This window comes from Gracilinanus agilis, chromosome 2 (assembly GCF_016433145.1).
Source record: "Gracilinanus agilis isolate LMUSP501 chromosome 2, AgileGrace, whole genome shotgun sequence".
In the NCBI taxonomy this organism is placed as follows: domain Eukaryota; kingdom Metazoa; phylum Chordata; class Mammalia; order Didelphimorphia; family Didelphidae; genus Gracilinanus; species Gracilinanus agilis.
The window spans coordinates 288530374-288601341 of record NC_058131.1 but is presented as its reverse complement, the minus strand read 5'-3'; the positions used below and the strand labels follow the sequence as shown (position 1 = coordinate 288601341).

General features: G+C 47.8%; 1 protein-coding gene across 4 annotated transcripts; it reads right to left on the bottom strand.

Moving 5' to 3' along the window:
- Window positions 1-57478: 57478 nt before the first annotated feature.
- SLC35C2 (solute carrier family 35 member C2) lies at window positions 57479-69637 on the bottom strand. Of its 4 annotated transcripts, XM_044661379.1 has the most exons (10): window positions 69591-69637; window positions 66355-66801; window positions 65974-66124; window positions 65253-65316; window positions 64387-64459; window positions 63581-63749; window positions 63370-63453; window positions 60063-60238; window positions 58541-58670; window positions 57479-58162 (listed from the first exon to the last, which is right to left on the bottom strand). In XM_044661379.1, exons 2-10 carry the CDS (start codon window positions 66472-66474, stop codon window positions 58029-58031), a joined length of 1101 nt encoding a protein of 366 aa, XP_044517314.1. In that variant the 5' UTR covers window positions 66475-66801; window positions 69591-69637; the 3' UTR covers window positions 57479-58028. The 4 variants fall into 4 exon arrangements, with proteins under 4 accessions (XP_044517314.1, XP_044517317.1, XP_044517316.1 ...); XM_044661382.1 differs by lacking the exon at window positions 69591-69637 and having other exon boundaries at window positions 66723-66801; XM_044661381.1 differs by lacking the exon at window positions 69591-69637 and having other exon boundaries at window positions 66344-66460.
- Between the last annotated feature and the right edge of the window lie 1331 nt (window positions 69638-70968).

Below are 70968 nucleotides of genomic sequence, written 5' to 3'. Positions count from 1 at the left end.
AGTGAAAGATCTCTACTCCTAGAAATGACATAAACCCTTTTTCACTTCATATACCCCCATCCTCCTTGATTATGTCCATTGTCCTGATTGGAAAACTCTCAACTTGTAGCCTTCTGATGAGAAAGTTTCAGTCTTTCTCAGGAATTCCATGATAACAACATCAACCCTAACAATGAGAAGACCCAGAAATGAAAAAGAGGGATCAGTATATAAACTGTCTTAAAAATATTACAGATAGCCTAGTGGGATGTGAGTACTTGGTTCAGAGCCAAGCACTCTCTTCCTGGGAGTGGTAGGGTCAGTGGACTGAGCTTGGGTGAATTTTCTGCTCAGATCTGCCTCTTGTCTCCTGCTTCCCACTTCCTTTTCAAAGCCCCATATCAGCCCTCTCTGACTCCCCAGCTGTCTATTGCCCTGAGAGAGCTTTGAGTTCCCAGCCCCAGGGCTGGCATCCCCATGGAGCTGTGCTCTCAGCAGCACCTGCCAGCCCAACTCCATCATCAATCCCCTCTCCCTGGCCCCAGCTCTGCGTCTGCTGCTGCCTGAGTTATATAAACAGGAATCAGTGGCTCTCAGAATACCTGAGGCTGCATTTCCGAAAGGAGCTTCCTGATCAAAAAAAATCATCAGAAAGAGAAAAGAAAATAATTTAATTGGCTAAGTCCCCTTGCTCTAAAACAGCTCTAAACTTTGCTAACTCTTCTTTTTCATCCTGGAGAAGAGAGCCCTTCCAGAGCCCCTCTTAACATCCATCCTTCTTAGGGCTTCTAATCAGGACTGCTAGGAGAAAGGGAGAAAGCTTCCTCAAGACCCTAGCAACCTGTGGAGCTGGGATTTGTCCAGAAGTCATTTCTTCCAGGCCCCTGTCTTCACATAGTATACTAGGGTGCAAAGAATGACAGTTAAGAAGTCTAGGTTTGAGACCCAATTCTGCCATTTAGTAACTGTGGGAGACCTTAGTCAAGTCATAACCCTATTTAAGCAGCAATTTCCTTGGCTGGCAAATGAGGAGGTAAGACTGGTTGGTTGCTAAGGTCTCTTCCAGCTCTTGGAGACTATGATTCTCTTTTATATACTTAATCATCTTGGACATTGATTCCCTTTCATGTACCTAAGTACCAACTATACCAAATACATAACTTGACTGGCATAGTCTCAGTTACAGCTCTCAGGAAGGAAACAAGCATTTATTAAGCACCAATTACTATGTGCCAGGCACTGTTCTCCATAATTCGTGATTGATAAAATTGAGGCAGAAAGAGGTTAAAGTGGCTTACCCAGGTTCACCCAACCAGTATGTGTCTGGGACTAGATTTGAATTCAGGTCTTTCTGACTTTAGGCTCAGAGCTCTCTCCACTGTACCACTAAAATGCCTCAGGTAAATATTACAACACTGTTCAACTGCCAGCTAGCCATAGTCAAATTATTTTTTGTGCCTAACAAAGTTTTCCTGCTGCAATTCCTTCATGTTAAAAAGAGAACTGCAGGACTCAAAACGATGATCACTAACAGGCTTCAGTTTGGAACCTCCTGGTCTCTGGTCTCTTTGTCCTCCTCCCCCACACACACACACCCCACCCCGCCCCAGTGATATTAATGAAAAAAGCACTGAATTTGGAGTAGGAGTCCTGAATTCAAATCCAAGCTCTATCACCTTATGATCTGTGTGACTGTGAGGAAGTCATATTCCTTCTCTGAGTTCATTCTTATTGTTCCTTCTTAGCATGAGGGAATTTGATTAAATGATCTCTAAGGTATGTTCCATTTCTAAGTGTATGAGCCCATGGCCTCTACCAGTTCAGGATGCCAGGTGAGAGGACTAGACTTGAGGCTGTCTCTGGGGCCAGCCTGCAAAAAGGTGCTGAAGCTGCTTGGCCCAGGCCTATAGTTGGTGGGCAAGCAGCCAAGCCCAGGCTGCTGATAGAGTATCTGTCCCTGCTTTTCACACTCAGTTCGATGGCCCAGGCCCCAGCTCCTGATCCTGAGAGGCCCCTGGGGGGCAGCGTTTGAACTTCTCTAATGGACTTTCCTTCACATAACTAAGGGCAATGAGTCCTCCTGCTCCCCAAAGCAGGACGAATTGAAGAGTCTGCAGGGAGATTCCACATGAGAGGAGGAAGGAAGGCAATAGAGATTGGGAGCAGTAACTGTGTGAAAGGGAGAGGAGTATGGGGGTAGGGGAGAAGTGATCAGAGGTAGGGAGTACAAGAGAACTACAGAAAAAAGGGGCCAATGATTAGTGAAAGGTAAACTGGTGGAACTGGGATTTAGGAGATTAATTATAAATATGAGGATAGAGGATGGGCTTGATCGATGGGAGCAGAAGTGTGTTAATTAGAGTGGGGGGAGAGGGAGTCTAGTGATAGGTGGAGATAGTGATAAATGTGGGGATAGAAGTGGGTAGAGTGATTGCTGGAAGAGGGATACAGAAGAAGAAAAGGAATGTATCCAGTGGTTTCAGGACTGAGGCCAGAGACAGGCACGGCTGGCTCTGGAAGCCAGGAAATCCTATAAGACTTCCTTCCTGTGGGAGAAAACCTTGGCAGTGTCTCCAGATGTATGGGAGGGTGACCCTAGTGAGGCCAGGTGGAACCACAGAGGAGGCATTCAGATCCCAGGGGCCCCTCTTCTCTATCAGAAAAGGTGTGCCAGGAGTTGAGAGTCTAGCACCTGCCTGGCCCCAACCCAGCTGTCTTGATCTAATCCTTTCTCCAGTCTCATTCTGTTTCTCTTCCCTTCACTCAGACCCCATGCAGAACAAAACTGTCTCCAAGGCAAAGGAGAGAAGAGCCCTCCTCCCTGCAGGTAGGGAGCAAAGCCTAGGCAAGCCACTAAGAAGAACTTAAAGGCTTGCCTGGTCTGGCCCTAGGCCCCTCCATCCAGAAGCATCCAGAAGATGCTTCCTTTTCTCATATGCCTCCGCAGTCCTGGAGCTCCCCCCTCCCCAAGTCCTGGAGAGGTCAATGGAGAAGGGGAGGAAGGCCAAGAAGTTCTCTAGCAATCTTCCTTTCCTCCTGGAAAGGCCACAGCGCCATCCATTGCTTGATATAAGGGGCTTCCCCCAGACTTCTTTGGCTGTTTCTATAGAAGTCTCCTTCCTCGAACACCCTCCCCATCCCCAGCCTCTGCCCCAGCAGCAGTCCCAGACCCAGCCCAGACCCGGTCCAGACCCCTGCCCCAAATCCAACAGTTATGTCTGTGGGTCAGACAGGCTGAGAACGAGCGTGAGGCAACCCTGCAGGAAAGGGGGCAGTGCAGGGCCTCTGGGGGCGTCCTTCAGGCGGCAGCTCCAGGCTTAGTATGAGGGCGTCCTGGCCAGCCTAGACTTGGGGTGTGATGGGCGGGGGTGTGGAGTGGGAGCGGGCTGAGCTGGCAGAGTGCAGGCAGGGCCCAGGGAGCCGGCGATTGCAGCGTTGCAGAGCTGTGGCTGTTAATATTGCTTCCCGTCCCACAGGGCAAAACACAATAATACACACACGCCCAGTATTTCCTGGGAACATCTAGCCCCTGCGCAGGCTGTCACTCGACCCCGCCTCTGAGAGGCTTCCCCATAACCCAGAGCCTGGGAGCCCCAGGTAGCTCGGCGCAGCCTCCACCGCCCCCCCCAAGCCCCACCACCACCACCACATACACCCCGGAAAGGCAGTCCCTCGGATAACCGTTCCCCCCTCGCCCCGCCTGGGGATGTACCCCCTCCCATCGGGCTCCGGGATGCTTCGTTCTCCCGCCCCCAGCTGTGCAGCGCCCCAAAGGCAGCTGGGCTGCGTCCGTCCGGTCTCTGCAATTAAGGAGCACGCGTCTCCGTCCGCTTCTCCTTCGGAGCTGGGCGGGGAAAGCATGTTCCCGACCCGGAGGAGAAGGAAGAGATCGAGGCAGAGACCCAGGAGCCCCAGGTCGGCTTTGCGCTTGCCGGGAAACGGGGAGCAAAGGAGCAGGGGAAAGTTTGAACCGGGAAAACTCCCTCCCCACTAATGCAGGAGGGCAAAGTGGGAAGGGGGGAAGGCGGCGGGGGACAATAGCGGGAGGCTCCCCTTGCCCTCGGATCGGGGGCTGGGGGTGGAGGGGGGAGGTGGATACGAGGAGATAGACCCGGGAAAGCTGTGTTCCCAGCCCCTCCCCCTGCTAGGAGGTGGCTGCACAGACCACCAGCTCCCTCTGCGCCCCAAACCTTGTTTTTGCCATCTTTTGCCTTCCAGTCTCTGGTGCCCGCCCCGTCCCGCCCCGTCCCGTCCCATCCCCCCTTTCCCTCGGGGGAGCCCCGAAGTGCTGCAGCTCCTACCTCGGGTGAGATACCTCGGGACTCCCCAGTCCTGCAACGCACGAGTTCTACTCTCCCTTTGGATTATCCACGGCCGCGGAGGCGCTTGGGGATCCCCTCTCCAGCTCCGGCCTGGCTCTCCGCAACTCGGGGCCAGGGATTTCTGTGCCCTGGGAAACCGAACCCGGCAAGAGGGCTGGAAGCAAAGGCACAGCCTGGCACATGGGATCCCCAGATGGGAGGAGGAGGCTCGAGCCAGACTCCGGAGCCGAGCGCCGGCCGCACTGAGAATACGGAGGGAGAGAGGGAGGGACGGACAGCGTGAGTGAGTGTGTGTGTGTGTTGTGTGTGTGTGTGTGTGTGTGTGTGTGTGTGTGGTATCGGGTGTTGTGTGTGTGCGCGTGTGTATGAGAGAGAGAGAGAGAGAGAGAGAGAGAGAGAGAGAGAGAGAGAGAGAGAGAGAGTGCGTGTCTGACTAGGGGGGATGTGTGTAAGGGACAGATACCTTCCTCCCACCAGCCTCTGCTGGAGACTGTGAGAATACACACGCAGGTTGGAGTGGCAAACTGGGAGGAGAATGGTACTGACCCCAGGGCCTTGGCTTCTGGTGGAATTTAAAACTGGAAAGGACTTTAGAGATTATCTAGTGATGTGAGCTAGTTTCTAGTTCAGTCTTCTCATTCAATAGAACTAAGAAACCAGAGAGCATTAAAGACTTGGTCAAGCTCATAAAAGGAGTTAGTTAATGGCAGAGCCAGAACTAGAACTCAGGTCTTTTTACCCTGGGGTCAGACTGTTTCTACCACATGGCTTCATCTGACCCCTGTGCCCCAAACTTAGTGATATTGCTATGCATCTCTTGAAGATCCAGCATCTAGGGAGAAAACTTAGGGTATCCCCTCTTGATTATCCCAACCTTGCCTTTTTCATTTCCTGATCCTTGAATGCTGAAGGAAATAGGTGGGGAGGGAGTAGGATAAGAGAGGGAAGCCTGCAGAAGGCTGAATTCTATTCCAGGCTTCCTGAACAGAGGGCAGTCAAATGAGGGTAGGGGGTGGTGCCATGGAGCCAGGACAGAGGACCTAGAATAAGGCCCTCTGGTCCCAGAAGCATCAAATATCCTTATTGAGTGATTGATAGGGAAGGTTTCACCTTCCCTTTCTATGAGATAGAAGGCTCTTCTTCTGAATTAGGATATTAAAGTGACAGAGAAGGGATAGATAGCCAGACAGAAACCCTTTTCCCTGTGGTCTTGGAGCACAGATGAAGAAACCCCAGGAAAGGAACCCCATATCCCTGCTGATTCAACCTTTCCCTCCAAAAGTCATTTTTGGGGATAGGAAAGAGTAGGCAAATCCATCCTAAACACTCTATAGGAGGAATCTGTATGGAGCCTAGTGGCAATTCCAGCCCCAGTGGATAGAGGAGAAAACAAAGTTTTAAAAATAAGGAAGCAGGATCAGAGAGGTTAAGTGAATTTACCTACAATTCTCCAGCTGGCAAAGCTAAGAATTTAAACCGGGGTCTTCTGAATCCAAATTAATGCTGTTTACATTATATAGTCTCCCTTTCCATCATTATTCATTTATTCACTTAATCTCTTCATAGGTATTTATTGAATGCTTACTATGTACAAGCCCTGTGCTGGGCAACAAGGAGGACTCCACCTGTCTGAATCTATTTCAATTGCAACAGGAGGATAATAGTCATGATCCTGCCAGTGTCACTGGGGTATTGTGAGGAACCAGTGGGATAACAATAATGTGCTTGGGAGAACTTCTTGACTATAAAGTGCCATAGAAACAAATGTAAGAGATTATCATCAGGATGCAAAAAAAGTAAAACAAGCAAGGGCCAGCCCATTAGCCCCCCACTGTAATGGGCTGCTGTAATGCCATGATGTCTTGAAGTATATATAGATAGATGGCAGCCAGGACCCCATCAGTCATTCAATAGTCATCCCTTTTACAACTTCAGGGACCTTCCACATAGGTATTGAGGATTGAGGATATTTTGACTACAAGGCATACTGCCTTGAAGGCTGATTCTTTCTCGCTAGGCCCACCTTCTTTTCCCCTCCAGTCTTGGGCCCAGTCTGTGTGACTGGTGCAGTTGAATCCTCAGCCATCAAAATCTTCCTTTGGAAATATAAGTCCCAGGAGGGAAGAGGGCTTTTTGTCTGCCCATAAGAGTCTAACACAGTGAAATAGCAGGGGATGGGGAAATAAGAATTACTGGCAGTTAAATAATACTTTTATCAGCTTCTCATTTGATCCTCGAAATAGCCCTGTGAAATATAGAGCATATCACCCCCACTTTGCAGAAGGGGAAACTGAGGCAAAGAAAAAGGAAATAACTTGCTCAAGGTCACATAGCAAGGTAGATACTCTGCCAGAACTTGCATCCAGATTTCCTGACCCAGTCTTTACCATCCTCTTTTGCCTGGTCCTCAAAGCTTTTAGTCAGTTTATCTCCCCTCATAGTGCCACTCTTCGAAAGGATAAGGATTTCCCTTCCCCCACTTTGGCCCCTAAACTCCCAAGCCTACTCCCGACTTTGTTTATTTGCAAGTGGATTCTTTGTAGCTGAGCCTTCATCCCATCTCCATCCCCTCCCCCAGAGCCCCGATGGGCTCATTCCTTTTCATTGATCTCTCCCGCCCTTCTCTTTGTATTTCCCCTCCTTCTGTCTGTCTTTCTCTTCCCGGCTTTTCTCTATTCTTAGCCCGACTCTTTATTCTTGCAGGGACCCGCAGTTCCAGTCTCTGCTGGCCCTCCCCCTCCCTAGCTTTCTTCTTCTCCCCAACCCCCACAAACTTACTTGTGCAATTTTCTATGACTGCTGTCTCCTCAGTTCTCTGGATCTCTCTGTCCCTCTGGGTCTTTCTCTCCAACCCCACGCCCATTACCTGGGACCATTTGCATAGGCAGCTCTCAGTTTGGCCCTCTATCTCGGTCTCTGTCTATCTGTCTCTTTCTCTCCCTTCTCCTTCCCTCTCCCTCTCTTGAGTCCCCCTCTGTTTGCTCCGACCATAGCTCTCTTCTTCGATCCTCCTTGCCTCTCTCTCTTTTTGTCATTTTCTTCCTTCCCCTTCTCCTGGACTCCAGGGTACTTTTCTCCAGCTGCTGCCTTGGGTCCCTCTCGGTGTGTTTCCCTTTCCCTGGTTCTCTATCCTTCTCGGATCTCTCGGTCTCGCTATGTCTGTCTGTCTGTCTGTCTGTCTGTCTGTCTCTCCTCTCCCTCTTTCTATCGCTACTTTCTCTTCCTCTACCTCTCTCTCCTTCCTTCCCCCTCTTTCTATCCCCCCTCGCCCCTCTATGCCCCCATCCCTCTCTCAGATCTCCGCCCCCTCTCACCGCTTTTTCCTCCCCTCTCCCGAGGTCCCCTCTCTCCTGCTGCCCGTCGCCCCCCCGCGTTGCCTTTGTCTGTAGGAGTTGAAAGTTAAAAGCTTTCCCAAGTTGATCGGGAGTAGCTTTTCCCGGCGCCTTTCATCTCCACAGCACATTTGTAAAACGGCACAGACGGAGAGGCCGTGACATGAACAGCTAAGACACCTCGGAGCCGAGCTGGACCAGAGAGGCGAGGCGAGAGTGCCTGCTGCGCCCGGGCCCATTCTCACATACACAGCCAGACACCCCACCCGTATTATATTCCGCGGCGCCCCCCACCCCCACCCCACGCCTGGGTCCCATCTCCCGCCCTCGAAACCCCCTCAAAGCGCTGGAAACTGGGTGTCCACCGCTCCTCTGATCCTGGTCGCCCTCGTGGCCCCCGGGCGCCCCTCGCAGGACAGAAGGGGCAGCTGCCTGCCCCGGGGCTCTCGTGGTCTCCCTCCGCCTCCTCCCCACAGGGCTAGCGGCTCCTCCCGGGAGAAGCAATTAGCAGCCTCCTCACCGGGAGAGCGGACCCGTCACGGAGCTTGTGGGAGGGAGCCGGGCGGGAGCGGAGGAGGCGGAGGAGGGGCTGGGGCCTGGGGTTCGGAACAGCAGCTGGGGGCGGGGACAGAACTCGGATCATCAAACGCCTGAGCTGGGGGAGCCCTTGGATCAGAGAATGTTAGAAAACAGAACATTAGAGCTGGGAGAGCCCTTGGAACGAGGAATGTTAGAAAACAGAATGCCAGAACTGAAGAACTCTTAGAACAATGGAATGCTAGAACACAGAATGCCACAGCTGAGAGAACCTTTGGCACAGTGGAATACCTTAGAACATGGAATGTTAGAACACACAGAATGCCACAGCTAGAGGAGTCCTTGGAACAATGGAATGTTCGAACACAGAACATTAGAACTGGGAGATGCCTTAGAACTTGAAATTAGAACACAGAACTCTAGTGCAGGGAGAACTCTTGTAACATGAAATGGTAGAACATTGAACACAGAATATTGGAGCTGGTAGAGTCCTTGGAACACTGAATGTTGGCACATGGAATGCCAGAGCTGGGAGATCCCTCCAAACACGGAATATTAGAATATGGAATTCAAAGCATTAGAGCTGGGAAAACCTTCAGAATGTGGAAGGTTAGAACACAGACTGCCAGAAGACAGCCCTTTAGAACACAAGATATTAGAACATAGAATTGGAGAAGCTCTGGTATCTAGTACTAACAGCTGGTTCTAGACTCCCCAACTCTGATAGCTAGAGCTATTATTGGACCCTAATCATTCCTCCTCTATGAGTCTCAGTTTCCTCATCCAGCTTAACAGGCCCCTTTGCTCTGCCTACTTCACAGGATTATTGTGTAGAAAGGAATTTGTAAATGGTAATAAATAAATAAACAGATGAATGAATGAATGAAGTTTCTGTTTCCTTGAATTTAGAACTGGAAGGCACTTTAATCCCCTCGTTTAAAAAAATTCTATCATTGCTTTTTTGCTTTTAAATCTCACTTATTTCTGAACTAGATACTGGCTAGGTGGAACAGTAGAGAGCCAGACCTGGAGTGAGTTCTAAATTGAAATCCAGCCTCAGAAACTTACTAGTTTATATGACCTTGAGCAAGTCACTTAACCCTATTGGCCTCAGTTCCCTCTTTCAAATGAGCTGGAGAAGGAAATGGCAGTAATTTGACAAGAATGCCAAAAGGGATCACAAAGAGTTAGACAACAACAAATTTTTTTTAAACCCTTACCTTCCATCTTGGAGTCAATACTGTGTATTGGCTCCAAGGCAGAAGAGTGGTAAGGGTAGGCAGTGGGGGACAAGTGACTTGCCCAGGGTCACACAGCTGGGAAGTGTCTGAGGCTGGGTTTGAACCTAGGACCTCCCATCTCTAGGCCTGTCTCTCAATCCACTGAGCTACCCAGCTGCCCCCCAACAACAAATTTTTAAATATGTCCCTCCTTTCTTCCCTAACACATCTAAGTAGCTAGTAGCACAGGAAAGAATGCTAGAGTTTGAATTCTGTCACAAATACTTACTACTTGTATGACCCTGGGCGAGTCACTTAACCTATCTGTTTCAGAGTTCCCATTTGTAAAATGAGGATGATAATAATAATACCTACTTCCCAAGCCTGTTGTAAGGGTAAGATGAGAGAATATATGTATTATTATTAACCCAACAAGCCTTCTCTTAAAAAAAAGATTTAAAAATTTTTTTAAAGATTTAAAAAGTTTGACATAGTAATCCGTCTATCTATCTAGCTGCCTAACAAACTATGCAGAGGGAGGTGCACTTTCTCATTTCTGTTTTTTAGGTCATGCTTGGTTACCAAAGAATTAATTTTCATTTCTGTTAGTCAATATACATTTACTAAACACCTACTATGTATCCTGCAAGTGTGTCTTTAAAAACAGGTAAAAAATAATAATCCCTGAGGGCAGCTAGGTGGCTGAGTAGATAGAAAGGTCCAGAGACAGGTGGTCCTGGGTTCAAATATGGTCTTGGATACTTCCTAGCTGCGTGATCCTGGGTGAGTCACTTAACCACAACTGCCTAGCCCTTTACTCCTCTTCTGCTTAAGGACCAATATTGAGTCTTGAGACAGAAAGTAAGGGTTTAAAGGGGAAAAAATAGTCCCTTCTCCCAAGGACCTGTTGGGGGAGACAACATGTAAACAAACAGACTCCACACAGAATAAACTGGAAACAGCTGACAAAGGGAAGGCTTTCAAATCGGGATGGTTGCATCGTCCCTTGCTTTCATAGCTCTGCTTACTTCACTCTAGGTCAGTTCACACTAGTCTTTGCATGTTTCCCTGAAATCCTTCCTTGGGGGGTGTGGGGGGGAGAACGAGGAGGTTGTTGTGTTTCTTAACTGTACTTTTATGTGCCACAATTCTCAAACCTGGCATTTTAGAGCTGATGAAACTAGCGATAATAGGAGCTAACATATATGGTACTGTGTTAAGAGCTTAACGATTGCTATCTCACTTGATCCTCACAAGAACCCTGGAAGGTAGGTGCTACTATTATCCTCCTCTTACAGATGGGGAAACTGAGGCATTGGAGGTCAAATGACTTGCCCAGGGTCACACAGCTGTGAAGTAATCAAGGCCACATTTGAACTCAGATCTTCCTGACTCCAGGTCCAGCGTTCTGTGTGCAATGCTAATACCTAGAGATGCATAGTGACTTACCCAAAGTCATACCAACAGGGAGAGCAGAGCCAGAATCCTAATCCAGACTCTCCAGCTCCTAGTCTAGAGTTCTTTCCATCATCCTGGGTGCTGGCTCAAGATCATTGTGAGCAGAGAGGCAGCAGGGTAAAGAGCAAAGACTTCAGTTCAGCCAATTACTTCAAGGCTTGAGTGGTGCAACAGACAGAGTCCCAGGGCTGAGTTCAAACCTTCCATGTTCTAATAAAAACTGAATCCTAAATTTCCAGGGGACCATATAGGTCACCTGATCTAGCCCCCTCAGTACAAATGAGGAAACTGGAGCCCAGAGAAGTTAAGTGGAAAGAGAAAAAACATTTACTAAGCCCCTACACCAAGTCCTTTAGGAATAATACAAATCTCATGGGGACACCTGGGTGGCTCAATGGATAGAGCCAGGCCTAGAGATGGAAGGTCCTAGGTTCAAATCTGACCTCAGACACTTCCTAGCTGTATGACCCTGGGAAACTCATCTAAACTCCATTGGCTAGCCTTTACCCAGAGGTGTCTAAAGTAGAACTAAAATTCAGTTTTTGCCCAGCATCCCTCTGGTGTGACAGGAGGGTGACCTCTCCCCAAGTCTTAGAAGGGCCTCGGTTTTCATGCCATTTCCTCCATGTCCTCACCTTACCACTGTGTGTTCTTCCCCTCCACCCCACTGCCAGCTTTCCAACACCACTCTGTATTTGTAAAGCACTTAGAAGAGAGTTTGGCACATAGTAGGTGCTTTTATTTTATTTTAAACCCTTACCGTCTGTCTTACAATCAATACTATGTATTGGTTCCAAGGCAGAAGAGCAGTTAGGGCTAGGCAATTGGCGTCAAGTGACTTGCCCAGGGTCACACAGCTACTAAATGTCTGAGGTCAAATTTGAACCCAGGACCTCCCATTTCTAGGCCTGGCTCTTAATCCATTGAGCTACCCAACTGATCCCTTGAGATTTGTATTTGTAAAGTGCTTTTGGCATAATACCTGGCACATAGTAGGGGCTTAATGTTTGTTTTCTTTCCATTTAACTTCTCTGGCCTCCAGTTTCCTCATCTGTATTGAGGGGGTTAGATTAGGAAACCTCTAAGGTCCCCTCAAAATCTAGGATTCAGTTATTATTAGAACATGGAAGGTCAGAGCCTTTAGAGAAGAACCTTCAGAGATCATTGGGTTCTCTTCAATCTCCATTTTGCAGTTAGGGAAAGAATAAAGCCCAGAAAAGGAAATGACCTGCTAGTAGAATTTCCAAACCCATGTCAAAGAACCTAGAACCCAAAGCTGCAGGGGAAATTCCTAGGAGTGGAGGGAGAAAGCCTGGAGTGGGGAGGGAAGGAGACACACAAAAATGAGAGTTCCTGGGTATAAGGAGAAATTTAAGTGGATGCCAGCTCTAGTAAATAGAGTAAATAGGTAAATAAGGGGAAAGGATGGATTGAAGAGGCCCTGGGCAGCCAAGTCTCCTTTTCATCAAGGAGAAAAAAGCAGCCTTGATCCTCCATCCCCAACACAACTAACAAGGTAGTTCCTATAAACTCTTGGGATATCACAGGAAGCTAAGACAATTTGCAAAATAGTATCTTCTCCCAACTCCATTTCCACCAAACCCTATCTATTCAAGGCTAGATTAGTAAGATGGACAGACTCAGTCTATACTAGATCCCTCCTCATTTCATTGTCTAGTGTCTGTCTGATCAGCAATCAGGCTGACAGCCAGCCCTTCCAACTCTGAACTTCCTTGACCTCCAGAAATAATATAATGATTCACATTCCTGTAGCTCTTCATCCTTTAGAGAGCTCACAATATAACCCTATGAGGAAGGGAACACAGTTCGTCTGATCCTTATTTCACAGAGAAAAAAACTGAGGTCTTGAGAAGCAGAATTCTAAAACTTAAGAACTGGAACAATGTCACAAGTGGGACAGCCTTTAGAACACAGAATGTCACAGCTGGAAGGGACTTTAGAACATAGGATGTCACAGCCGGAAGGGTCATTAGAACACAGGATGTCACAGCTGAAAGGGACTTTAGAACTTAGGATGTCACAGCTGGAAGGGATTTTAAAATACAGAATGCAAGAACAGGAAGGGTCATGAGAACACAGGATGTCACAGCTGAAAGGAATTTTAGAACTTAGGACGGCACAGCTGGAAGGGTCTTTAGAATACAGAATGTGAGAACAGGGAGGATCTTTAGAACATAGGACATCACAGCTGGGAAAGGCCCAAGAAACATGCTAGTGCCCCTTTCTCACTTTTCAGATTAGGAAAATGAAGCAAATCTGGACAAAGAAAGAAATAAGAGGCTGAGATGGCACAGGTAATGAATGACAGTGGAGTCTTGACCCCAGGTCAATGGGCTCTGAATCCATCATTCTTTGTACTCTACTATACCTTCTTGCTTCAATCATTCATTCATTTTATGAGCATTTATTAAGCATGATTACAACCCCATCTCCATTCTCTTCTTTCTCTGTCCAGTCCTTTGATCCAGAAGTCCTAGGAGTCCCATTGTGCCCAGAGCCATAAATAGGAATTTTGTAGAAGGGATTGGGGCAGTAGGGATCAGGAAACTAAAGTCTAGGAGAAGGTCACGCATAGTGAGAAGGGAAGGAAGAAACACACATATGTCTCTGTACTGTAAGTGTCTTCTAAATTTAGGTGAGACTTCACCTCATTTGGCCCAAGAGCAGGCCTTCATGCTACTTCCCAGCCATCTCTAACCCATTTCTTTGTCTTCCTATCCCCTTACCCACCCCACCCTTTCCAGCTTCCTTTTCTATTTCATCTTCCTTCATTAGAATGTAAACTTCTGGGGCAGTTGGATGGTTCAATAGATTAGAGCCAGACCTAGAGATGGGGGTGGGTGGGTCCTAGGTTCAAATCTGGCCTCAGACACTTCCTAGTTGTATGACCCTGGGCAAGTCACTTAACCCCCATTGCCTAGCCCTTACTGCTCCTCTGCCTTAGAACCAATACACAGTATTAATTCTAAGATGGAAGGTAACAGTTTTTTAAAAAATGTAACCTCCTGGGGCAGCTAGATGGTTCAGAAGATAGAAAGTCAGACCTAGAGACAGAAAGTCCTGGGTTCAAATCTAGATTCAAACACTTAGCTTCATAGCCCCGTGACTTATCCCCAATTGCCTAGCCTTTACTGCTTTTCTGCCTTGATTGATTCTAAGACAGGAGCTAAGAGTTTTTAAAAAAGAATGTAAATTCCTTAATGATATGAATTATCCTGTTTGTTTTTGTATCTCTAGTTCATGCTACTTATAGCTCATTATAGCATCTCACACACAGTAAGTGCTTAATAAATGCTTCACTTATCTACTTACATGTTTCATCATCCTGATCAAAGCCCAGCTTACCCTGCCCTAGTTTCAGTTCAGTGTAAGATCTTGGGCGATTTATTCCACTTCTCAGTCTCAGTTTCCTCATATATGAAAGGAGGAAATGGAACTAGACAGTTTTTAAGATCCTTTCCAGTTCTAAATCCTCTGATCTTATGTTACGCCAAGAGTTTAACCTCAATAAGACTAGGAGGAGTCACTGAAAAAAATGCTTTAGAGCATCCCCTCTTCCCCATCTGGGCTTTCTTTTGCTGAGTTTGCCCTCAGTAGATCATCCTGTGGCCAGGGGTCCACAGATGCTGAAACAGAGGCTAGGAAAAGCCCATGCAGCTTTCTGAGGAAAGAATCATCTCCCAATGAAACGCACTAGGGGTGAGATCTAGCTGGCGATTAACTTCCCCTGCCCCAGCTGGGGCAAGAAAGGTAGAAAGAGGCAGGAAAACGGGGAGGCGGCCACATTGTCCCCCATCTCCTTCCCCCCCCCAGGACTTCAAACACTCCACTAGAGCTGAATTATTCACCTGTGGTCCCCAGAGCAGCAGGGAGAGAGCCCTGCTCAGGTGCTGAGAAGAGGAAAAGCAGGCCCATTAAATTTAAACACCTCAGAGAATTGTCAGATGTGAGCTTCTATTCCTAGCCAGGAAGGAGGTGGAGAAAGAGCTTGCCTGAGGGGGTGTCAGGGACTGGGGGGGGAGAAGGGAGAAAATCATAGAATCAGAAGTGGATGGGGTCTTATAGATCCACTGTTAAAATGTTTCATTTTACTAAATGGGAAACTGAGGTACAAAGAAATTAAGTGACTTGCCCAAGGTCACACAGTGAGTTAGTTGGCAGAGCTGGAAGTAGAATCCAAATTCTCTGGCTCCAGTTTTCTGGCTCTCTCCCTTACATATGTTGAATAAAGGGGCAAAAAAATGAGGGGAGAAAAAGGAATTGGGGCAATGATAGGGAAACGAAGGTCTCCCAGAGGGCCTTGCTTTTTGTACCCTAAGAGGCAGTCCACCAAGCAGCTCTTCAGAGATTCCAGCTTATTGAGTTAGCAAGAGAATCCCTTCCTCCAGTGGGCTGCCTAAATCAGGCCCATAAAATACCAGAGATGGGGACTCCAGGGGTCTTAGAGCTTAGCCCATATTAGGACAGACTCTGCAACATTCCTGCCAGCATTCAGGCTCTTTCTGCTGGGAGACCTCCAGTAATGGAGAACTCACTACTTTTCAAGGCAGCTCACTTTAGTACAACTGATCATTGGGAAGTATGTCATCAAATGGCAAGGGCAGCTAGATTGGTACAGTGGATAGAGAGAGCCCTGAGTCTGAAGTCAGGAAGAGCTTAGTTCAAATCTGGCCTCAGCTAGGTGACCCTGAGCAAGTCATTTAACCCTATTGGCCTCAGTTTCCTCATCTATAAAGTGAGCTGGAGAAGGAAATGACAAACCACTCCAGTATTTTTGCCAAGAAAACTCCAAATGGGGTCATGAAGAGTGGGACTCAACTGAAAAAAACCAACTGGACAAAAGTATCACAGGGCAGCAAATCTAGGAGGCTTGCCCGCAGACAAACTGGTTACCTCCAGAGTCCAGGTCCAAGGTCTCCCAGTCCAACATTCTGTCCACACCTAGAACTGGCCTTATCATAGACAAACAGGAGCATTTCGGGTCCTGTCCACCTGCTCACTGAAGCCTGAAATTTCTCTAACAGGGGCGTGAAGTGCTTACTACACTGTCAAACAAATGTCTTCAGGAGGAGTTCAACCCTGGGCATAGCACCAGCTTTTCCACATGGAAGCAGTCCTAGGGACTAGGGACTGCCCTCAACCCCCAAGGCTTCCACCATTTTCTAAACTACCAGTCGGCTCTTTAAAAAAATGTTTATTGAATTGCTTAAGCTCAAGGGACATCTTCCGGAGGAGATGAGGAAAATGAAAGTCGGAAAAGGGCCTTGTTCAAGGGGATTTGCTCAAGGCAACATAATAAGTAAAAATACAAGGTCTTCTAGTTAGTAAGTAAAAATGCAAAGATTTAAGCCCAGTCCTCTGTAAATTCTACATTCTTTCTATCGTATCACCCTGCTTCCTTGGCTTCTGAAGCCCAACCTTGACACCTGTGTCCCCTCAGCTCCCTAAATTCAAAATTCTCTGCATCCCTACTTGTGTCCTGCTCCTGGAACTAAGTACGCCTTCCCAGCATTCACTTCCCATCTTCCCCACTCCCTTGTCCCAGCCCATCTCTAAATACTCCAGGTCCCAAAAGAGTGTTTTCTCAGATTTATTTGCAAAGACAAAGAACACATACAAATTCCGACACAATCCACCAGGGTATAAACTACTTATTAAAGAAATCTATCCACTCCTGGCCCGTGACGCCTAAGTTTTCCAAACTAAGGCTTAATTAAAGTTCCTCAGAACTTTAGAGAACCCAGGTCCGGACAAGGGCCACTGGCCATGTCATCCCACTAACTCCCTCATCCCCCCAGGCCAGAAGCTGCCCTTTCTCCCACGTATCATCCACCCAGATACACTGAAGGAAGGCTGATTCAGTTGTTCTGCTGTCCCAGGTTTCCTTTCCATCAATCACAAACTACCCCGATGGCACTAACTCATTTGCCTGTTTTACAGTCATTAATTAGAAAGCTTTCACTCAAAGTCATGTCACCTCATCCATGAAGCCTTTTCTGTCCTACCTGGTTGATAAAAACCTCACAGAGGATTTCGTATGGACTTCTCTGACGTACGAATCACATAGTATCCCATATAAACTCATGTGTATCAGATATTATATATCATGTTATATTTACGTGCATTTCTGTTTCATTCCATCCCCCTTCTAGGCCGAGGACTCCATGAGGGCAGGGACCCTGTCTTCCCAAAGCCTTATGTCTCTTCTAGTGCCTGACTCAATGCCCCGCACCCAGTAGATTTTTTTTTAACACATTTGCCAAATGTACAAATGAGTGAATGAATGAAGCTATTTCCCTATTACCTCAAAGAAGTCAGAATCATTCAAACTGAAATCCAGGGCAGTCCAAAAGGTTCGATCAGACATCCCTTTACTTTATTTTTTTTTTCTAAAACCTTCCATCTTGGAATCAATACTGGGTATTGGTTCCAAGGCAGAAGAGTAGTAAGGGCTAGACAGTGAGGGTCAAGTGACTTACCCAGGGTCACACAGCTAGGAAGTGTCTGAGGCTAGATTTGAATCTAGGACATCCCATCTCTAGGCTTGGCACTCAATCCACTCAGCTGCCCAGCTGCCCCCCCTATCCCTTTACTTTAAAGTGATAAAGTTTTTATTTACCAGAGCAGAGTTCAGGCTAGGAGCAAGAACGAGTGGCCAAAATTCACCCAGAGGAACAATCGGGTATCTTAGAGACTTTCTCAGAACAGACCTAGATGAGGGGAGAAAAGAAGGCACTAGAACCTAAGACAGGATGCTCGGTCTAAACCAGGAGAACAAAGTAAAAAGAGGCTAAGGATGCAGTGGAAAAGATGTCGAATTTAGAGGCAAGCAGCCTGGCTTCAAATTCTTCCAAATTACTCTCTAGGCCTCCATTTTCTCATCTGCAAAATGAGAGAGTTGGGCTGAGTAATTTCTAAAATCTTATGTTTCCCAGAGTATCTGGTGGAGAAGAAGAGCATATACAGGGCTCAGGGAAATTTTGCTGTTAACAGTTCCCTATCAGTAAAAACCAATAGCTAGGTGGTGTAGTAGTGGATAGAACAGGAGGCCTGGAGTCAGGAAGACCTGGGTCAAATCCAGCCTTAAACATTCACATGAAGTTGTGCAACCCATGGACAAGTCACTTTACCCTCTTGGCCTCCTCAGTTTACTCATCTGAAAAATGAGCTGGAGAAGGAAACGGAAAACCACACCAGTATCTTTGCCAAGAAAATTCCAGATCAGGTCATGAAGAATCAGACACAACAGAAACAACTCAACAACAGTAACAACAAAGAACTTTGAAAGCTTTAAGAACTCTCTGGTCAAGGAAGGCAATGATCAGTTGTGACTCCAGAGATGATAAAACATGTCCCTCGCCTCCTGACTGAAAGGTGATAGATTCAAGAAAAAGAATGAAGTATATTTTTTTGGACAAACTATAGATGAAGGAATTTGTTTTGCTCAACTATGTATATTTGTTGCAACAATTTTGTTTTTCCTTTTTTTCCCTCCCTAATGGAACAAGGGGTGGGAGGAAGAGAAATATCTATTTTTGTTCATTGAAAAAAATAAAATTTAATTTAAAATTCCATGTCACTTTCATAACAAAGCACTTTTCTCACAGATGGCTTCCTGGAGAATTTTTAAATCAATCCTATTTTCTAAGAGGCCCAGAGAGAAGTGACTTGTCCATCCATGATCATTATTTAACTAGTCAGAGCTGAAACTTGAACCCGGAACCCATTTGAGGATCATAGACCTAGAGCTAGAAGGATATTAGATGCCATCTAGTCGACCTCTTCATTTTGTAGATGATGATGATAAATAATAATAACTAGTATTTACATAGCACTTTAAGGTTTGTTTAACATGTGGTTTCTCATTTTATCTTTATAACAACCCTGAGAGGTAGATATTATTATTGTCATTTTACAAAGGGGGAAATTGAGGCTTAGTGACTTGGGTCACAGAGCTAGTAAGTGTATGATCCAGGATTTGAATTCAAGCCTTCCTGACTCGAATTCCCACATTCTAGCTGCCTCCAGAGGAGAAACTCAGTTCCAGAGAAGTTGTCATTTACCCAAGGTCACAATGGCAGATCTGGGATTTGAACCTAAGCCTCTTACCTCCCAACCTAGCATTCTTTCAGCTACCCTATGCTTGTGTCTCTTTGTACTATTTAGAATAGACACTCTTTGAGGGTAGGGACTTTTTTCCATTTGTCTTTTTATCCCTAGTCCTTTGGATAATGCTTTACGGAGTTTGGTTGTTATTCATTCATGCCCCAGGTCTCGTTCTTCATCTTGATCTTCTATCACCTTCCAATCAGGAGGTGAGGGCCATGTTTAATCATCTCTGGATCACAATTGATCATTGCCTTGATCAGAGAGTTCTTAAGACTTTCAAAGTTCTGTGTGTTACTGATCTTGTGGTTGTTGAGTTGTTTCAGCTGTGTTTGACTCCTCATGACTCCATGTGGGTTTTCTTGGCAAAGATATTGGAGTGGGTTCCCATTTTCTCCTCCAGATCATTTTCCAGATAAGGAAACTGAGGCAGAGTTAAGTGACTTGCCTAAAGTCATAGCTAGTAAATGTCTGAGGTCAGATTTGAATTCAGGTCTTCCTGAATCCAGGCCCAGCACTCTATCCACTGCGCCACCTCGCTGTCCTTACACATTATAGGTGTTTGATAAGTTCTTGTTGGATGATTGACCCAGACATGGCTCCATGACAAATGTTCTTTTCAACTGTGGGACTCTAGTCCCAGAGAGGGGAAGTCGAATCATCCCCAGCCAACCCCAGACTCCAAAGCATAGGAGGTATAAAGAGAGTTCAGAGAAGGGAACCATCACTGTGGGCCAGAATGGTCAGAGAAGGACTCCTGGAGGAGATGCCCAATGTAAGAGTTTTCTCTGGCTACTTTCCCAAGACTTGAGAAATTAAGTATAATGTCTTTGAATGTTATAGTCAGGGATAGTATGATGGGAAGAGGACAGACCTAGAATTCAGGACACCTATGGTAGTATAGTAGAAAGGGTCCTAAGACTTAGCTTTCAAACTCTCCGCTCCCACTTCCTCTTACTGTATCTCTGGGATAATCAATTCTAGAAGAATAGCCAGCTAGGGTCAGTGTTAGGACTTGGAATGGAGAGGACCTGAGTTTAGATCTTTATTCAGACACTTAGTAGCTGTGTGACCCTGAGCAAGTCATTTACCTTCTCTTTGCCTCAGTCTTCTCTTCTGTAAGATGGGAAGAATAGCACCTTCCAGAGTTGTTGTAAGCATCACCAAAAATAAGGTAACAGGTAAAGTGCTTCACTGAAATGGGAGGTGTTACCTCAGGTTTTTCATCCATAAAATGGGGATAATAATACCTAGAATTGTGAAAGTCAAATGAGAACCAGGATCATCCAGAGTAGAAGGCTACTTTGAGCTGTTATTAGTGTGTCCTGGTCCAGCCTTGCCCTCCTTCTAGGACAACTCTGCACAGGCCTTTCCTTCCCCTCTGAATTGTGCTTTTGTTAGGCTGATAGAATCATGGGATTTTAAAATGCAGCAGACTCCAGAAATCACCTGGTCATAGAATCAGAGATTTAGAGCTGGAAGAAATCTCAGAGGTCACATATTCCCACCCCCTTCTTTTCCAGATGAGAAAACTCAGACCCAGAGGGGGGAAACAACTTCGGCAAGGTCATCTATCCAGACAGGGCAAGGCGTCCAAGATCTTCCTGGGCTGCCTTTCTGCCCCAGGCTGCCTCTCCCTTGGGTCTGGGGGAGGGAGGCAGGAAGCTCTGGGGGCCATCTCACGTCGTCCTGCTTTCCCAGGTCCTCCCCAGCTTCCCAGGCTCTGCTGGGGCCAGACGCAGGACGCAGGCGTGTGCTGCCAGTTTTTTGATCAGCAATTTATCTCCGGGTGCCACAAGCTTCCTGGAGCCGGGCGCTTCCTCCCTGCTCAGTCGGTCTCCCCAGAGCCGCAGAGACAGGTGTGAGGAATTAGCTACAGGGACGAATGCCTTGACAGGAACCGGCAACAAAAGAAGGGGACAGAGTGTAATGTTTATTACGTTTGAAGGAAAACAAACACGCGGCCTATTTATGTATCTATAGAGAATTAATTGGTGAGCGCCAGCAAGAAGCAGATTATAAATTAGAATCATTTTCGCCAACTGAAGCCCATTCATCTTGTTTCCGAATGGGCCTGTCACCTCCTCCTGACTCATTTTGGGAAAATGGTCTTTCCTTTGCTCTCGTTCCCCTAGCTTGGACCCTCAAATCCACCCCAGCTTTGAGGAAGGAGCCCTTTGCTTCCCACCTGGCCCCCTCCAACCCCCCCCCCTTCTCCCACCTCTGGCGCTGGCCTCTGGGCTATTTGGAGAGCTCCAGGTGTTCCCTCCCTCCCTCTTCCCTCCTCCCTCCTCCCTCACTGGCTCTCCTGAAAGCCTTCTTTCTGGTCACCAGACTCTGCTGAGCCTGGAGGTCTAGAAACAGAACTGGGAACCTCCAGCCACCCTTCGACAAGGTCCTTCTCCCTTTTCCCCTCTCCTCCTCACAAGCTCGAGCTTTCATTCCTTTTCCATTCTTCCCTCATCCCATACCCTTGGCCTCTTCTTCCCACCACACCAGGGATTGTTTGTTCTCCCACATCCCATCTTCCCTCCCCTCCCCATCAGCATCCCTGATCCCCTCTCCCTCCTACAGCATCCCTGCTCCCTTCTCCACACCCCCAACCATATGCTGATGCTTTCTTTCCATGTATCCGGGTCCTTTCTTCCATATCAAGTTCCACTTCCACATTCCCAATTTCTTATTCTTTTCTCACACACACACACACACACACACACACACACACACACACACACACACACACACAATCTGACTCCTCCTCTCTCACGCCCCTCGAAGAAGGGATCACCCCATATTTCCCCGTACCCTGATCCTTTCTCCTCTATACCCCTGCTCCATTCTCCACAACTCCAACCACATGCTGATGCTTTCTTTCCATGTATCTCAGTCCTTTCTCCAAACAGATCCCTTCTTCAATATCTAGTTCCATTTCCTCTTTCCCAGTTTCTTGCCTCTTTCTTACACACACATACATACAATCTGACTCCTCCTCTCCCAGAAGAGATCATCCCTTCTTTCCCCATACCCTGCTTCCTCTCTTCTCACAATTTTGATCCCTTCATCCTGTACATCCCTAGCCTCTTCCTCCCTCCTGTATCCTTCTTTTCCCTCCTATGCTCCTACATCCCCTCCCCACACCTGAGCTTTCTTTCTCCTATATCTTGCTTCCTTCTCTTCTCACATCCCTGCTCCCTTCTCCACAACCCCAGGCACATGCTGATGCTTTCTTTCCACGTATCTTGGTCCTTTCTCCACTCATATCCCTGGTCCCTTCTCCAATATCCCTAGTTCCATTTTCTCCTTCCCAATTTCTTACCCCTTTCTTACACACACACACACACACACACACACACACACACACACACACACCCTGACTCCTCCTCTCTATAACCCCCCTCCTCTCTCCCAGAAGGGATCACCCCTTCTTTCCTCCTACCCTAATCCCTTCTCCCTCTATATCCCTTCTCCTTTCTCCCCTCACATCCCTAGTCTCTTCCTCCCTCCTGTATCTTTCTTTTCCTTCCTGTTGTCCTTACATCCTCTCCTCCCCATACCTGAGCTCTCCTCCTGCTATATCTTGCTCTCTTCTCCCCAGCCCACTCCACCTTGCCTGCTTGTCACATCCCTGTCTGGTCCCAGGGAGCCTGGGCTAGAGGGAGAAGGAGGCAGTAGCCCGAGGCTGTGCAGCCCTGGGGCCCTGGAACTCACTGACTGTACTGCTTTGATTGTGGGCGTCAGAGTCAAGGTATCAAAGGGAGACCAAGCCAGCAGCTCCCCGTGGGCTGGGCTCCCGCTTGGCTGCTGCTTGGCTTCAGTCTCACCTGGAGTCCAAAAAGATGAAAGGCAGAGGCAGGTGCAGGAAACTGTCTAAACACAGTGGATTGGGCTCTGTGCCCGCCTGGAGCCTGAGGCCCAGGTTAACTCTTTGTTCACTCCTGGCCTTCAAGTGGCTCCCTCCCCTTTCTGGGACTGGCATTCAAGGCCCCCTACAAACGGGCTCTAACCTGTCCAATCTGTTTTATCCCATACTACTCTCCTCTGTAGAGAAGTCAGCTGGACGATTCTGCAGCCCTGTGTTCTCAACCTGTCCTCTTCCTGCTTCATGCTTCTTTTCATACCATTCTACTGTGTCTGGAATCAACCTTTCCTCCACCCCCTCCCCACATTCATCTCCTGAAGTCTGTCCCTTTTTCCAAGACTCGGCCCCATGCCATGGGCTCCATGAAGTCTTCCCTGATAGCCCCATCCTTTCCCCGGGTGAAAGTGATCTTAGGCCATCTAATCCAACCTTCTCATTTTACAGATGAAGAAACTGAGGACCACAGAAGTGAGGTAATGTGCCCAAAGTCACACAGGTTGTAAAAATCAGAGACTGAATTTTTGAATTCCAGTGCCATGATCCCGAATTCTACATTCTTTCTACTTTACCATACTGCCTTATCTCTCCCTCCTCATTTAGAACTTCACCGGGATTTTTCTTTTGCCTTTATCCCACTGAGGATGACAAGTCTGTGGTGTCCTGGGAAAAACATGGGACTTATAGTGACAGAATCAGAGAATCTCAGAACTGGAGGGACCTCGGACACCAAGGAGCTGAGCCCATATTTGAAGAATAATCCAACATGTGGCCATTCTGCTGATTGGAGACCTCTGATGAGAGGGCCTCACTGTTTCCTAAGGCGGTCTATTTTCCTTCTAGATAACCCAATGGTCAAGGTTTCTCCTGACCTCAAACCTAAATTTGACCTGTCAACTTTTACTCATTATTTCTGGTTTTATCTCCTGGATCCTAATTCCTCTCCTAGTGGACAGCCATCATGTAATTCTCTTCTCCAGGTTAAACATTCCCAGTTCCCTCAACCAGTCCTTAGAGGGTATGCCCATGACGTCTTTAACCATTCTGATTGCCTTCTGGACACTCTAGCTTATCGGGACTCAGCTACTAAAATATCATCAATGTCTTTCCTAAACGGTGACCACCAGGACTAAACACACTATTTCAGATGTGGTCTGACCAGGGCAATACACAGAGAGAGTATCACCTCTCTGGTCTTGGACATCATGCCTTTCTTAATACAGACTGGCCAGCCCACAACACTGTCAACTCATAAGTGGGTTTGCCAAAAATCCCAGATTTTTTGCAGATGAACTCCATCCTGTCATGCCTGCCTGCCTTTCAACAAAGGGATTTCTCACTCTTTAGAAGAGGAACCCAATTCCACTGTTGGACGGAGTTGTTAAGTCTAGTTGTTAAGAAGAAGCAGGAAGTCTTTAAAAGCTCTAACTGTGCTTTTGAAGCTCCAAATGTTCTAGTGAAGATGATTTTTTGAACCGAAGTGTAAGAATTTATATTTATTTCTAGAAGATTATATCTTATTGGACTCTGTCCAACATGCTAGCCTATTAAGATTTTTCTGGATCCTGAATTAGTCATCGAATGTTATTTGATCTCTCCTAGCTTTGTAGTTGTTCGGTCAACTCTTCATGACCCTATTTGGAGTTTTCTTGGCAAAGATACTGGTTTGCCATTTCCTTCTCCAACTCATTTGACAGATGAAGAAACTAAAGCAAACAGGGTTAAGTGACTTGCCTAGGGTCACACGGTTATTAGCAAGTGTCTGAGGCTAGATTTGAACTCAGGAAAAGGAGTCTAACTCTAGGCATGGTGTCGGGAGCTATTAAGAGAAATTAGAATCTCAAGTAGATATTTTTATCTGGACCCCCTCAAAAGATCAATACAGATTGGCAGAGCCGTGTATTATCTTTCCACCCTATTTACGGGACGAGACAGGTGTGGGATATCTAAGATAAAAATCTGAGATTCCTCTTTTGATTCCTTTCATAATTCTCACCTTCCTTCAAAATACATTATAGTCTGGGGGCAGCTGGGTAGCTCAGTGGAGTGAGAGTCAGGCCTAGAGACAGGAGGTCCTAGGTTCAAATCCGGCCTCAGCCACTTCCCAGCTGTGTGACCCTGGGCAAGTCACTTGACCCCCATTGCCCACCCTTACCAATCTTCCACCTATGAGACAATACACCGAAGTACAAGGGTTTAAAAAAAAATACATTATAGTCTTATTAAAAAAGCTTTGGGCTCTCAGCACTCCAGCAGGAGAGGGGCTAACTCTGTTCCCCTTTACCCGAGAACACAGATGGCTGGTACGGCCAAGGCCGAACCCTTGGCAGGGCATTTTGCCCAGAATTAAAGTAAAATAATGAGGCTCAAAAAATTGTTTAATACCATCAAGGCCGAGAAACTGACGGGGCTTTCCGACCTAACAGAGATGTCCCAGGCTCCACTTAAAGATAACACATGTAGTTGATAGTTTAGCATAGGTTTTTGTCTACGCCTGAAGGCTTCTAAGGCTTTTGTTTTGACTATAGTAAAAATCTTGCTCTCTGTAACTGTGGGAAACTTTCTTGGGCTTTTGGAGGAAAGGGATCTTTAATTTCCTTTATAATAAAGTGGCTACTTCAGTATTGCTTGAAGTACAATGAGCTAACAAGCCGTGCTTCCAATCTGTTTCATTCTTTGCGTCCAACGACCACCCAGGCCACTCAGATTAATCTCTGGTTATAGAGTATCGATCTCTATAGCATGGCACTACATTCACCATGCCACCTTGCTGTCCCTACCTAGCTTTATGCCATTGGCAGATTTAATCAATATTCCTTCCATACTCCAAGGCAGGGTTAAAAATGTTCATTAGCGCAGGGCCAAGAACTTCACTAGAGACCTCCTTACCAGGATTTGAAACCCACCTTTGCTACTCATTACCTGTGTGACCTTGGACAAGTTTTTTAACTGCGCTGGGCTTCATTCTCCTCATACATAAAATGAGAGGGCTGGACTAGGTGATCTGTAAGGTTTGCAGCAGTAAATCTTACATTCTTACCTTATATAATACTTGTTTTCATTTTATATCTCCTATGTTAGAGTGCAAGCTCCCCAAGGGCAGGGACTATGACATTTTTCATCCTTGTATCCCCAGAAGACATATATAATAGGCACTTAATAAAGGTTAATTGAATTGAATTGACTGGCTGGACTTATCCATCACTCCTGGAGAACCTCTCCAGGAAAGTCAATCTGGCAGTGTCCCACTGTGGGAAATGAGGCTCATACTTAGCCTCTTGGGCAGAGATTGACTAGCCCAAGAGATGGTGGTCTGTCCCATTTTGATCATCTGTTCCCAACTGCCTTAAGGATCAAATCCAATTTACTGAGCCTGGCATTTGAGACCCTCTACAATCTGGCCACAATCTACTTTCTTTGCCTTATCTACTACTACTTTTTTTTAAACTCTTACCTTCTGCCTTGGAACACAAAAGAGTAATAAGGGCTGAGCAACTGAAGTTAAGTGATTTGCCCAGGGTCACATAGCTAGGAAATATCTGAGGTCATATTTGAACTCAGGACCTCCCATCTACAGGTCCAGCACTCTATCCACTTGAGACACCCAGCTGCCCTTCTCCTACTACTTTCCAAATGAACCTCAAATGCCATCCTGGCTAATCTCCTCAATTCTTCCCCCTGCCCCAATCCATTTTCCCTCTTCATAATGTTTTCTGTTAACAATGAATTAAATGAAGTAATCCCAAGGCCCAGTTTAAGGCTCACAGGGATCTTTCTCCTCTGACTCCTAACGTTCAGACAATCTGGGCTATTCCTTGGACTCAGGAAGGGGGAGTCTAGAATTATGAAATTCTGAACCCAGGGCTCTCAGTTGTACTTCTGCCACTCTTTCTCCCTCCTCCCAAAGATGGAGCTGCTTGGGCATTGCCAACCGACTTGCTGAGTGATCTGGGACAAGACACTTCAGTTTCTTCCTCTCTGAAATAAGAGGTTTGGGATAGCTGAACTTTAAGGGCCCTCTCAGGTCTAATGTTCTCTGATTTTTGTGCCTGACTCAGGCAATGGCTGATTTGGAAGGAGAAAAGCAGCCAGAGGACTCAGCTAAAGCAAGAGCTAATACTTAGCAAAATGACGTCCAGGCCTGTGGTGCTTTCTACCCACCCACCCTTACTTTTAGTCCCCCCCTGAGTTCTTCTGTTCCCACCCCACTCTGAAATGTCAGAGTCTGAATTGCCCCTACCTCTCCCTGCATTTAAAAAAAAACTCTCACCATCTGTCTTAGCATCAGTTCTAAGATAGATGGGCAAGGACTAGGTCATCGGGGTCAAGTAACTTGCCCAAAGTCACATGGCTAAGAAGCATCTGAGGTCAGACTTGAACCCAGGCCCTCCTGACTCCAAGCCCAGTGCTCTAAACACCATGCTATCTAGCTGTCCTGATAATGGAAAAAATGTTAAACTCTTACCTTGGTTCTAAGGCAGAAGAGTTGTAAGGACTAGCCAATGGGAGTTAAGTGACTTGCCCAGGGTCACACAGCTAGAAAGTGTCTGAGGCCAGGTTTGAACCCAAGAGCCCAGTGTTCTATCTACTGAGTCACTTAGCTGCCCCAAAAACTTCATTTTAACAGCCATGCAAGAGAAGGGAAATGCTTGACCCAAAGAACAAAAGTATTCGTGGAGAAATTTTAGACTTCAGCAGGGGAGACATCTTTTGGGCAGGGGAAACATTCTCTGATCCAACATTCACCAGAATAAGCCCAAGTGAATCACAATTATCAGAGCTTAGCATAATGTCTCGTATACAGTAAGTGCTCAATAAATACTTTTTGACTTGACTCTAGCAACTTAAACTTTGCAAGGCTCTTTCCCTTCTAGTGCCTCTATGAAGTCAGTAGTACCTGCTGTCTATCACTCTAATCTTACAGATGGGGAAACTGAGGCATAGAGAGTGGTTCACCCAAGGTCACATACATGGTAATTTATGAGTTCCAGCCAATGAAAACAGAAAAAGAACTGGACCCCCACATTAAGAAATCTTAATTCAAGTCCCAGTTTTTCTGAGTAGCTGTGTGACCATGGACAAGTCACTTCTCTCCTCCATGGGCCTCAGTTTCCTCATCTATAAAATGAGGGAATTAGATGAGAGGTTCTCTACAGTCCCTTCCGGCTCTAAATCTATACTCTGATCACCTCAAAGATCCCAAAGAATATATTTTGTTCTATGACTCAGAGTTTTTTCCTCGATCTTATACAGAGCTAGCTCAAACCCCCTCCCCACTTGCCTTTCTTCTCAAGGATCATCTAGGCTTGGGTGGGCGGATTTGGGTGGGCACCATGAAAGCAGTCCAAAGGATTTTGGGATACTGATTTTTTTTAACTTTCCACGATCTGGACAGAAATTCTTCTCCCTAGCAATATGGGGGAAGGAGCCGTACTAATTAACATCCGGGATGGACCCAAATCCTTTTTTCAGGAGCTCCTCAATGGCTGAGTGGTCCTGGGTGGGAAGCTCCCCTCCTCACCCACCTACTGTCACTGGGAGGCAAAGGAGCAGCTGAGAGGGACGGAGGGAGGGAGAGATCCAGGGAAAAGCTAACAAGAGACTGAGGGAGAAGGAGAAGGTGGGAGGGAAAGAGCCAAATAAAATGAAATTTAAAGTGGATGAATTATTTACTGCAAGAAACAATCCTGGACTCACTTACTCTCACTGTGAACATCCTAAACTGTAATCTACAGCATTTTTCACGTCTCCCCAGCGCCCTGCCTGATATTCTTTGTGATTGGATACAAGAGACTGGGTAATCTTATAAGGGTCCAGAGCAGATTGGTTTAGTATTGATCCCACCCTGCAACAGGAGGCTGCCACCTCCCGCCACCCCTGGACATTAGGCTGCTCTGTCATTCCCCCTTACCCCAATATTTGTCCTCCAAGCTGGGCTAAGCAGAGTTCTAGGTGACCCTAAGGCAGCCACGGTGGAGTGGGAACTTCCCGGACTGGATATCAGGAGGCAGAGGTTCTAGCCTCAGCTCTGCTCCTTATCATCTCTATGACTTGGTAATGGTCTAATAAGTCACTATGCCTTCTCTGGGGGCCACAGTACCTTCTCTGCCAGATGAGATTGTACCTAATGTGCTCCAAAGTTCCCCCTAGATCTAGCAATCTAAAGTTCCTCTGACCTTCTGTGTTCTCTAGTCTAGCATCCTAGACCCTACGCACTTGAGAGGCAATGTGGTCTAGGAGAAAGAAGCCTTGGAGTCAAGAAGACCTAGACAGAAGCCCGTCTCTGATAGGAATTAGCTAGCCCTGGGCAATCCTCTTAACCTCTCAAAGTCTTAATTTCCTCATCTGTAAAATGGGTATAATAATACTAATAGCACCTCCCTGAGTCGTCCTCTAGAAACTCAAGTGAGAAGTTAGATAAATGGGCAAATGTTAGACATTAGCATTTGTGGGTCTCATCCAAAGGCTCATTCTACAAGATGGTCCTTCCTTATGGTTCAGATGTTTTATCCAGGGCTCCAGAAAGGCCCTCTGTCCCCACTTAGCGACCTATCACAGTATCCAGAATTCCACCATTGGAGATCCAGGACATTGTCTTCTCTGGGCATCTCCTGCAAAGAGATTCTCCCTTCATGCCTGACCCTTCAGAGTCAAGGATATTTTCAAGGACTTTTCTCTCTGATTCAAGGGACCAGGGAAGAGAAGGCCCCAACTGGGGGAGAAATCTCCCCCTCCCCCCAGAGCAAAGGGAAAAGTTTACCAGAGAGTAAGTGGCAGGCGGTGAGGAATGGGAAAGTGTTTGTGCCAGGCAGGCACCATTTGTTCAGAGAAGAGTGACTTGTCTAAGGTCACACAGGCAGCCCACGAGGGGATCAAAGAATTATTTCAGGGGCCCCTCCAGGAGTCATTCATTCCTCTACCTCCAGGCAGGTTTCACCTATGTCTACCTTGACTAAATTCAAAAAACCAATCTCACTCTTAAAGGTCACCAAGAGAAGGAAACTCATTAAGTCCCCCTCAGGAACCCATTTCAGTTCTTTTCCATCCACAGGAAGCTAGAATTGGGAAGCCCTTTGAGATCGCACAAACCCCTCATTTTCCAGAAGAAGAAACCAAGGTGCAGAGGAGGGGAAGCCAGCTGCCCTAAATGGCCCAGTCCATCAGAATGGGCCTGAAGCTGGGACTCGGGGACCCCGGCTCCCAGGGCAGAGTTCTTTCCACTGCCCTGATCTGGCTCAGGGGTAAACCATGCAGGCACACAGCCCCAAGTCAGGCACCGAATGTTCCAGGAGAGCTCAGCAAGCAGAGCCTTCAAACAGCTGGGGGCCAGGATCAGAGCCGGCTGAGCCCATGAGCTGATGAAGGGGCCAGAGGAATTGACTTACAAGGGGAGATTAAAGCAGCTCAAGCCATTCAGGCAAGCTGGGCGATGGAGGAGCCGGGTGATAACATGTTCAGCTCTCTAAGCGCCAGGGGCATTATCTCGCAGAGGGAGAGGAATTACTGCGAATACCCATATAGCATGGGGGTAGAGGCAGGAATCAGCATGGGAAGGGGGAAGGGGGAGCACAGAGGAAGAGAAAGAGATCTTTAAAGTCTACAGAGCCCCCTTCTATACGATGGCCCCATGAGGGAGGCAGCACAAGCATTATCATCCCCATTTTACAGATGGGGACAGTTAGGCTCAGGACAGAGTAACCTGCCAGCTAAGGGTCAGAGTCCGGCCTGGGACCAAGGCCTTCTGACTATGACCAGGGCTCTGTCCACTACCATGTGCAGTCTGGGACAGGCTGAGAATCTGAGAGCTGAATCTCCCTGGGAGCTGAAGCTCAGAGCTTCTCTCTGAAATGAAGCTTGGGGTTGCAGAGGGATGGGTCTTCTAGAGCTCTGGAGGATGTTCTGTGGAGCTCCCTTGGGCTGTGAAACCATAAGGGCCTCATCCTTCCCTCTCCTTCCCCATTTTACATACTAGGAAACCGAGGTCTAGAGAGCATAAATGACTTGTCCCAGGTCACCTAGGTAGATTGTAGCCAGAACCCAAACCCAGGCCCCCTGACACCACCTCCTTTTCTGTCTTCTTTAATTCAATCCCATACATAGCTGTAGATAAGAAACCACTGAGGCCTCCACACATTTACCTAGGAATTAACAAGCAGTAATGTGGGGCCTACCCAGCAAATGGGTTTTTAATAATGAATGAACATTTATTGAAGTGCAATAATGGGTTTATTGGCCCCCAGAGCCTTGCAGGCCCAGGGTTCCTGGCCCCTAGGGTCCCCCAGGATGCCATCCTACAGCTGAAGGTATTCATGTGGGAGTCTGGGGGGGGGCAGTAGAGGATGCTGGGAGGAGGCTCTAGGTCTAAGCTTCCCACCTCCAAGAGAGAGTGAGGATGGGGGGAGGAGGGGTAGAGAAGAAGAGAAAAAGATAAAGGGAGAGAGAAAATGAGAATGGGGAGCGGGGAAAAGAGAGTGAGAGAGAAAAGGAAAGAAAAGGAGGAGAGAGAAGATGAGGAGAGAGAAGGAAAAGAGAAAGAAGGAAAGAGAAAGGAGGAAAGAGAAGATGAGGAGGAGAGAGAGGAGGAGGAGAGGAGAAGGAGGAAAAGAGAAGAAGAGGAGGAGGGAGAGAGAAAGGGAGGGGTTCTAGGGTTCACCTCTAATACTCCCAGAAAGGTGTCCCTCAGGATGAAGTGAACTCCCTCCACACAAAGATTGTGCCATTCCAAAACAGGGGTCCCCTTCCCTCTTTCTAGAAGCAGCGAAACCTCAGCCAGTTCAGCGCCTTCTCTGAGCTCCTCGGTCTGCTTCCCTCTGAGAGCCCCTGGCTACGCGTGTCCCCACCAGATGTCAGACTAGGGAACACATTTGACTCCACACCCATTACTGTTACTTTCTATAGACGGGAGCTCTTGGCCACAGGACCATAGAGCACAGAATGTCGGAGCCAGAAGGGACCTGAGCACATAACGTGTGAGAGCTGGACTGGACACTAAGGACCGTGTAATCTTACTCAGAATGCTACCTGCACCCCGTCCCTATTTTACAGCTCATGAAAGTGTGGCCCCATTGGTGTTCATGATGGCACCAATCCTCTCCCCACCCTGTGGCAGACTCCACCTAGACCTTTCCCAAAGTCAGAGGACAGCAGCCTTTCTGGGCTCCCAGCTCTGGGCCGGGGACTTGGCCCTACAGCCCAGCAAGGGTTAAGAGAAGGAGTAGGCGGCATAATGGTGAGTTAATGCTGGCCAGCTTTTTATTACAGCCGAGGCATGAAATGCATGAAATTGATGGTTGGTACCAAAGGCCAGAAGTGTCACCTCTCAACAAGATGAAATCTATGTCTTGGGCGGACAGGGGGAAGCAGTGAGATTTATCAAGGCCCTGGCAAAATTAACATTTGGACGGGAGTGTGGGGGAATAGGCGCCATGGATTGCCCCCAGCTGCCTCTGGATGGTATCTTGAGGCATTTATTCTGGTTTCTGGCAGCTGGACAAGACTGCTAACAAGGGCAGAAATCTGACCCTGGGCTTTTCTGCTGGACATTTCAGACCAGAAGGCCAAGGCCAGGGCCAAGGCTGAGAGGTAGAAGGACAAACAGATACCAGAAGGAGGTGGGAGACATGTACCAATAAATAAACAGGCAAGAGACTGAGGGTAGACACAGAGATACTGAAAGGCAGGAAGCCACAGAGACAGACAGAAAGGCGAAGGGCTTCCCCTCAGCTTATGGAAAGAGCCCTGGGCTAGCAGTCAGGAGCCCTGAATTTCAAGCCCAGTGTTGCCACCCCTGAGCTGTGTGGCCCAGGCCAAGTTGCCTTCTCTCTCTGGGTTTCAGTTTCCTTCTTTGTAAAATGAGGGGGGTCAAGGAACCGGTCTCCAGGAGCCCTCCTAGTTCTAAGCTCCCATCTAAGGAAGGAATGAGGGGGGCAGTAAGATAGAGAGAGTGGGCATTGACAGGGAACCTGAGCTAAAGTTTGGGTAAAAGGCTCAGACACAGCTAGGGCTGGGAAATGGTACAGACTGACCACAGGAATAAGCAGTCTGACAGTCTAGAGACAGAGGGGCAGCATGATATAATGAAAAGGCCTGGAACTTGGACTCTGAGACAGGAACACCAAATTTCCCCCTCATAGTTAGGTATTTAAGCTCTCTGGGCCTCCCTTTTCCTCATCTGTAAAATGGACTTTATGACACCTTCTAAAGGTTTCATAAAAGTCAGCTCTAAATCTATGATCTCATGAATGGGACAAACCTGGCATGGAGGAAAGCACAGTAGGGTCCCTACTGTTCTCTTTTTCCCCTGAGAGAAAGGCCTGCAGGGCACTATCACCTCCAGGCCTGAAAACAAAGCGCAGATGTTCCTGGACATGAAGTCAGAAGACCTGAGTTCAAGTTTTAGCTCTTCCACTGATGAAATAAAATGACCCTGGGCTAGCCATAGAATTTAAAGCTTAAGGAATCATTAAGGGAGCATTGGGGCAGCTAGATAGGACACGGTGTTTGAAGTCAGGAAGACTCCTCTTCCAGTTCAAATCTGGCCTCAGACATTGACTGTGTGACCTTGAGTAAGTCACTTACCCCTATTTGCCTCAGTTTCCTCATTTATCAAATGATCTGGAGAAGGAAATGGTGATCCACTCCAGTATCTCTGCCAAGACAACCCCAAATGGGGTCATGAAGAGTCAGACACAACTGAAACAACTCAACAACAACAATGAGAACCATTAATAATTTGGCTATTAGGGGCAGCTAGATAGCACAGTAGATAGAGATCCAGGCCTGAAATTGGAGGACCTGGAATGTGACCTCAGATACTTCCTAGCTATGTGACCCTGAGCAAGTCACTTAACCCTGTTTGCCTAGCCCTTGCCCTTCTGTACTAGATTTGATACTAGAAGCAAAAGAAGGGTTAAAAAACTTTTAAGGAAATTGAGGTCCACAGCGATTAGAAACTTGGTTAGGACTTGGAGCCTTGATATTCCTCCTCAGTAAGATGGCACTAACAACGTTTGCACTTCCTGCCTTTCTGGGTTGGTTTGAGCAAAGCATTCCCTAACTCTTGCCATAGAAATGGCAAAGTGCCATTGGAACAGCGCTATGCCTAACCTGCCGCTCCTCCTTCCCTTTCCCCATCTTCAGGTCCCGAGGGAGCTCTGGCTGTCCCTCAGTATTCGGCCATGGGGCACTAGGCATTCCTGGGGTACCCGAAGCCTGCTGGCAGGAGCAGAGCTGATCTGAGAGTGTGATTATCTGGGCAAAGCGATTTATCTGAGAATCAATCTGTGCTAATGAGGTGAAACTCCTGCCCCAGACAGGCCCTAAATCAACAGGCCAGCAGGCAGGCAACCGGGCAAATCCCCACTCAGCTCCGGAGCAAGCAGGGGACAGGCCCAGAGGGGAGGGGGAGCCGGCAAGAAGGGCAGAAGGAGAGGAAACAGATGGGGATTGGATCTGGTCCAATGGAAGTCCTGGAGGTAAATTGGAAAGAGCAGCAGGGTGGTTCAGTGAACGGAGAGCCAGGTGCAGAAATGGGAGATCATGTGTTCAAATCTGGCCTCAGACACTTCCTAGCTGTGTGACCCTGGGCAAGTCACTTAACCCCCATTGCCTAGCCCTTGCTGCTCTTCTGCCTTGAAACCGGTATACAGTATTGATTCTAAGACAGAAAGTAAGGGTTTAAAAAAGAAAAAGAAGGGGTCCCTTGGCCACTCCCCACCCCAATCACGAGTGAGCACCGCAGTCCTGTGGCGTAGCGAGCAGTTAGACCTGGGTGCTAATCTTGGCTCCATGATCGACTCACTTTATTATTTTGGTCAAAGCTACCCCCCTCTGCAGGTCTCGCTTTCTCCATCTGGAAAAGGGGGGAACTGAATCTGATGTTCTAATTAAGTTCTCTTCCAGCTCTGACATTCTCTGCTCTAAGATCCCTTCCAGTTCTGACAGTCTATGCCCTAAGGACCTTCCCAGCTCTGACATTCGGCGTTATTGATAACAGCTCACATTTCTACAAAGCATTTCTCACAGGAAAGCAGGGCAAGCATTATTATCCCCATTTTATAGGTAAAGATACCAAGCCTCAGGAGGTGAAGCATCCCATAACCATTAAACGTCAGGGCTGGGACACGAAACTGGGTCAGAAGGTTCCGGTTCTGGCCCTCTTTCTCCAACTGGGAAACCATGGGCCCTCCGAGAGCTGACATTCTATATTCTATGGCCCTTCTGGTCCCCAGAGAAGATAATAGCTACACGTATATGTTGGGAGGGGGGTACAGGTTTCAAGTCTCCTCCAAATTAATAATAATCAATAATAATAATAATAGTTAATAATAGCTGAACACACCCATGTTCTCTGGAGGCTAGCAAAGGGAAACAAAGCTCGGGGAAGGCCAATCCCTTCCTCAGGAGCCAAGGACTGAAGCGCCAGCTGCTCCCATTGGAGGAGGGCAGTGGCCCTAGGTCCCCTGGGATAGTTCCAGTCCTTGCTGTCAGGGAGGTCTGGGGGATCGTTCCTTCCGGCTCTACCCATCACCTACCAGGACACCAAGTCGCCGAATGAGAGACCTGGAAAGTTCTAACTCTTTCATCTTAGAAAGGAGAAAAGCTGAATGGGACTAGAACCCAGATCTCCCGGCTCAATTGTATGCCCCCAGCCCCAGCTCAGGCCACAGAATGGTGGTCTCTTTTCCTTCCCTCCTCAGCCCACCCTACCCCCAAGCTCAGCCACCTGCCCGATCCCAGGATTCCCGAGGAGACGCTGAATCCAATTAGCCTGTGAGGCAACTTCGGCTCTGAGCCTGATGCAACGTCGCCCCTTTAATAAAGCCAGAGGAGCTGCAGAGATAAATGGGAAATTAGAATTCTGCTGGGGTCCTGAGGACCAGCCCAGCACTGGGGGCTGCGGCAATTCTCCTTGGGAACAGAGCTGTCTGAGCGAGTGGTAATGGAGGTGAGGATGCCAGGGCTGGGTGGTGAGGCTCCTCTCTCTCACTCCATCTCCTGCCTCTCCCTCTTCTTCCCCTCACCCTCCCTTCAGCTCTCCTCACTGTCTTCCTCCTCCTCCTCCAGGGCCTTCTCTACTCTCGAGGGACCCTCCCAGAACCTCTTCTAGAACCTCATGCCAAGCGCTTCCATTTTCTTGGAGGAGCCCCCAGCCACTGCAAGGCAGAGGGAGAGAATGAGAGAGCTAAAAGGCATCTTAGTTAATAGAATGTCCAAAAGGGAAGGGGCCTTGAAACATACGATTTCAGAACCAGAAGAGATCTTAGGACAGGAGCACAATCATAGCTCCCATTTTTTAAGGTTTACACTGTGCTTCCCTTATAACAACCCTGTGCAAACATTATTATCCCCATTTTACAGATGAGAAGATGGAGGCTGTAAGAAGTAAAGTGACCTGCCCAGGGTCACATAACTTTAAAAAGTCTAAAGAAAGTTTCTGACCCAATTCTCCCAATTCCAAGTCTAGCATTCTTTCCACTGTATGGCAGCTGGGTGACTCTGTGGATGGAGAGCCAGGCCTAGAGACAGGAGGTCCTGGGTTCAAATCTGGCCTTAGACACTTCCCATCTGTGTGACCCTGGGCAAGTCACTTGACCCCCATTGCCTCCCTTACCACTCTTCTGCCTCGGAGCCAATTCTCAGTGTTGTCTCCAAGACTGGAAGGTAAGAGTTTAAATTTAAAAAGAAGGAATATCAGGGAAAAGAGACCTTCAATATTATCTACTAATCAATACATATTTATTAAGTGTTTACTGAATGCCAGGAACTCTGCTAAGTGCTCCGGATGAACAGAAAGACAACAGTGTCCTTACTTCATCAGGACTAATCTTTTCATTTTACAGAGGCAGAAATAGAGGCCCAGAGAAGGGAAGGTTCTAGCAGATCAGGCAGCAAAACTGGGGCTTGGTCTCTGGATTCTGAAGCCAAGATTGTCCTCCTCTCACTGCCCTAAGACCCCAGACCCAATCTTCTCACTGGACACTGGCTGGACATCCGGGCCAAGACTTGCCCCATCCCCAACCCTTCCCCAGCTCTTAGGCCTTTCTACCTCTTCAAATACCCCTAGAGTGCCTTGTCTCAAGTCTCCTTTGCAATCTCTCTCTCTCTCTCTCTCTCTCTCTCTCTCTCTCTTTCTCTCTCTCTTTTAATAAATCTTTACCTTCCATCTTGGAGTCAACACTGTGTATTGGCTCCAAGGCAGAAGAGTGGTAAGGGTAGGCAATGGGGGTCAAGTGACTTGCCCAGGTTCACACAGCTGGGAAGTGGCTGAGGCCAGATTTGAACCTAGGACCTCCTGTCTCTAGGCCTGGTTCTCAATCCACTGAGCCACCCAGCTGCCCCCCTTTGCAACCTCTCTTGACACTTTACCCTATACCAATCCTACTCTGCCACAGGGCCCTGCCCTGGGCTGATATGTCCCCTCAGAAGCCCTGGAGGGTTTGGCCTTGCTTTGTCATTGCCTTCTGTCCTCAGCACCCAGCCCAGAGCTTTTTGCACAGTAGTCTCTTAATTAGATGTTTGTAGAATAAAGCTGTACTGAGAGGCGTTGACACCTCTCTCCTGGCCTCAGTTCCTTCACTTCCCTCTCGGTCAGCTCTTCAGATTCTGCCTCCTTCTCTTTATCTGCCACACTGAGCCCCGGGGAAACCTCCAGGCGGGTGCCTTCTTTTCTTAATTGGTGACTCCTTGCCTGGGACCCAGAAAGACCCCAGCCCTACTTCTCTCCCTCTGGAGTCCACCACCTCCTTTTCAGCTGCTGCACTGCCCTCTTGGGGGGCCCCCACCCACACCCTCAACCTTGCTCTCTTCTCCCTTAGAATGCAAGTTCTTTGCAAGCAGGACCTAGACTGCTAGTGTGTCCCCACTGCCTGACACAGTGCCTGGCACAGTAGAGATAAACTGTCCCAACTTATTCCTCTGGAAAGTGAGGAGGTTGGATGAGAGGATGTCCAAGTTGGACAGCTCGGCCTCTAAGGCCCCACCGGGCCCTACCATTCTGGGTCTGACGTCCTGAGGTTCCCCTCTGTTTTTGTGCAGTCCTGTGCTCTGGATAGGCTCTAGCCCAGGAGGGAAGTCAGCTGGGGGGAGGCTGAGTCCAGGGGCTCCTCCAGGGTGAGCCCAGGAGCAGGCTGGGATGGGGGCATGAGCAGCCTGGGGAGACGGAAGCCTCTGACCTCTGGGGACCATTTGCTGCTGGGAAAGTTAATCCATTACAGTTTAAAGGCTCCGTTCTTGCGCCCGCAGTAAATTACCTGCTTTGCATTTTGCAGCAACAACTTAACGGTATTAATTTATTGTGCTCTGTCTTTAACAAACACCATTATCATATTGCCAGCCGGGATTATGCAAATGAAAGGACAAGAAAACCCCTGCTTCTTGTTCCCAAAGTCACCTTGATTTATTATCTTTGGGTTCCCCAAAAGAGGGGGACCTGGAGGTGTAAAGGGAAAGCCCTGAGGCGGGTGTCCTATGTTGGGACAGAATGGAGGCATGAGAGGGAGGCAGAGGACAAGAGGCCCAGGGGGCAGTTCAGGAGAGGTTTTATCTCAGAGAAGTCTGGGGAGGGGGACACTGGGAATAGGAAAGACCCTCTCCTAGCCCTCCCAGGCCTCCTTCTCTTCCACCCCGCCCCCCCCCAGGAAGGCTCAGAACGTAGACCGATGCCCAGATGGTAACTCCAGAGAGGAATTGGGGCTACGTGAGGTGGATGGGCACAGAGAAGGTCAGGGATGGAGATTAGGGAGAGGGATGGTCAGAGAAGGAATGTTTAGGCAGGAAGAAAACAGGAGAGAAGAGATGGGCAGTGAGGGGAGCTTGGAACCCCGGGGAAATGGTCAGAGAAAGAAGGGGCAGCGAGGAGTGGATGGGAGCAGAGAGGAAATGGTCACCAAGGGGCAGGGGTACTGAGGCGAGAAGAGAACAAAGGATGGGCACCGAATAAAGGCACCAGGAGAGCACAGGCCCTGAAGGGAGTTGGGAACAAAAGGGAGAGGGGCTTTGAACACCAATAAAAATATAGAAAGAAGGACCTGGGCCCTAGGGACCAGTAGGGAGAAAGATGAACAGGGGAGAGGAGGAGGGGACAAGGTCTGGCCGGGTTACTGGTGAGGAATAAAACTAGGGAGTAGGGTGTATGTGTGTGGAGGAGGGGGGCCGGTGCAGAGCTCAGCCTAGCAGGAGCTCCTGTTGGAGGGAGGAAGGAGGAAAGAAGGTTAATGCTGACCATCATCCATCACTCACTCATCACCGTGCCTTGACTGAACAAGAGGGAGAGCCACAGACAGGACTCTAGGCAGCTTCTTATTCCCCCTCATATCCTCCTGGACTCCCTGCCCAAACGGAGCCTACCCAAGGGGCTACTGACCCAAGAATCTTCCCAGAGATCTGGGGCGCTATTGGGAGGAGATTGGGGGGCAGGGAGGAGAGAGGAGAGGGATCCTTCCAAAAGCAGGGGCCTCTACCTTCTGGATTTTCTAGCTGCACCATTTTTCCTTCCTATCCCTCCCTCCATCTCCAGCTCAAACCTCCCACAGCCCCACCCGCACACCCCTTTCTCCTATAAAGCCTGATCCCTGTCTCCCGCCTCTGTGGTTGGAGGTAGTTTGATTACCCAGTTGGTTGTCCCCTTGCCTTCCACCCTGAGCAGACAGAGGATTGCCAGGAACTCAGACCGCCTGGCGCCTGCTTCTTCCAGTCACCCACTGGGCCCTAGGCCCAGGGCTCTGCCCAGGCCACCCCTGTGGCCTCCTGGGGAGCTGAGGCTTCAGGAGGCCTGGAAAGAGGCCAGAAGAGGCGCCAGCATGGCCTAGCTCAGTTTCCCCACAGGGGGCGGAGGAGGGGAAAAGGGTCTCCCTGTGTTTGGTCCTGAACTGACCCCAGTCTAGGAGCTCTGGGGGGAGGAGGGATAGGAGGAGGAGAGAAGAGGGGAAATGTTGGAGGTAGAGCTAGGAGGCAATTAGATTTTCAGTTTGTCCCAGCAATTCAGCCGGGCCACTGTGATAAGAAAACCATTTTCCATGATGGGTTTCTAATCCTCAGTCTCCTGTCTTTCTATTTCCTGAGGCCTCCTGCTCTGGCCAGGCTGGGGTTGGGTGGGGGTGGGGGATTTGCTGGTTCAAATTCTCCTGCTTTGGATTATGTACAGGTCCCCTGGATTCTCCTTAACCCTTCCTGTTACCTGCCCCAGCCTCTGTGGGAAAGGGGTGTAGGGAATAGCAGAAGGCAAAGGCAGGTGACCAGGGGGCAGAGAGCTAGCTGTAGGGAAGATGCCACTGAGGAAGGAGGGAGAAGTCCAGGCTGGGCTTTGCAAGGGATTCATCTGAACTCTGAGAGCAAAGAATCTTACTGGTAGGCATGGAGTTAGGAGATGGAGAGGGCCAGGGGATAGCTGAACATTTGCCTAGGCCTCCCAAACCTTCAAGGGTAGAAGGTCCCTCACACTCAATATATTTCTAGATGAGAAGATAGAGATATCTTTGGTCATGAGCATATGCCAAGATGTGATTAGGGAGGCTGGAGTTTCAGGGCTAGGGGTCCAAAAGCTCCAAGCTTTGACCCTGGAGAATTCTACTCCACTCCCATTTCTAAACTAGAAATATAATAGGACTCTCAGGCTCCTGCTCCCACAGTAGGGAGAGAGAAAACTTCAGAGGGGTAACCACTTCTACCAGTCCTTTCCTAGGCTCTGGAAGACATTCTCCTTTTGTAAGGGGGTGGATTTAGAGAAATGCGGAGGAAATAGGGAGAGAAGAGATGTGGAGCCCAAGGTGGAAGAAGATGCAGGAGACAAGCAATATAAGAAAGAAATGAATGGGGCAGCAGTGGGGAAAGATAGAGGAAAGATGCTTGAATCATCGGATTCAGAACCGGAAGGGGCCTTAGAGATCAGCTAGGAGAATATAGGATAAGCTGGGGAAGAGATGAAGGGTCAGTGGTGAGGAAATATGGGAGAGAGGTACAAAATAAGAAAAATGAAGTAAATGGGGGAAAGCTGGAGAGGTGATCATAGAGAGAACTGGGATATGGGGTTAGGACAGATGAAGGAGAGATGGGGCAAGATGACAGAAGAAGAGGTAGAGAAGGGGAAATGAAAGGCAGAAGGGTTGAGAGATGGGGAGAGATAAGTAAGAGTTTATAAGAAGGCCTAGGAAGATTTGGGAGCAAAATGGAATTCAAGTGAAAGAGACAAATGGAGAATCAATGGGATGAGGGGGAAAGAGGAGAGAGATAGAGACAGAGACTGAGACAGAAACAGAGAAGGGAGAGAGGGATTGAGACCGAGACAAAAACAGAGAGACAGACAGAGACAGACACAGAGACAGAGACAGAGAGACAGAGACAGACAGAGAGACAGAGAAACAAAGACAAACCAAGACAGAGACAGAGAGATAGACACAGACACAGACTCGGAAAGACAGAGAAACAGGAGGAAGAGAGAGAAAGGGAGAGAGGGAGGGAGGGAATGACAGAAAGAGGGAGGGGAGAGACAGAGAGAGGGAGGGAGAGAGAAAGAGAAAGACAGAGACAGAGACTGAGACAGAAACAGAGACAAAGAGGGAGAGAGAGAGACAGAGACTGAGACTGAGACTGAGACACAAACAGAGGGAGAGACTGAGACAGAAGGAGAGAGAGATGGAGTTTGAGATGAAGAAGAAACAAAGAAATAGAAGCATGAAGGGGACAGCCACAGCACTGGGGCAAGAATCTAGCCAATTAGCCTCAGTGAAAGAGAGAGGACACGGGCAGATGCCATTCTGGGACTGGCTGCTTCCTTTCCTCTGACTCCTTTCTAAAATAGCCTCTGGTCCCTAGGAGGGAGAGGGAAAGGCCAAAGGGATCCTAGAGAGATGTTGGTGCTTCTAAATCCACACCTGCCCTGGAGTCAGATGGGAGTCTTGGGCCCAGGAGCCTCCCCAGCCCCTGACTGAAAGGTGGGGTTGTCAGGAGGCTGTGAAGGGGCCGTGCTTGAGCTCGGTGGGGCTGGGTCCAGTGGAGAGGGAGACAAGCCCCCACCAGAGGAGGGAGGGGGTTGTTTAAAGCATATGAGATCAGGCAAGGAGCGGGTGCGCGGCTGACGAGTGTGGACTTGCTACAGCGCTAAAGCTAATCACATTTATGCTGCAGCCTCCTGAACCAGGTCTGCATATCAAACAGCTATGGGCTCGGGGCTGGGCTTGTGCAGGGCCTAGTGGGTAATGGGGAGCCCAAGGGCCAGTCCCATGGGAAGAGCAGAGAAGGAGCCTTGGCTGCCCCACCTCTGGGGTAAAGGAGTGGGATGTTTGTCTACGAGGTGTGTGAAGTCGGGCCAGGTGGGGCTGTCCCTGGAGAGGGCTGAAGCTTTCCCTTGGGGATGGACTGAAAGATGAGGAATTATGGCCAGTCTTCCCTGCATGGTGGGGCTGCCTCCCATCCCTGAGCCTAGGCGGATGTTCAGGACCCTGGACAAGGTGTTAATGGAGGCTAGCTGGCCTCCCGAGAGCCTGGAGAATGTTGGAGAGCAGAGCCCTGCTGATGACAGAATTCCGATTGGAGGGAGAGAGGGAGAGAAGAGGGAGGGAGGGAGCAGTGGTAGAAGAGAGATGACAGTGGGGAAGGGTGGAAGAAAGAGTGGAGAGAAGGCCGTGGCTGTGACTAGGGAGGTGGGACTCCTGTTTTGTAGCCATCAGGGCCAAGTGGGTGCCTTTCTCTTGCCTTTTTACTGCGCCCATCAGCTTCCCTGAGCCAAAGAATAGAACTAGAAAAGGACCTTCGAATATAAAAGTATTAGGAATGGCAAGACCCCTGGAGCAGAGAATGTTAGAACCTCAGAGACTGTCTCCTCCAATCCTTTTATTTTAGAGAGGGAACTGAGGACTAGAGTCCTTGGGCCAAGTCACACAGTAAACACATGGCAGAATCAGGACTGGAACACAGATCTCCTGAGTCATGGCTCTTCCCTTTACCTCTAACGGTGGAACTGAGAGGCAAAACCTACGCTCAGATCCCACCCCAGAAAGAGCCTGAGAAACTCATTCATGTTAAGGGGCTAAGAAGGGATAAAGGCAGGAGTGAAGCTCTAGTGGGAAAAATTTTAGGCAGGATAACAAGTGGGCCACAGGCCCTTTGGGGTACATGAATGAATGAATGTGTGAATGAATGAATGAATGAAACATTTACTAATCACCTAATAGGTGCAAAAATGCCAACAGCCCTGGGAAGAACAGCGCCTCCCAGACCAATGACCCTACTTTTAGCCTGGTTATTTCCAGGGAAGCAACCCCTGTTGGAAAAGGGTCAAACATCTCTGCCTGATGCTCCCGGTGTGCCACTGATGGGAGAAGTTGAGCCAGCCTTATTGAAGCAGCAAAACTCTCTGAAGAAGCCGCAGTTGGCATCTTGTGCCAGGCTGCCCCTTCAATCACACCAGGTGGGTAACCTATAAAGATGAGCCCTGGCTAATAGAGAAAGCTTGATAGTTAGCAAAGAGCTCCATATAGATTTTCTCATTTGAATTTCACAACTTCCCTGTGACATAAGCACAACAAGTGCTGTTGAGAAAACTGAGATTCAGAAAGATGAAGATAGCTGCAGGGGTTGGATTAGGATGGAGAGCATGCTGAACTCGGAGCCAAAAAGATCTGAGTTGCAATCTTGCCTCCAACACATGCTAAATGTGTGACCTTGGGTAAGTCATTTAATCTAAAAAAGCCTCCATTTCTTCATCTATAAAATGGAGATAAAAAATTCTGAAGTATCTACCTACCTCATAAGATATTAAATGAGATAATATTAAATGCTTTGCAAATCTGAAAGATCTCTGTACAAATCAGTTGGTCTTTATTTTAAAACTCTTATCTTCTGGGGCAGCTGGGTGACTCAGTGGATTGAGAGCCAGGCCTAGAGACGGGAGGTCCTAGGTTCAAATCTGGCCTCAGACACTTCCCAGCTGTGTGACCCTGGGCAAGTCACTTGACCCCCATTACCTACCCTTACCACTCTTCTGCCTTGGAGCCAATACCCAGTATTGACTCCAAGATGGAAGATAAGGGTTTAAATAAAAAAATTAAAAAATTAAAAAAACCTTATCTTCTGTCTTAGAATTAACAGTATTAATTCCAAGGCAGAACAATAAAAACTAGGCAGTGGAGGTTAAGTGACTTGCCCAGAGTCACAGGACCCTGAGCCAAATTCTCTGGGATCCATGATCAGATCTGGTAAATTAGAAGACATGGATGTTCCCCCAAATTCCACTAAAGGAAAGAGGAGTAAAAAGTCTGAAGCAGGCAGAGAAGAGCCCTGAAAGTATCTGAGACCAGATTTGAATCCAGGAACTCCCATCTCCAGGCCTGGCCCTTTATCCACTGAGCTACCTAGCTGCCCCAGCTTTTATTCTCTACAATGGCTATAGCTAGTATCAGAGGCAGGATCTGAACCCTGGTCTTCCTGACTCTTAAGTCTATCACTCTCTCTACTGTTCCATCATGTCCCCAATACTCTCTGACCCTCTGATCAGAGGGTCGAGCAAAGAGCTCTTCCCCAAACTTCCATTTAAGGAGGTAGCCCAGGCCAGTCATCTCTTCATTTCCTCACCAGCAGCACTCCTTAGGACTTTTCCATTGCACCCTCCAGAATGTCCCTTCTCCCTCTCCCCTTTCCAGCTTCCTTTTGTAAGCTGTCTTCCTCTATTAGATCGTAAGCTCCCTGGAGGCGAGGACTGTCTTCCTTTTTCATATATCTCTCACCACTCAGCACAGTGTGTGGCACATAGAAGACACTTCATAAATGTTTCTCAGCTGACTGACTACTCCTCCCCTTTTTACATTATTGAACCTCCATTCTACTGCGCAAATTAGATCCAGGTCAAGGCAGCCACTTATCATATCTTTAGCACAACCCTATGTCAGATTCCCGGGAATCCATGATCAAGGTTGGCAAACTGGAAGGCATGGAAGTTCCCCCAAATTCCCCACAAGAAAGATCCACCAGTAAAAAGTCTGAGGCAGGCAGAGAAGAGCCTTGAAACTTGTCTCCCTGGTGGGTTTTAATTGAAAGATGGAAGGAGGGAGGGGGGACTGGTCCAGAGTTTCGGTAATAAAGAATGATGGCAGTCTTAGGCTATGGAAAGAGCCTACACCAAGCTACGGTCCTGTCTTAACTCTGGACTTGCCCTCTGACCCCAGGCAAGTCACTTTCTTCCTTTAGGCAACATTTTCCTCCAGTGTACAGTGAAGGGATCAAAGACTCCATTAGAGCTGTAACTAGGACAGGCAAGCAGATGGTTCCCAAAGTCCCTTCCAGACCTCAGGTTTTATGGCTTTTCCCCAGGGTGTCAGTGATACCCTGAGATGCTCCCACCGCTGGAAGAAAGCAAATGGCATTAGCAGAGCCTCTAACCTCACCAAACCAGCCTGCTGCCTAGTGGATGCCAGGCGGAGAGGGGCAGATGCCAGGAGTAAGAGGGACCCCGACACCAAGGTCCTCAGCTGCCCGGAGATTGGTCCCGGGGAGGGGAGGGGTAGCCCCCATTCAGGAAGGAGATCTAAATCCCCTGGGTTGTCTAATTTAATCACAGCTCTGAGCACGGTGACACTATAAATAATTTTTAGTGCGACATAACCATTATTTCACTAATTGCTTCACAAGAACCCCTGGCCTGGGACATAAATTAAGATTTGCTGAGTCAACACCTTTGGTGATCCTTGGGGGCACCAAGGAGGGTAACCAAATGGCAGCACCGGTCCCACCCCTCTCTCCAGCACCCACAGGACCGGGTCTCTGCAAAGACAGAAAGGGCTGGGAGTAGCCAAAGGGGAAGAGGCCTGCTGGGTCCCAAGAATCCCCCAACATGAGAGTCCATCCCAAGGGGCCTCAGAGGAAAATGTCAGAGCTGAACTGGGTCAGAGATCATAGCTTTTACTACCCTGCCTCCCCCTGGCCTCAGTCTACCCATCTGTAAAATGAAGGGGACAGATACTAGACAGCCACTTCTGAGGCCCCTTCCTGAAAGATCAGAGCTTGTGGGGCATTGGAAGAGGCCTTGGGGACATAGAGAAGATTCAGGCTGGGGTCTCTACCCTTGAGAAGTTTCCTACAGGTTCCTTTGGGGTCCATCTGAAGCAAAAGCATGATCTCTCATGGCAGTACCTGTGCCTTCACCCCTCTCCCTTCAATTCTTCAGTTACCTCTGCCCAGAAGTTACCCAGAAGAAATAGATGGTAACCTGATTTTGTCTTGTGGTTCAGTCATGTCTTCATGGCCCCATTTGGGGTTGCCTTGTCGAAGATACCAGCGTGGTTTACCATTTCATTCTCTGGCTCATTTTTTTACAGATGAGGAAACTGAGGTAGAGTTAAGTGACTTGTTCAGGGTCAGATCTTCCTGTCTGCAGGCCCAGTGCTCCAGCCTCTCGGCCACCTAGCTTCCTCATCCTGATGGAGGCTGGAGCACGGGAGGGAGAAAAAAGGGGCTGAGAACTTTCAGAGAAAGAAACTAAAGGTATTTTGAGTCATTTTGATATTGGATGAATGACATGCAAATTATATGCAAAAGAGTATCTATTTTTGAGTCCCCAGTGTGGGTAGTTTGTTTGCTAGGGCTGTAGCCCCAGTTAATGCTTGGTGACATCATGAGCAGAGGAGTTGAGCCTTGGGTGACTGTGGAGGGAGCGGAGGGAGGTGACAAAAGCTTTGGACTGAAAAGACCCAGGATCAAGGCCTGGCTCTAACACATCCTGCTCCATGGCCCTGGCCTTCCCCTCTCTGGGCCCACTTCCTTATCTGGAAAAGAAGAGGTGAGAGGAGCCAGATCTGTGATTTCATTTGCATAAGGAACTCCCCAATGAGGAAACCCCTTTTATGAAGCACAACTGAATCTGCTTTGCCATTTATAGCCTAAGAAAGCTGCCTGGAATAGCACTAAAAGGTAAACCAATGCCGCAGGGTCACACAGCTCAGAGGTGTCAGAAGCAGAACTAAAACTCAGTCCTTGGCCAGCATCCCTCTAGTGTGACAGATGGGTGACCTTTCACTGCCATTTCCTCCATGTCCTCACCTTGCCACTGTGTGTTCTTCTCCTCCACTCCATTTCCAGCTTTCCAACACCACTATATATTTATAAAGCACTTAGAAGAGAGTTTGGCACATAGTAGGTGCTTTTATTTTTTTAAACCATCACTTTCTGTCTTACAATCAATACCATGTATTGGTTCCAAGGCAGAAGAGTGGGAAGGGCTAGGCAGTGGGAGTTAAGTGACTTGGCCAGAGTCACACAACTAGGAAGTGTCTGAGGCCAGATTTGAACCCAGGACCTCTGGTCTCTAGGCTTGGCTCTCAATTCACTGAGCTACCCAGCTACCCACATAGTAGGTGCTTTTTTTTTTAACCCTTAACTTCTGTGTATTGACTTATAGGTGGAAGAGTGGTAAGGGTAGGCAATGGGGGTCAAGTGACTTGCCCAGGGTCACACAGCTGGGAAGTGTCTGAGGCCAGATTTGGACCTAGGGCCTCTGGTCTCTAGGCCTGGCTCTCAATTCACTGAGCTACCCAGCTGCCCCTAGTAGGTGCTTTTAATAAATGCTTACTCCCCTGATCTATCCATCCATCCAGGCTCCAAGACTAACCCTCTACCTAGTGTGCTCTACTGCCTCTCACCTGTAACAAATTTGCACGCCTTACCTTATAGAGCTATTATGGAAAAAAAAAAATCAGTTTGTAAACCGTCCACAATGTCCCAGAAATGTGAGTTACTACTCTCGTCCATGGCAGACCCACAGTGGGTCCATCTCCCAACCAGTCAAAGATCTTTAAAAGGCACCCCCTCTCCCACCCCCTCTGAGCCTTTCTTCCCTCTTCCCTAAATGCTGCTCATTCTTCAAAGCCCAACTGGAGAAGCAGTGGCAAGAAGCACGGAGGCTCAGGAGAGCCATGACTAGCCCCTGCTGGGAGTCTGGGCCCATCACCACAGGGCCTAGAGGCAGAGGAGGGAGGGGGAGCGCCAGACAGCATGTGCCCAGAGGCTTCATGGCTAGCTTCTCATGCAGGTTGTCTTGCTGGCACCTTCAAGGATGTTGCTGCCATGAAAAACTCCCCAACATAAATCCCAGAATGTCTGCGGCGCCCTCCCTCCCCCTCCCACACCCTACTCCCCCTGACTTCTTTGGCTGTAAAAAGGGGACCTTGGAACAAACAGGGACTGGCGGCCTCAGAACCTCCGAGAATTATTATTCAACACAGAACCGTTTAGAGCTGGACGAGACCTTAGAGGGGAGGTTAGCCCTGAAAGGGACTAGTCTAGTCTAATCCCTCTGGAGAAAGGATCCTCTGCTCTCTGGAAGCATTAGTCCCTGGATGGGGGTGGGGGAGAGTGGAAGGAGTTGGAGGTCATGGAGAGACCTGGGTTCAAATCCCAATTCTGCCACTTAGTACCCATGAGGCTTTAGGTAAATCACACCCACTCAGTTTTCTTAACTCTTAAAATGAGGAGCTTAGACTTGAGGAATTCTACCAGCTTCACTTAGATATGAAGAATAGAACCATCATCCCCATGTCACAGATGGGAAAACTGAGGCTCAAAAAGGAGAGCCCTGAGGCTCAAAGAGAGACTCAAATAGGATCACAGGACCAGCAGATGGTGTCACACTTCCTTCTTTGATATCCTCTTTCCAAATCCAGGGCCCTTTCTGCCACAGTCAGATGTCTTAAGCCATGGCTTGAAAAACCAACATTCCATCGAGGGGAGCCTTCGAGTTGAGTGAGGAGAGGAGGAGGGGGGTGCCATGCTGGGCTCTGATCCTAGGCACCATGTCGTTCCCAATGTGGGGGAGGGTGGGGTTATGGCTGACAGAGGGATGGGAAGAAGGGAGCCCTTCCTTCTGCAGCAAGTGTCCTTGACCTCCTCTCTCTCCTGCCTGTGTGTTTAGACAGCGAGGGCCGCTGGGCCCTTACTTACACAGAGCCAAAAGAAATTGTCTCCTGCAGCAAACGCGCCCCGCTCTCCCCACTCCCTCCCCCGGCCCTCCCCTGCTCCCCAAGTCCTGGAGTACGGTGCTTGCCTGCGGAAGGCTCGGTGGGTGTGGGAGGATGCTAAGGAAGGAGAGCAGGGGGAGCTGGAGGTCACGGGGACCAGCCGGGAGAGAGGACCAACCAAGATGCTCAGAGAATGTGGCCTTTTCAGAAAAAAAAAATCCTTTGAAATCCAGCAAGAATAAAACTTTAAACAATAAAGAGCTTCTCTCTCCCCCTCGGCTGTTGCCCAGGCAACGCAAGAGCGCTCAACAACTGTTTAGTTTTTTAAGAAACCAAATCCCCCTCCCTTTGGTCAGCTTAATGGCAGGAAGATGAAGAGATGGAAGCAGGAACCCCTCGCGGCCCATTGTGTGGTAACCTGGGTCAGCTGCCTGCAGCAGTGACATTTAAATCCGACGGTACATATTATATAGAAACCCGGAGCTCCAGTCCTAGGGCTCTAAATCCCCAGCGCAGGAGACTTGAATCTCTTCCCCAAGGACTCTTTGGACCGCAGGTTCTGGCTGGTTTCGGGTTCAGGGGTGGGGATTCCAACCTCTGCCCGGTCCCCCCACCCACCCACACAGGGATGTCTACTCCAGGGGGCTGGAGCGATGGATTCCAAGATCCGGGGCCTCAGCAGAGGTTAGAGGAACATCGAAGTAGAGCTGAAGGGGGTCAGAGAGAACCCAAACGCTCCTCACTTTGCAGGGGAAGAGACCGGGGTCTACAGAAGTTAAATGACTCATGCAAGATCACACGGGTGCTACAGAGCTGTCAGGATCTGAACAGAGGTCCTCCGACTCCAAAGGGCCTCTTCCCACTCTCCTAGGCTATCGTCTGGGTCCTTCCTCGGAATCCAACCTGCATCCATCTCATTCTAAAAATTCAACAAGAAGACACCCTCCCTGCTCATTCAGGTCAGTGCTTTCCTACCTTCCCTCCCCAGGACTGGGGCGGAGCTGGAAGAGCCCTCAGGACCCAGAATGTTCTCTGGTCCTCGGTTTCCTCGTCTACTACTTTCCCTCCCCTCTTCTAACTTCCCCGTGATGATTACCCCCATCCAGCAGCCCCGCTTCCCCCTTGGGCCACCGAGCCCACACGGGTCCTCACCCCACAAATCTCGCGAGTTCTCCCTTTGCAGTCATCACAGCACCTTCATCGCCTCTTGCCGGGACTATTGCATTGGCTTAGTAATTGATCTCCCTACATCGAGTCTCTGCCCACAACAATCTCTATTCAGCTGCCAAATCGATTTTCCTGAAGCGCGGGTTTGACTGCATCCCGCTCTACCCACCCCGACTCAATAAACTCCAGTGGCTCCCTGTTACCTCCAGGATCAAATATAAAATCCTGTTTGGCATTTGAAAGCTTTCATGACTTGGGCTCTTCCTACATTTCCAATCTTTTTCCGACTTATCCTCTCCTTCCCTCCTCCCCAATCCTGTGATCCAGCTACACTTGGCCTGCCCAATGTTCCTCATAGAGGTACTTCATTTTTATTTTTTTTACCCTTACCTTCTGTCTTAGAATCAAGTCTAAGTGTCAGTTCCAAGGCAGAAGAGTAGTATGGGCTAGATAACTGAAGTTAACTGGCTTGCTCAAGATCACACAGCTATGAACTGTCTGAGGCCAGATCCGAACCCAGGACCTCTTGTGTCCAGATCTGGCTCTCTATCCACTTAGCCACCCAGCTGTCCCTTAGAGTGGTAAGGGCTAGGCAATGGGAGTTAAGTGATTTGCCCAGGGTCACACAGCTAGGAAGTATCTGAGACCACATTTGAACCCAGGACCTCCCATTTCTAGGCCTGATTCCGTAATCTACTGAGCCACCTCACTGCCTCATCATACTCCATCTTCTGTCTCTGCCTTTGCACCGGCCATCCTCCAGGTTTGGAACATTCTCCATCTTTTGCCCCCTTACCTCAGATGCATTCTTCTCCACCCCCACCCTCCCCTGCCTTCTCTCTGAAATAGCCTCCCATCTCTACTGTATTTATCTGGCTTGGCACACAGCAGGAGCTTACTAAATGCTTACTGATCAGCTGTGTTTACACAGTCATTTCCTCCTCCTCTCTCTCTCTCATGAAATGGGGGCTCTTGAGGGCAGGAAGGGCTTCTATTTCCTTCGTTTATCAAAGGGTCCGCCAGAGAGTAAGCCTTCAATAGATGCTTGTTGACTGGCTGGCCATAGAGCATCCATCTGCTGTTCCCACCTCTCAGGAGGATGACAGGCCTTGCTGCTTCCCCAAGAAACAAAAAGTGTATCAAAGTTAAATTTAGAAAAGCCAAGCCAGACAGGCTACCAGGTCACCGCCAAGCCCTGTACACAACTTAGCTGAAAATCAGGAAAGGAAATTGCCTTTAAGGAAGTTTTGACGTTTGTGAAAGGAGGAAGGGCAGAAGTATGAAAGGGAGCAGGGAAGGGGGACAGGGCCCAAGGACCTCTTTCCCCAGAGGCTGAAAAGGTCCCTGACAGTGACATGATGAGGTCAGGTTTTTGTCCCTCCTGGAGGTTGAACCCAATCCACCCTGGGGAGGTGAGGCTCCCCCCCTGTCTCTGAGCCCCAGCAGAAGGCCTCTGGAGGCCTCTCTGAAATCCTGGCTACAGCGAGTCACCAGATATGACAGGGAACATGGGACTGGTGACAAGCTGCCAGGCCACAGAAAGAACATTTCCCAGTCAACACTCTTCTCCCACCCTTCCTCCCTCCCATTCCTTTCTCTCCAAGGAAACCAGAGGATGCCTAGCCCTCCCTGGCCTCCCTCCCTCCCTCTTCCAGGGTCCCTACCCCGCCTCCTCCCCTCACACATCTCATTTAGCACCGAACTAAATGCCAAACCCGGAGGAGCAGCATCGGAAGGTGCCGGTGTAATGAACTCCCATTGGCTTCTATCACAGGATCACTGCCTTAATTTACGAGGCCTGAGTGAGTCTCATTGCCCCAGTGCGCTGTAAGTAATTAACTATTAATAAAAGCATTACTGAGTTAACCACAGGGGCATGTTTAATTCATGGGGCAAGGAAAGAACAGGACAGGGGCTCCTTCTGCTCAGTAGGGATCCCTCCCAGAGCTAAATATCTCCATCAGTGCTAAATAGCCAGCAGGTACCCAGGCACCTTCCCCTGCCTTCTTACTACCCTGGTCCCCCCTCTAGTGCCAGCTGCTTGCTTAGGCCCCAGGAGGTCCAATGGCAGGTGGATGCTAAAACTGACTTTCATCTGACTACATGGTCATCAAACCCAGGCTAGCCTGAGAGAGAGAAGCCTCTTCTCTGGCTTTTCCACACACCCCACACCCCTATCCTCACCCCTGTCCTCCATGCTCAGTTTGATTATATCTTCCTGATGAAGAGCAACTTGGCAGAACCTGGTTAAACCATTTTCCTTACCAGGGAATGTCCAAGAATTCCCAAGGAGGCTCGCTTTTCTTCATTGTCTTTTGGCTAGGAACGTTCTTTGAGCTACGTGACTTGTGGGTTAAATTCAGGTTCAAGTCCTGGCTCCAAAACTTAGCAGACAAGGACATCCATTAATATCTCAGTCTCAGTTTACTCATTTACAAAATAGGCACAATACTTGCTCCACCAACCTCATACAGGTTTGATTTGAAGAAAGGGCTTTGTAAATAGCACAGTAATTTAAAAGTGAGTTTGCACTCTCTCTCTCTCTCTCTCTCTCTCACTGCACCCCGCCTCCCAATGTGTATCATAAAGTAAATCCCTACTAATCCAGGTGGTTTAACATGAAAACTATAAATTCATATTGGAGTGTTCTTTGTTGACCTTCTCCAAAGTGACACTCTATTCCCACTCAACCCCCTCTAGGCTTTGCTCTTGGACATGGTCCATTAGCAATCTTCAGGGACTGACTCTTCTTGATCCACAATCACATGTCCATTACTCTATCCTCCCTGGGAAAGCCCCTCCGTTAAACCAGCAGGAAAAGAATTTGTTCACTCTCCCCTCCCTAAAACTGGGCAGTCTCCCTAAGAAACTCAGAAATCATAGACTATAGTGCTAGGAATACCTAAAGAAATGTCTTCCAGCCAAGAGAAAATCTTGACCCATGAAGCCATAAGGTGACATGGACAGTAAGAAGTTATGATTTAAAACAAAACAAAACAACAACAACAAAAAAAAAACCTTACCTTCTACCTTAGAACCAATGCTATGTATTGGTTCTAAGACAGAAGAGTGGTAAGGGCTAGGCAATGGGGGCTAAGTGACTTTCCCAGGGTCACACAGCTGGGAAGTTATCTGAGACCAGATTTGAACCCAGAACCTCCCATCTCTAGGCCTGGCTCTCCATCCTCTGAGCTACCCAGCTGCTTCCAAGAAGTCATGATTTAAAACCACATCATCTTGCTTCCAAGACCAATATTTTTTACATACCACCGAATTGCTAAAATTTGGATCACACACAGTTTGCTACTTGTCAAAAAAACTATAAATATGGGTAAGTGAAGGGTAAATGGTCAGCTCCAAACCAGTGGCAAAGAGGACTTGATGGCAAGAGAGCTAGGTTTAGAAATGGGCTCCTGATGGGGCAGCTGGGTAGTTCAGTGAATTGAGAGTCAGGTCTAGAGATGGGAGGTCCTAGGTTCAAATCTGGCCTCAGACACTTCCCAGCTGTGTGACCCTGGGCAAGTCACTTGACCCCCATTGCCCACCCTTACCACTCTTCCACCTAGGAGCCAATACACAGAAGTTAAGGGTTTAAAAAAAAAAAAAAAAGAAATAGGCTCCTGAGCAAGTAAAGAAGAGGTCAAGGATTAGTGAGTGCAAGGCAGGAAGTGTCTTGATGTTGTTCTTCAGTTGGGGGCCAGTATAGGGAAAATAATTCCTACTTAAAGAGTGAATCTTCTAAGAGTTTAAGTGGTGGATGGCCCTGCTGAAGTCATCACAATTCTGCCATGGACCATGTAACCTCAGGCAAGTTACTTGATCTCTAAGCCTGTTTTTTCCTTCTGTAAAATGAAGGTTTGGACTAGATGCAGAGGTCTGGTGGACAACTTTTTTATTTAATAATTCATTAAGCCGCATTTCAACATAACTGTTTTCCTTTGTAATTTTATGTTTTTATACGTTTAAAAACACTCTTCTGAGCACATAGACTACCAATGGACTCCATGACACAAAAAGGTTAAGAACCCCTGGACCAGAGGATCTCCAAGTTCCCTTCCCAGCTATTAATCCCATGATCCCTTGGGTAGTCTTCAGCGAGGGGGAGAGGCAGAGGGAGAGTGGGAGTGTATGTATGGAAGGATCTATTTCCAACCACCAGGGAATAATACTTAGAAACAGTTTGTTGGGATCGTTAAGAGTGCTTTTAATCCTTAGAACACCACAGAAATGAATTATTCTTCAACCCAGTCTCACGATTTCTTCACCCTTCCAAAGTAGCTGAATTCTACCACCCTCATCACCCCATTCCTATCCCAATTCACACCATGTCAATTTGGGGAATTTTTCTTTTATTCTTCCTAACACCTATCAGGTCAGAAAACCATTGTATTTAGACACAGGAGAGGCCTTTAGATGTTTAGTCCAAACCCATTTTATATTTGAAGGTGAGCCTCAAAGACACTGACTTGCCCAAAGTCTTCCTAACTGCAAATTTGATACTCTTTTCACTGTGCCAGGGTAGTCAGTAAGATCTCAGTTAAAATCTCCAAGGTCACATAGTCTAACCTAGCTTGAAGCACACATTTCATACAGAGCATCCTCAGTATGTCGACATTAGGCCTGCTTCAATGCTTCTAGTGATGGGGGATTCAATGACAATGGAGGAAGGACTCAGTGTCTCTTGGTGCCAAAGGAACCCAGTTCCAAGCTGGTGCTCTCTTCAGTTGTTTTACAAACCAAGACGAATGGAAATGTAGGACGTCACTCCCCACCCACCCCCACCCCCCTCACCAGTTGGGGCAGAGAAAGGAATGGGAGAGATATGGCTACCCTGAGCAGAGCAAACCCATGACTGCTGGGACTCCACCACTGCTTTCTTCTTGATAAACCACGACTGCCCCTCCCCAAATGCTATGGGGCATTAACCTTCCATATGCCCATGGGTGGAGGCAGCAGGGCACACACAGAATAAGAAGATGGGGTCACCAATCTTCTCTCTGCATTCTGAACGAGAGTCCCTTCACTTTTCAGGGTCTCTTTCCTCAGCTGTAAAATAAAGGGGCTGCAATAAATGAACTCTAAAGCCCTGTCTAGCTTTAAATCCTAGGATCCTCTGAAAAAAAAGGGCTCATTCTGAAGAATCAAGAGGGGCGTCCAATGAGTGTGCTGGAACTTGAACTTGAGTGCCTCAGGGTCCAGTTCTGTCACTCTATTCACTAGGCATCCCTTGCACTCCAGCAGGCCTGGGGCAGGATGCTGTGGGTGGAAGGGCATCACAGCCCTTGGAGAGACAAGTCACATCCTCAGCTTTCCTCAACCTGTGCAAACATCGAGTTGCCATGGCAATGCTGCAGCCCAAATACACGGCGGCTGCAAGCGGCATGGGGTGGCTTGCCGAGCTTAATACAGAATGTGGAGTACCTAGCCTGTGCAGTCAGGGGATTGGATGGACCAGGCAGGGGGAAAGGGGAGGAGGGGAAGCCCTCTGGAAAGATGGGCTGGTAATTGCAGCTAAGTGAGGGACTGTCACTGAGCCCAACAAGCACAGAATGAGCCCCACTCTGCACCCTGTAATTACTGCACCAGACAGCTCTGCTCTCCATCTCCATGTGCCTGGGGTGGGGGGGAGTGGGGGGGCAGCAGGGGGAGACAGGAAACTCACATCCACCTGAGACAGCAGGGTTTTGGCAATCTTTCCCAGCACTGAGGTGTGCTGAATCACAAGCAGGTCTTGGGGAGGGGAAGGCTCTCAACCCTCGAGCCCTCCCCAGAAGGCTCTCCAACATGACATCCTGGGAGTGTAGGGCACACTACCTTTTAAGAAAGCAATTTCGGGGAGCCAAGGAAGCCTAGATTCAACTTTCAGCTCTGCCATGACTTATCTGTGGGGCTTTAACCAAGTCATTTTCCCTACTTGGGTCTAATCCTAGAGTTCATCTTCTTGCCAGGATCCTCTGAAGAGAGAGATGGGGCATGGTAGGCACCAGTGCAGGGGGCTGGGAAAGGGCTCTTCTGGAGCATGTAGATTTGTTGAGGTAGGCCTAAAACATCCATGCACAATGAGCTGCAGTGGTTTTCTGAAAATGCCTCATGCAGTGGACACTCTCACAGCCTTTCTTCCTTGACAAGAGTCCTTCACTGAAAATATTGCAACCTCGGAGCAGGAGGCTGAAATCTACTGCTTCTAAGGCAGTGGTAGTAATGACAAGTCGAGGAGGGGAGCAGTTGTGCCCTGAGCAGTAGGGCTGGGGGCTGGGGAGCGGCAGCTGTGTGGGGCAAGGGCGACACCTGCTGTGGGTCCCTGAAAACAGTTCAGAGGAGCAAAGGATTTGGAGTTAGGAACCTTTGGGTCAGCTCCATGTTCCTGAGAGGGGACAAACGAAGTCCCAGAAGCCCAAGTGACTTGCCACGGGTCACAATAGCAACAAGTGGCAGGGCCAAGGATTCAAACCTCTTTGAAATGAAGCATGATGCATGTAGAAACAATGAACTTGTAATCCCAGGACCTAAGTCTGAGTCTCAGTCCTGTCATTTACTATCAGCATAAGCTTGGGTAAATTACCTCCCTTCTCTGGACCCACTTCCTCATCTGAAAATAGAAACAGATGTTCTGAAGAAAGGGAATTTTTTAGTGGTAAGGGACCTAGACTATCACCCAAGAGACTCAAAAGGTGACAAATGCCTCGTGAGATCATGACCAAGTACTTCCCTGCTCAGCCTTGTCCTTCTCCAAAATGAAGATATTAAACCAGACTATCTCCAAGGTCCTCTCCAATTCCATCCCGGGATCTTAACCCTCCAATCCCAAGGCCCCTTCCACTACAGGATCAGACTTAAGAGCACTCTCCACTGGTGGAGTGGTAGGCAGCTTGATGGATGGATGGTTCCAGGATCCACAGCTCCCAAAAGGAAGATCAGGCCCAGGACAAGTGCAGAAGACAGAACTGTTCTCCTCTGCCTGGGTAGAGGCAGAGGCCCTAAGGAGAGGGTTTCTATGTTCAAACAACAGTCTAGAGCAGTGATTCCCAAAGTGAGCGCCACCACCCCCTGGTGGGTGCTGCAGCGATCCAGGGGGGCAGTGAATAACTATAAGGGGGCAGTGATAGTATATGACAGGGAGCGCTAGGTAATATTTTTTTCTGGAAAGGGGGTGGTAGGCCAAAAAAGTTTGGGAACCACTGGTCTAGACACAGGAATGTCACATCCTAAGGGCCTAGACAGCTTCCAGCCCCCCAGGGAGTCTGTCCTTTAGTGAACTAGGCCATCCTTACTTTGAAGTTCACGCCTCAGCTTCTGATTCTTCTATAGCTTCTTCAGTTTTGTTTATAGAATTGCATACTTGGCTCAGATGTTGGGGGAAGGGAGAAGTACATAAGATAATGTGTCTTCCACTAGCCCTGGGCCTACAATCTTCTATCCATGAAAGTCCTCACTGGGTTCAAGCAGCAGTAGCTTGAAAAAGGGAGCCTCTGTGGCTATTCCACTTATTCCCAGACAATCTGGGATAGATTAAGGCTGGATTCCAGGCAAAGAGAAGTGGTCAGTGGACCATAAAGCATTTATTTCCAAACTATAAATAAAACTGCTCTTTGAGCAAAGAAGCTCTCCAGGTTCTGAGTTCCCAGCCTCTCCACCTCCCCCTAGCTGAGGAATAGTTTATAGTTCACATTTTCTTCCCTTAGTAATCTTGATTATCTCCTGAATTATGAAAATTCTTGGTCTAAGAGGCCTTAGGGAACCAATATAGGGGAACCAGCCCATTCCCATTTCCACTGTGATCCCTATCCAAGTCTTGCCCTTCTCAAGACCTGGTCATATATTTGCTTCATCCTGATGGTCCACACAGCTCTCATCTGGTCCTGGGTACCAAGGCTTCTACTATAACAGCCATTTCACCCCAATATCTTCCATATCGAAACATGTCACATCAGCTGAGTCCCAGGCTGGGCATCATAGAGCCCACACAGCTACCCATTTGATGAGGCAGGACACTTGGATCTGCCTACATGGTTGGCTACCAATGGTGTACAAAGAAGCATCAGTGCAGGAATGAGGTGGGATGGTTTAGGCACTACCAGCCAGGTAGGTCACTATTGCCCCTGGACCACAAAGTACTTTTCCCCCTCATCCTCATCTTCCTCATCACCAGGCTCCCTGTTCCGTAGGAGTAGCTCCAGGTCAGGACTAGAGGCAGGTCCTTTGTGGGGTTTAGGACCACTTTCACCTTTGAGATACAGGAGAGAGATTGAGTTACTAACACTGGGTTGGCCTTTTGGCTTCTGTGCATCAACTACAACAGAAGGAAGCCAACCATGCTTGCTGAGCCACAAAGATATATCCCTACTATCCTGCTGATGCCCAAGCTTCCCCCAAAGTGGGGGTAGGGAGTAGAACACATCTCCTGCATTAGAGTAACCGCTTAAACAAAGCATTTATGGGGTTGGCAAAACACAATCCAGCAGGAACTACTGTGGGGAGCCAAGAACAACCTGTTCCATCCACACTGGGAGGAAGACCACTGCAGTGGAAACCTATTGGGTACATGAGCTAGAATGGAAAATGCCTCTGAGGAGTAAGTATTCTGAATGGCACTCTGTATTACCTTTGGAATTGAGGGCTTTGAGGATGATATGGAGGGATATCCCAGACAAACAAAGGGCAAAGCCCAGCCAGTTCAGTAGGCTGATTTGGTCTCCCAGCAAATGAGCTGCCAGCAGCAAAGTACAGACTTCCTGGGGGACAGAGAGGCAAGAAGCAAAAATGTGATTGGCAAGGGGAGGTGGTCCCTTCACTCAGAGGTTTCACATCAGGGATTCAAGTCTTCAGAAGGGAACAAACACAGAATTGATAAGAAAAGCTGCAGAAGAGAAAAGTGCTAATCTTTTTAAAAAACCCTTACCTTTGATCTTAGAATCAATATTGTGAATTGGTTCTAAGACAGAAGAGGAGTAAGGGCTAGGCAATGGGAGTTAAGGGACTTGCCCAGGGTCACACAGCTAGGAAGTGTTTGAGGCCAGATTTGAACCTGTCTCTAGGCCTGGCTCTCTAAACTCTAAGCTACCTAGCTTTCCTCTCCCCAGAAGCTTTTAAATATTTTTAACAGTATATTCCATAAGGCAGATAGACATGTGGCTCTCTGATTAATGGTGAATGCAAATATAGACATCTTAATCCATCAGTAAGGACCAATGCTCTACACATCCATACTGGCCATGAGGTGGCCTGGTATAAGAGAAGAGCAATAGATTTAGAGTCTGAGGACCTGGGTTCAAATTCCAACTCTGATACTCAAAAGTGGCACCTTGGGCAAGTTACCTAAACCCTCTTACCCAGTATCTCCCCATTTATAAAAAGAGAGAGGAAGGACTGGACTAGATGATGATCTCTAAGGTTCCTTCCAGTTCTAAATGCTATGATTCTTGAAGATCCTCCAACAGTAAAACAATACTTGGGGTCAAATTCTTGTCATTGAGCAACAAAGGAGTATCCCAGCTTCTTGGTCTTTTCAAAGCTTTGGGAGAGATCACATGGTATATAATGGAAAATGTGCTAGACATGGAGTTGAGACATGGGTTCAAATTCCAGCTCCAATATTTACTATTTGTGAGGTCTTGGACAAGCCACTTCATCTCTGACACGCAGTTTCCTACTCTGTAAAATGGGGATAACAATACTTCTATCAGTTGTCCCATAGATTGTGGGAAAAATGCTTTAGAAACCTTACGTCACACTGAAGCAAGCTATAATTTCAAATGTAAACCTCAGTTTCCTCATATGTAAAATGGAGTCAACAATCTTTATATTAACTACTCTAAATGACAGTTGAGAAGAAAATGTCTTATAAACTCCTAAAGGTTAAATAAATGTGGGTGATGACAATTGGGCTTGGGATCCAAGGGCACAGAGACACTGCCCTTGGTTGCAACAGAATGAAGTCACCCTGAGATCTCATTCCAGGGGCCTGTAGAGGCAGCATGAGCTATTTGCAGGCAGAGGAGCTGGCTTTTGACTCCCAGTGTGATTTACTACTTACTCCCCATGTGATTTCTGGGAAGCCAAATTTCCTTCCTGGGCCTCAGTTTCTTTAGCTAAGGTCCTCTTCAGCTCTAAATCCTACAACCTACCTTAAAAATCCCAGCAATGGAGAGGGTCAGGCTGGAGGTTCTGGAGACTAACAGGAACTCTGAAAAACCCAAGCCAAAGGCAAGGATCCCACCAAAGAAGAGAGTCCCAAGCACACCCAGGAGGAGACTCGTGTCCTGGAAACGGAAGATTTTTTCAGATGTAGCCAAATGTAGACCTGAAAATGACAGGAAGAGAAACTGTAATGCCAAGTTCCAAGTGTGTTCATGTTCCTAAAACGTCTCACCCAAGAAGGGTGGGAGAGGAGGGCTAAAAGAGAAAGGCAGGGAGGAGGGAGATGATAACTGTCACTCCACATACATCCAGAATAAAAGGTTTCTTAATGGTAAGAACTATCTTTTGTTTTGTCCTTGTATTCCTAGAACCTAGAGAAAAAATGCCCTGAACACAGTAGTTGTTTAGTAAATATATGTTGAGTTGAATGGAATTTAAAGTAAGATTAGCCACCATCAATTGCTATTTCCTCAGCATCAGTTGTGGGGATGGGGCTGTATGAGACCCTGGGAAAAAATATCAGAGGCAAAAATAATCTGGCACAGAGCATAAATTTGTTGGTTAAGTGCTGGAAGGAGCTTTAGAAGTTATCTTGTCCAAAGCCTCTCAGTTTACAGATAAGGAAACTGAGACCTAGAAAGGATAAGTTATTTGCCCAAAGCTATACATGCTCTAAGTGGCGGAGCTGGGATTCAAACCCAGGATCCCTGCCTGCAAATCTCTAAGGGAAACCCAATGGCTAACAGAACCCTGGAATAATACAAAAGAACAACTCAGACAGAAGATCTGAGGGATTAAGGACACTAGCTCCAGGCTAAAGTAATAAAGGTCATTTTAGGGGTTATCTCAGGATTGGTTCCTGAAAGGAAATGTCCTCTTTAATTCAGAGATGATGGTCAAATTTACCCTCTGCCCACCTCAAATGTTTTAATAAAGCATGGTAATGGGACAGGTAGGTGGCACAATGAATAGTCAGATCTGGAATTGGGAGGTCTTGGTTCAAATCTGACCTCAAACACTTTCTCCATGTGTGACCCTGGGCAAGTCACTTAACCCTCATTGCCTAGTCCTTACCACTCTTCTGCCTTAGAACTAATACACAGTATTGATTTTAAGACAGAAGGTAAGGGTTTAAATAATAGTAATAATAATAGAAATGCACAGTAATCACTGGAGGTAGCTGTGGTAAACTAGAAAGCACACTGCATTTACAGTCAGAAAACCTGGACCTAGATTTGAATCCTGGCTCTCCCACGTTCTGCTCCCTCTATGACTTTGAGTAAATTATTTAACTTCTCTGGGCATTAGTTTCCTCAGTTCTAAAACAGAGTTAACAATATCTATACTGGGTACCACATTGGGTAACTGTAATGCTCAATGAGGCAATATACATATGAGATTGTCAAGAGATAGTCAAAGAGACCTTTAGGCCCAGACTAGCAATATCGACAACCATACACAGGCCATTTGATCTCTGAAAACAAGGATCACAGAATTCGCTTAGATGGTATCTAGTCCAATTATTTTATTTTACTAATGAGGAAACTGAGGCCCAGAGAGCAGAAGTGACTTTCCCCAAACCACAAAGGTCTTAAGTAGAGGAACCAGGATTCAAACCCTCTGATTGCTCTTTCTACCATATCTTCTGTTCCTATTTACCCCCTGTCCAGGAGTGTGAAATATAAGATACGCTCAAAAACGTCTATTCTGTTGATGTCTGAAATGTGTTGAGCTCTCTTGGAGCAAAGTATTAAGGGAAAAAAATTCCCAACCAGCAGTGGTAACCACAAGCAAATATGCTTCCAATGTAGGCCATCAGCCTTGGTGCTAGGCTCAGCAGTACTTCGAAAGCAGCAGCAAATTGAAGGGAGTTTGGAGAAGAGCATAAGTAACAAAGGTGCTTGGGGGATTAATTTAGCAGAAAAGATTAAAGGAACTAAATCCATGCAGCTCTGCTAAGTGACAACTAAGAGGGGCATTAGGATGAGAGTATGCAGAGATGTGAATGGCGTAAACATCAAGAAAGGGAGAGGAATTCTCTGGGTGGTACAAGACTCTGTAATGAAAGAATGGGGAGAAATTTGAAAAGGGAAAATTTTGGTGACATAATAGAAGTTTCCTGGACAATTGGTTTGAAGAATCATTTTGCTGAGACTGAAGACTCACAGTACAACCCATACCTGAACCAAAATCTGTCCTACAACTTCACTGATGACATAGAATCATCAAGCTGTTACTTGAAAACCTCTATGATGGTGACTCAGTATTTCTAGAAGAGCCTAAGATATTCTGGACAACTTCAAAACTTCAAATTCAAGTTTTTCCTTATGTAAAACTAAAATCAACCTCCCTGTAACTTCCTCCCATCATTCTTAGGTCTGTCTTCTGGGGCCAAGCAGAACAAATCTAATTCCTTTTCCACATAATAGACCTTTGTACTCAAAGACAGCTGAAGACAGCGATTAGGCTTTCCCCCTTCCTCCACCCCGGGTCATCTCTCCTCCAGGTTAAGCAGTCATAATTCTTCCACTTCTCTGGGCCTCAGTTTCTGTAAAATGAAGGGAGTGGGACTAGATGGTCTCTAGGTTTCTTCCGGCTCCAAATTCCCTGTTTATTCAAACCAACAGAGGTTCAGAGAGATCAAATAACCTGTAGAGAGTTGGTGACTTTGCTAGCTGAAGCTCAAAGATCACCTGCCTATCTCTGGCAATTAGCTAGTTCATGTAGCTAACAGATAAACTTCTGCTATTTCCTTTACTGAACATAGTTTATAAAACCCAATACATCATTACTTCATTTGAGAACCCTATGAGGTAATTAGGACAGGTATCATCCATTATACTTGTTTCAGAGGTAAGGAAACTGCCATATAGTGGGTTAAGTGACTTGCTCAGGATTTTTGTACAACGGGGTCCCTAGGTTTTTCTTGATTGCTCCCCATCCCCAGAGAGGCTCCAGTTTATGTCTATGCCATTGTGAAATGTGGCAGCCAGAACTGAACATAACCTTTTGATTTGCCCAGGGCCCCAGTGTTTACAGTAGAGAGGGATGCAGGATAGATGACTGCCTGCTCAGTCTATGATGACAGGAATCCTGGGTAGTGGACAAAGGCAGAACTGAAGAAAAACCTTAAAATACAACCAAAGCCCTTAACTAACAGTTAGAGGAAGGAAGCTGTGATAAATCCCAGGCTATGAAACACCTTTATTCTCTCCCTCTATCTCCCTGAGAGGATGGCAACTAGAAAGAAAATGCTCCTTTCTACCTTCTCACTAATGTGGGAACCCAACATACCTTCAAAAATAGCAAAAAGCGGGAAGAGTCCCAGAAACATGAGTGGCTGCAGGTGGTACATGGTGTCAATAGGATTCTGGAGACCTAAAGAAGAGAGAAAAAACCCCATCCTAGTTCTGGTCAGCTTTACTTCCTATTTCAAATAGCTCTTTCCCAGAGCCATACTGGCTGAGTATGCCAGAATCCCTTGGGATGTTCTGAATATACTCACCTAATTCAGCTTTCTGCAGGAGAATTTGGGTAAGGGTCCATCGAATTCCTCCAATGAATGAGGCCCCTAGCACCAGGGCAAATCCCTCTCCATTGAACTGTGTAGACTTATAAGTGAACATGAAGAGGCCCCCAGCAATAAGCAGGACCACCAGGACTAGTGCTGCCCGCTGTCGGGATGGGAAGACATTGTCTGTCACCCTGAAGGATCCAGTTTGGAGGAAGAGTAGCAGCAGCAGGATTAAGCTCAAACATCTCATTTTACAAAAGACGAAACTGAGGCCCAGAGAAGTAAACCAATTTGCTAATGGTCACAAAAACTCCTATTATTTTTCATACAGCAAAGGTTTGCAAAGTGCTTTCCTCAAAACAACCTAGAGTAGTAGGTAATACAAATATTATGCATCCCATTTTTATAAATGACAAAACCAAGGCTTAGGAAAATCAAAATTGTACTGCTAATCAATAGTGCAACTGGGATCTAAACCTAAGTTCTCTGATTCCAAATCCATTGCTCCTTCACTACATCAGAAACACTTAACACTCTTGGAACTAATTACTGCAACTACCTCCTGGGGCAGGAGATTCCCCTATCTACCTCTGATCTTCTCCCCTGACCCCTCACCCTTCAAAGTAATAAAGTCTAGTGTCCTATCCACGTGACCTTGATCTACCCATCATCTCCACCCCCAGTCAACAAGGCCCAGCTCACTTTTTCTTTTTTATATTAACACTAGGGAAGGGGTTAAAGAGGACCTAGAGCAAAAGCAAACAGAGAAGGATTAAAAGGGGAAGCTGAGGCCTCACCAACTCCTCTAGCTTGAAGATCAGGGAGAAGATCAAAATGAAGAGAACTGCCGAGGACTTGGTCATTGTGTACCTGGAAGTGAAAACTGCACAGTCAGCCACTGCTACTGGGCTCATGGCCATAAACTATATGAGAAGGCTAGGAAGAAGGGCACCTGCTTTTCCCAGGAGGGTGACAGGGCAGGTGAGTTCTGCTCAGGCCAGCAGGGGAGCCTGGGCACAAAGGGCACTGAGAAGTCAAACCTTGTCCAGACTGACTGACAAGTGACCTTCAGTGGGGGGAAAAAAGCTGTGACTAAGAAGCCTATGACTAGGGTCAGGAGGGAAAAGCTGTATCTCTGACAGAGTTCTCCTAACTCTATGATCTAACTACAGTTCATCCAGGGAACTCAGGCTGAGAGAAAATGGAAGGAGAGGTGGGGAGGAGGCCTAGACTTTGCTCCCCTAAGCCAAGAATGGGGGTAAGGAATAACTAGCCCTCTTGTTTCTCCCCCACTGCCCCCTGAGCCCAATTCACATAATGCTAATGGAGTCCCATGCATGCCAGTCAGTGGGTCGGATATCTTCAACTCCCTCTTCTTTCTCATACCATGGCAATGGCCAGTCTGTTTGGGTCCCCTGACTTCCCCACGCCGCCAAGACAGGCAGGCTCCAGGGCTCAGCACCCCGTATGCGCTGGGCTTACGGACGAGGCTGGAGTTTTCCAGGACAGCTGCTGGGGGCCATAGAGAAGCTGAGAGCAAGGACTGATCCCAGAGAGTGGTGAGGCAGCCGGCCCATCAGTCGGACGTGAAGGCAGCCCGCTGGACAGACACAAAGAGCTCAAAGACTGAAGGGAGGGTGGTGGGGAGCAGGCCGATACTCACAGTGAGACGGTGATGTACAGGAAGCTCCAGTTAGACAGACCCACGTCAAGTGCCGTTGCCAATGCTACAGAAAGAAGAATTGGCCTCTGGAGATGACCTGTTGCTTCTCCAGGAGCAAAGCTCACTACTGAATTGGAGATCAGGTGCATAAGGGGCTGACTGAGATGAGCAGCACAGGGTGTAGAGGCCAGTGCTTCCTTTACTTCCAGCCTAGCCCACTGGTCCCCAAACAGTACCACTAACAACCACCCACAGCTCAGAGACACTTCAAGTGAATGTAACTTCTTGCAAATTAGACAAACGTCACACTGCACCAGTGCAGTCATTACTCAAGGAAACTCCAGACATGAGATGCTTCCAGACAAGCATCTGCTCTGCAATGTATCCTCTCACAGAGCTCTCTGGGGCACCGTGAGGTAGCATCACTGGACTAGAGAGCCATAACCAATATATGTCAAAGGTGGGGCTTAAATCTTTGAGGGGTAGGTACTACAAGGTGTTATTATCCTCAATTTACAGATGAGGGAATGGAAGTCAAATGATTGTCCCAAGTGTCAGGTAGGATTTGAACCTGATTCCTCCTAATTCCAAGGCCAGGTGCAAAGGGAAGGTCAGAGCAGGGGCTGTAACTGTCTCCAGTTCTTCTGACATCCCAATGATGCTCCTCCTCCTCTCCTAGCACACTCCCCCACCCTAGGGCCCACACCTGTCCTAATCGTACCTGTGGGAGCTACTCTCTGGAGGTAGTCGGCCCAGCTCAGCACCACTCGGGGGCGCTGGTGGCAGCACTGTGCCAGGGCTCGGGACAGAGCCGAGAAAAGGAATATCACTGCGAGGTGAATCAGGGTCATGAAGAGAGGGAAGTGAAAACTCTATGGGGAATTTAAAACAGAACTGATTGTCAGGAATTTAGGAACTCCCAGAGTAGCAGTTTTTTCTCCCTTCCCTTCTTTCATTTGTATCTATATCCTCCTCAATCCTTCAACTCCCACCAGCACCCAACTTGCCCCATCCCCTCCAACCCTGCACCATATACCCCCACACACTCCCATACCCCAAGGGTGGGTCTTTGTGTTGAGCACCACTGAGGCTCCAGAATTACCTTCATTAGCCATTTGTTGTAGAAGGTGATGCCAATAGAGAAGCAGTAATAGAGCAGTACCAGCCCCAGAGTCAGCACCACCTTCCAGATGAAGGTCAGGCCAAAAGTCCACCTCCCCATTGGCAGCAACAGCGATTCCCCAAACACCTTTATGTCCACTGGTGAGAGGCAGAAGTGGTACTGAGCAGCTATTGCCCTGGCTGGGGTCTAGCCCTCTCGCTTGAAGCCAATACACAAAGTAAGAGTTGGCTGTGCTGGACCAAAAACTTCAATGGAAACATCTCTTATCAGTGGTGGTTCTCTCTGAGTTGATGGCTTAGAATGGCCATATGATCACAGAAGCTCTGGGCTATGCTGAGGACTCTCACCTGAGAGGCTGGTGGATAGCACCTACCCTCACCATGGTTATCTTCTTGATGCAGAGCTCACAGGATCCTGGAAATGAAGCTACAAAAAAAAAAAAGAAAGAAAAAAGAAAAAAGAAAGCAGTTTGGGCTCACCCAGCAGAACTCTAAATCTCTTGCAAATGTTGTTCAACTTAGGTCAACTTGTGCTTTCAGAAAAGTGCTTTACCCTTGAAGGATCATAAAGATGAGGTCTTACAAACACTGGCACAAGTTCCCTACCAATTAGATAAAGAGAACAATGTGCCTTTAAATGGTTCAATAACCAACCATATATGCAGAACTTATTTCTAAGTTTTCTATTTGATGATCTCAAAGTTTAAAAAAAAATTTTAAACCAACCACCCCCAAGTAGGGTGTTCTGTCAGCCATGACAACTCTTGTATATGGATCTTAAAAGCAGAGATGCAGAGCTAGAAGGGAACTCTGAAGAACATCTAGTCCATCTCCCTCATTTTACAGATGAGGAAACCTAGGCCCAGGAATGGTAACTGATTTGATTAAAGTGCCCCAGGTATGAGTGATAGAGCTGGGACTTGAAACTAGGTCATCTGATTGCAAATCTAGTGCATTTTCTCTATTCAGTAATAGGTAAGAGTCATCTTAAAGCCAAGTACTGACTGTCACCTTAACTCTCATCTTGTAGAACTATAAGATGTTGATCAATGACCCACAAAAGAGGAACAGAGGGAGGGAAGAGGATAGGCCTTTCTATACAAAAGCTACCACAGGCTAGATTTGGTAGATCTTTGTTAAACAGGGCTTCTGAAGCCCTAGCTCATCAATGAAAATAAATCATCTGAAAAGTAGCAACAAATCAGAGGTTAGAAGTGATTTAGTTCAATATTTTACAGATGAGGAAATGAAAGTCCAGAAGGGATGTGCCCATGTTCACAGATAAGCAACTGGCAAATGGAGCTGAGAACTGAACCCAGGTCATTTGACTTCAAACCTAGCATACCTTCCAGTACTCTAAAGTGCTCTGCCTCACTAAACAGAATAAAACAGAAGATCATAAAGCTAACCTACCTTACTCTTATTGGCATCATCTCCCACTATTCCCTTGGAGGGCAGCTAGGTGGCCGGGTAAAGGACTCATCTGCCTGTGTTCAATTTTGACCTCCTAGACAGGTCCTTTTACCCTGTTTGCCTGTTTCCTCATCTGTAAAATGGAGAAGGAAATAGCAAACCACTCCAGTATCTTTGACAAGAAATCCCCAAATGAAGTCACAAAGAGGCACACACCACTGAAAATGACTGAACCACAACAACTAAATTGGTGAATACCCCCTTAAATGAATCGTCTACCCTCCCAAATAACCTATACAAATTCTTACACTTTTACTCAGTTTCTATCTCCTCATTTCCTAGGTTTTTTCTGTCTTAACTACTGAGATTTTATTTGCTCTTCAAGGTTCTGTGCAAATTCTACCTCCATAAACTTTCTTTAACTCCCCCAGCCCACAGCTCTCTCATCTTCCTACTGACTCCTATATTATGTTTTTGAATATTCATTTGACATTTCTTAAAGTTATAACACTATCAAACAATAGCAGCAGTAGAAATATAGTACAGCTACATCAGAAAGATAAAAAGGATAGGGGAAATGAATTGCCAAGGATACATAGTGACCTGAGACTACAGTCCAAATCTTTTTTCTATCCTCAACGAGTAGTAAAATCCTAAGGAAATAATATGGGAGACATACTGCTTGAATGTTAAGCTGGGAACAATTTCACTTAAGAAACTGGTCCAATCTCCTCGTTTTACAAAAGATGAAATATCCCAGAGAAAAGGAAATTATCTGTCCAGTGTACAGCTGGGTTTTAAAAATTCTTCTTTTCCTGAATGAGTTTTTTTCTCAACTTATTTGATGGCAACGTAGGGTAAAGAACTCCAAAGTTCTTCCTACCCTCCTTCTTTCTCAATATCAAGCACACAATAAACACTAAATAGATATTCAGTGAGCTGACACTAAATAAATATTTGTTAACTGATAAAACTCGCCGGGATAACGGAAAGGGCACTAAGCTTGGAAAGAGAAGACTTAGTTTTCTTAGGCAATTTGCTTCCTGCCAAGTCATTTGTCCTTTGTAGGCCTAGGATTCAACTGTGGTAAAAAAAAAAAAAAAAAAAAAAAAAAAAAAAAAAAAAAAAATTAAAGGCTGGCTCCCCTGAGACCCCTTCAAGACAAATCAGTAAGCTTTTATTAACCGCCTACTAGTAGGCCGTGTGCAAAGCGCGGAGGGTTCAAAGCCAGGAAAAATCAGTCTGCCCTCGAGGAGCTTACAGTCTAATACTTCTGGGATGCTAGGGCAGAGTCATGGGCTAGCATTGCAACACTATGAGTGAGAACTGGAAGACCATATTCTGGGAGACCGCCCGTTTATTTAACAGATGAGAAAACTCGGGTTCGGGGCGAGGTAAGGCCATTTCCCCTGAGACTGGGGGGGGGGGGGGCTCCCCTGGGGGGAGGGGTGNAGGGTACTCGCAGGTGCAAACCTGAAGAACTGCGGGCCCGGGATCGGGGGTGGGGGGAGGGGACTCCCTTGTAACGGGGCCCTGGCTCCGGAGGCCTGCCCGGAGGCGGTGGCCCCGAGCCAGAGTCAGGCCAGGGGTGGGGCGGGGAAGCTGGAAGCACTTCCTTCTAGCCCTGGGCTATGCCTGCAGGGACACCCCGACCTCTCGGCTACCAGCCCGGCCCCGCCACACCCCCGGGCTCCCCTCGGCAGAAGTCCGGGCTGGGACTACGGCCAGGACGCCGCCCTTCCCTTCCCTTTCTCCCCGTTCCCTCGGGCCCACGGCAGTTGCCTTGCCCCGGCAGCGGCTCACCTGCGGCCAGGCAGCTCTAGACGTGGCTCCTCCTGCCGGAAGTGCGAACCCGGCTCCTGCAGCCGCCATATTGGGAAGGCGGGGAGAGCATTTCCGGCGGAAGCAGCACCGGCCCTCGTGCGGCCTCGTCTCGTCCCCTCCCCTCCCCTAGAGCCTCCAGGGTCCCGTGGGTTCCCGGCCAGCTGCCGAGCCTCCAGGGGCCGGCTTGGATACGGGCCAGCCTCAGCCAGGATTACCCAGGGCCCTCGGTGAAAGTTTGTGCTGCTTCCCCAGGTCTACACAAGGAGCTCTCTGAGGGCAAGGTCGGTGTCTCTGACTATTTAAATAGACCCGGGATCTTATTGAGCTGACAGTTCCCTCCAAAGATGCTGATAGCACCCAGCCCTGTGTGCCCAGCCTGTGCGCTCCTATCTATGCCCTCCCATAGGTTGTCCTCCACAGGAGGAGCAGGTAGCTTTCCAAGGTTTTTCTATCCACCTCATCTCTTACTAGCTGACAATTCCTGATATCATTTTTAAGTAACTTTTCAGTCATGTCTCGACTCTTTGTGACCCCGTTTATGGTTTTTCTTGGCAAAGATAGAGTGGTTTGCCATTTCCTTCTTCTTATCATTTTACAGCTGAGGAAACAGGGTAAAGTGACTTGCCCAGAGTTACACAGCTAGGAAGTGGCTGAAGTCCTGTTTGAACTCAGGAAGGTGTGTCTTCCTGCAGGCCTGACACTCTATTCACTAATATTAATCAGCAGCCAATTGATCTTTCTAAAATAACTTCATAACTTCCCTATTCAGTAAACCCCAGTGGCCTCCCATTATCTCCAGTATCAAATATGAAATCCTGTTTGGCTTTCAAAACCCCTCATACTCTGACCCCTTCCTAACTTTCCAGGCTTCTATACTGTAGTCTCCTCCATATATTCTGCCATCTAGTGACATTTGGCCTTCTGTTGCTCTAACAAGAGCTCCATCTCCTGGCAGAGCAGGGGCCCTCCCCTGTCCCCCTCTCCACCCATGCCTGGTGTACCCTGCCTCCTCATCTCTTCCCATCTTCTGCAAGAAACCTTTATTCTTAGACTATAACAGTGCCAGGGACATAGTAGGCATTTGAGGTTAGCCAACTGATTGATATTTGGCTGCTTCATTGTCCTCTGGGAGATGGTTGTATCCCACATTTTCTTTCTAGGTAATACATACGTATTACCACACAAAACATATTTTCATATTACTCATTTTTGTAAGCGAATCATCTTATAGAATCAAAACTCCAAATCATATACCCAAATGAACAAGTGAGAAATCGTTTTCAACTACATTTCTACTCCAACAGTTCTTTCTCTGGAGGTAGATAGCATTCTTTTTTATAAGTCTTCAGAATTGTCC

What these genes read in the sequence shown, in the direction of transcription:
- SLC35C2 (XM_044661379.1), bottom strand. Translation starts at nt 66,474, where the DNA reads ATGGGGAGGTGGACTTTTGGCCTGACCTTCATCTGGAAGGTGGTGCTG. An exon ending in TCTTCAAGCTAGAGGAGTTG is followed by an intron (nt 63,750 to 64,386) that starts GTGAGGCCTCAG and finishes CCATCCCGACAG; the next exon opens with CGGGCAGCACTAGTCCTGGT. An exon ending in GCTTTTTGCTATTTTTGAAG is followed by an intron (nt 60,239 to 63,369) that starts GTATGTTGGGTT and finishes TGTCATTTTCAG; the next exon opens with GTCTACATTTGGCTACATCT.